This window comes from Lactuca saligna, chromosome 6, assembly GCF_052625555.1.
Source record: "Lactuca saligna cultivar CGN05327 chromosome 6, ASM5262555v1, whole genome shotgun sequence".
Lineage (NCBI taxonomy): Eukaryota > Viridiplantae > Streptophyta > Magnoliopsida > Asterales > Asteraceae > Lactuca > Lactuca saligna.
In genome coordinates, this window is record NC_136422.1 from 29,606,954 (window position 1) to 29,679,042 (window position 72,089).

At 35.7% G+C, this 72,089-nt stretch overlaps 4 protein-coding genes and 2 non-coding genes across 15 annotated transcripts; 2 read left to right on the plus strand and 4 right to left on the minus strand.

Annotated features, from left to right (window-relative positions):
* Positions 1 to 21,290: 21,290 nt before the first annotated feature.
* LOC145001807 (F-box protein PP2-A15-like) lies at positions 21,291 to 22,783 on the minus strand. Its single transcript, XM_078961152.1, has 3 exons — positions 22,311 to 22,783; positions 22,052 to 22,170; positions 21,291 to 21,952 (listed from the first exon to the last, which is right to left on the minus strand). The coding sequence occupies exons 1-3, from the start codon at positions 22,620 to 22,622 to the stop codon at positions 21,484 to 21,486; spliced, it is 900 nt and encodes a 299-aa protein (XP_078817278.1). The 5' UTR covers positions 22,623 to 22,783; the 3' UTR covers positions 21,291 to 21,483.
* A 1,512-nt stretch (positions 22,784 to 24,295) lies between these two features.
* LOC145002409 (uncharacterized) lies at positions 24,296 to 24,751 on the minus strand. The gene has a single exon (XM_078961692.1). The coding sequence runs from the start codon at positions 24,749 to 24,751 to the stop codon at positions 24,296 to 24,298; it is 456 nt and encodes a 151-aa protein (XP_078817818.1).
* Positions 24,752 to 35,877: 11,126 nt separating this feature from the next.
* Positions 35,878 to 35,950, minus strand: TRNAR-UCU (transfer RNA arginine (anticodon UCU)). Its single transcript has one exon. It is a non-coding gene; the product is annotated as a tRNA-Arg (tRNA).
* A 399-nt stretch (positions 35,951 to 36,349) lies between these two features.
* On the plus strand, positions 36,350 to 38,640 carry LOC145001901 (uncharacterized). Of its 2 annotated transcripts, none has more exons than XM_078961232.1 (7): positions 36,350 to 37,220; positions 37,287 to 37,434; positions 37,518 to 37,571; positions 37,646 to 37,749; positions 37,827 to 38,062; positions 38,142 to 38,306; positions 38,391 to 38,640. In XM_078961232.1, the coding sequence occupies exons 1-7, from the start codon at positions 36,454 to 36,456 to the stop codon at positions 38,486 to 38,488; spliced, it is 1,572 nt and encodes a 523-aa protein (XP_078817358.1). In that variant the 5' UTR covers positions 36,350 to 36,453; the 3' UTR covers positions 38,489 to 38,640. The 2 variants fall into 2 exon arrangements, with proteins under 2 accessions (XP_078817358.1, XP_078817359.1); XM_078961233.1 differs by having other exon boundaries at positions 36,356 to 37,220; positions 37,658 to 37,749.
* A 14,771-nt stretch (positions 38,641 to 53,411) lies between these two features.
* Positions 53,412 to 57,541, plus strand: LOC145000051 (uncharacterized). Of its 9 annotated transcripts, none has more exons than XR_013661102.1 (6): positions 53,412 to 54,037; positions 54,180 to 54,344; positions 54,572 to 54,679; positions 55,346 to 55,396; positions 55,627 to 55,861; positions 56,827 to 57,541. XR_013661102.1 is itself a non-coding variant. In XM_078959197.1 (5 exons), the coding sequence occupies exons 1-4, from the start codon at positions 53,962 to 53,964 to the stop codon at positions 55,378 to 55,380; spliced, it is 384 nt and encodes a 127-aa protein (XP_078815323.1). In that variant the 5' UTR covers positions 53,412 to 53,961; the 3' UTR covers positions 55,381 to 55,396; positions 55,627 to 57,541. The 9 variants fall into 9 exon arrangements, 2 of the variants coding, with proteins under 2 accessions (XP_078815323.1, XP_078815324.1); XR_013661101.1 differs by having other exon boundaries at positions 56,830 to 57,541; XR_013661096.1 differs by having other exon boundaries at positions 56,835 to 57,541.
* Positions 53,589 to 53,660, minus strand: TRNAE-UUC (transfer RNA glutamic acid (anticodon UUC)). The gene has a single exon. It is a non-coding gene; the product is annotated as a tRNA-Glu (tRNA).
* Positions 57,542 to 72,089: the final 14,548 nt, after the last annotated feature.

Here is a 72,089-nt window from a genome sequence, read left to right on the forward strand (position 1 = left end):
GATTGGGATGATCAAATTCAAGCCCTAAACATCATCAGGCTAGATCTGCAATTTGGAGCTTTAGGGTAGAATAAAAATGTCTAAACACAAAAAGAACTGAAGGAACTCATCGAGTCCCTTAGCCAACTCGACGAGTCAAGTAGGGTTTACCCGTTTTCGAGATTTCAAGTGATTTCAGTGAAGGATTGGATTTTCGGTCTTCTGGACATGGAAGAACTCGACGAGTTACACATATAACTCGACAAGTTGATGAGTTGCTCGAGTAACTCGAAAAGTTGTTGGATACACTCGACGAGTTGAGGTCGCATGCACTATTGACCTTGACTTTGACTAGGGTTGACTTTATGGGCATTTATGGTATTTTGGGATTTTGACAAGTTAATCACATGATAATTATAGGCAGTTGAGTTGGAGCAGTGTGTGGGACTGTCTGATCTTATCTTGTCAGTTCAGCATTTACGAGAAGTGAGTCTCCTTACCATACCAATGGACCGAAGGCACCAAGGCTGGCCATTATTGTTATGAGTTATGATTAGTTGGTTATGGGATATGTGATATTGTAGTTATTTGTGATACTCTCACAGAAGTCCTCGGGGGGGGGGGGGGGGGGGGGGTTCCGAGGCACTTATATGTAAGACCTTGGAGGGTTTCCATGGCATTCTAGTATATTTGCTTCTGTGGTTTGTATGTAATCTCTTGTTTGTAAAGATCTTGTGGGGGTTCCCACGGCAGGAAGACCATATGGATGTTCCCATGGCAGGAAGACCATGTATGGTTCCCATGGAAGTTAGTTAAGACCACGTGGGGGTTCCAGCGGCACTAGGTGTAAGACCGTAGAGCCATGGCTTCCTTATATGTTTGTATGCATGGCTTATGTGGTTTATGTAGCTTTTGTAGCTAATATGATTATGTGATTATGTGGATTTTGTGGGGTATGCTCTGGGGAAACTCACTAAGAATTTTCTTACAGTTTGTTGATTGTTTCAGGTACTTCTGAGCCTATGGGGAAGGTCAAGGTCTAATAGTGCGACAAGCACTCTCACATGCGTTTTTCTTTTGGGACACTCTGATATTTTAAATAAAATTTGTTGATGTATGAATTTGAAAACATTTATTTTGAGAATTTATGGATAATTTGAAATGTTTTGATATTTTAAAAATGAAAATTTTCTTTTGAAAATTGGGTCATTACAAGTTGGTATCAGAGCCTTGGTTTAAGGGATTCGAGCACACTATCGGGTGTGTCAGGACTCAAACTAAGGAAATTGTAAAATTGTTTTCAAAAAAAAGTTAAAAACTTTTTAGAGTAAGAAAAAGGAGATTGCAATGTGCGCGATCGGCCGAGCCAAGTAAGTAGTTCCCCCAATATGTTAGCCATGTTATACTGATATGTGAATTATGATAATCATATGAATCTTGATATGTGTATGCTTTCAAAATTGTATACGATTAGGGTCGTATAGCCTCAGGATGATTGATTTGGACTTATTTCTTGTTCCTTTTCTGGTTGTGGTCTTAGGGTAGAGTCTATTATTCAAAATTCTATTTGATCCTGTTCTGTGTATAAATTGCATGCATAAGGAAACCTAATATGACTGAGTTTTTTTTTGATATGGATGGAGGAAATCTTAAGTTAGCCTAGGATTTAAGATATGTGGTAGTCTGTGAAATATGATTTGTTTTGAAACGAATTAGAGTTATCAGGTAGAGATTTGGGGAAGGTATAGGTAGGTGTGGAAAGTAGTATTGGGCCCGTACTAATGAAAGCATAGGACCTGTACCCAAACCAATGTTAGACCTGGATGCTCTAAGAAGGACCGGTGTGGGAGGATCCCCTCCATGGACATCCTGATCATTATGTTTTATGGTATTGCATAGCAGTATGGTGGCGACACGATTTGCAGTAGGGGGGTCAGGATCGGGATCTGGATCCGGGGCTGGGTCAGGTGACACTACCGAGCCCATTGATGAAAGGTTGTGTGCGCTTATTCCAGCAGAGGTTATGAGGGGCATCCTAGACACTAGCTCAGTTATCTTTGGGACGGTCAAGGAGGGTATGATGGAGATCATGGAGGAGAGGCTCAGGGCATTCAGATCCGAGATTGTTGCGGGTCAAGTCGGGGCCCGAACTCCCTCGTTCCAAGAGTTCATGGTGTGTGGGGTGCTAGAGTTTTTCGAGGTCAGGGACCCCATTGTTACCCAATGTTAGGTAGTAGACATAGAGAATGCCCAACGTACAAGTTCTTGCCCTGATGTGGAAAAGGTGGGGTTTGTTTCATGTATGATTAGGGATCGGGTCCGAGATTGGTGGGGAGAGGTGACTAGCCAGGTGGGAGCAGTCGATGTGGATGACATGTCATGGTATGAGTTTGTTAGGCGACTTGACTTGGATTTTGCACCACCTATCGACGTGCAACGGCTGGTGAAGGAGTTCCATGAGCTTTAGAAGACCACCGAGACTGTGGCGGAGACCACCTTCAAGTTTCAGGAATGGGCATTGTTGATTCCACAATATACTACCGATAAGGACATGAGGATGATAAGGTATCATTCCATGCTAAGGGATGAAATCCGTGAGTTTGTGAGTCTTATAGGGTGCAAAACCCTGAATGAGATGGTAGAGAAGACCCGTGAGCGGGAGATGGAGTTGGACTTCAGCACTAACCGGAAGCCTGAGCAGGAACAAACAACAGTAGGTCAGGCTAAAAATCCTAAGACTTTGGATTCATCTAGTATGGACCATCTGGGGTGCCCGGTGTGCCAAGTGTGTGAGATCTTATGGTGGAGCTTGTCGGGGGACAAGATCGGTATGTTATACGTGTGGTCAGCTGGGCAACGTGAGCAAGGACTGCCCCAACAAGGGCCTAATTTGTTTCCACTACAACCAGAATTACCATAAAAAGGCCGATTATATGAGGTTGTAGGGAGGGGGAGGAACAGTGGTGGTGCCTGCACCCGCTACATTGAGGATTACTGATGGCCACCCTGCTAAGGCGGATGCTCCTATGGTGAAGAGCCACACATTTTAGTTTACCACCGAGAGTCTCGGGCAGCGCCAAACGTTGTGGCTGGTACGTATTTTATCTTCCTGCACTACATTTATTGCGTTGCTAATGTGTAAATTGTTCTTATATATAGGGACCTTTTTGGTCAATGGTATGTCTGCTTACGTTTTGTTAGATTCGGGAGCTACCCAATCTTTTCTATCTCTTGCACTTAGTAAGAAGTTTCAGGATGCGTCGGGGACCTTGGACTCCCCGCTTGAGGTGGAGATTGCGGACGACCGCACTCTGAGTGTTGCAAGGATGTATCAGGACTGTGTCCTGAATGTGCTTGGGGAGAGGCTCTGTGTTGATCTTGTCCCGGTACTGTTGAAAGGGCTGAAGGTGATTGTCGGGATGGACTGGTTAGGGGCCAATGGGTTCATGATAGATGGTGAGTGCCAGTTGGTGAGGGTTCGAATCCCAAGTGGGTGAGAACTGGTTATTCATGGAGATAGGGCTTCACAGGGGTCAACCATCTGTTCAGCTGCGAAGGCTAGGAGATTTCTGCAGCAGGGTTGTACATGATTTGTGGTATATATCTCGGATACGAGAGTTGAGACCCTGAGCGATTTGGATAGTGTACTGGTTGTACAGGAGTTTTGGGATATCTTTCACGAGGAGTTACCTGGAGTGCCTCTGGACATGCAAGTTGAGTTTCGTATTGATTTGGTGTTGGGTGCCACTTAGATAGCCAAGGCACCGTACCGGCTAGCTCCGCCCGGGATGCAGGAGCTATCTATGTAGCTTCAGGAGCTGTTGGACTGAGGGTTTATCCATCCGAGCAGTTCCTCGTGGGGAGCTCCGATCCTGTTCGTGAAAAAGAAGGAAGGGTCACACAGGATGTGTATTGATTATCGAGAGCTCAACAAACTAACGGTGAAAAACCACTATCCGCTACCGAGGATCGATGATTTGTTAGATCAGCTGCAGGTGCGTCTTGGTTTTCCAAGATTGAACTTCGGTCAGGATACCATTAGATGAGGGTTCAGGATGATGATATACTGAAGACAGCTTTTAGGACCCGATACGGGCACTATGAGTTTGTGGTGATGCCATTTGGGCTCACCAATGCACCAGAAACATTCATGGATCTCATGAACAGAGTGTGTAGACCAATGCTGGATTGATCGGTGATCGTTTTCGTTGATGATATAATGGTCTATTCTAAGAACAAGGTGCAGCATGAGCAGCATCTGAAGGAGGTATTGGAGACATTGAGAGCGGAAAGGTTGTATGCCAAGTTCTCAAAGTGTGATTTCTGGTTGCGTAAAGTGCAGTTTTTGGGGCACATCATCAACCAGGAGGGCATTGCGGTTGATCCGGCCAAGGTTGAGGCTGTGATGCAGTGGAAAGTAATGAAGAATGCATCTGAGATTCGTAGCTTCTTAGGTCTAGTGAGGTACTATCGGAGATTCATCCAGGATTTCTCTAAGATCACCATGCCCTTAACCCGCTTGACCAAGAAGAATGTGACATTTCAATGGGGAACAGATCAACAGTTGGCTTTTGAGACCCTAAGACAGAGGTTATGTGAGGCTCCGATTCTAGTACTACCTGAGGTGTTGGATGATTTGGTAATGTACCGTGATGCATCGATCTCAGGGTTAGGTATGATACTGATGCAGAGGGGGCATGTGATCGCCTACACCTTAAGGCAGTTGAAGCCTCATGAGGTGAATTACCCCACTCACAACCTGGAATTGGGGGCAGTGGTGTTTGCCCTCAAGATTTGGATGCACTACTTGTATGGAGTACGGTGCACTATTTATACTGATCGTAAGGGTTTGAAGTACTTGATGGACCAATAGAACCTCAACATGTTACATAGAAGGTGGTTAGACGTGTTGAAAGATTATGATTGTGAGATCTTATACCATCCAGGGAAGGCCAACGTGGTGGTCGATACATTGAGCCGCAAGACGGCAGGTTTCCCAATTAGGAACATATGTTTGAGGATGACGGTGATCTCTCCATTGTTAGATATGATCAAGGGGGCTCAAGTGGAGGGTTTTAAGAAAGAAAATTGCAAGTTAGAGCGGATACGAGGGTAAATTCCTTTGTTCATCCGAAACAGTCAGGGTCTCTTGACCTAGTGTGGCCGAGTGTGGTTCCCAGCATCTGGGGGACTGAGGCAAAAGTTATTGGAGGAGACACACAATTCTAAGTTCTTTATACATCCAGGGGCTAAAATAATGCATAGAGACTTGAGACTGAGTTACTAGTGGCCCAACATGAAGTGGGAGATCACCTGGTTTGTAGAGCAATGCTTGACCTGCCGGAAGGTCAAGGCCAAGCATTATCAGCCTCATGGCAAGGTTCAGCTGCTACCCATTCCCATGTAGAAGTGGGAAGAGATCACTATGGAGTTCATCACGAAGTTACCGACGACAAAGAGGGGTGTGGATTCCATATGGGTGATTGTGGACAAGTTGATGAAGAGTGCCCACTTTATTTTGATCTCCGAGAGCATCTCCACGGAGAAATTGGCAGATATTTATGTGCGGGAGGTGGTGGTTAGGCACCGGGTGCCAGTGTCAGTAGTCTTTGACTGAGATGTTTGTTTCACATTTAGATACTAGGAGAAGTTCAACGAGGAACTAGGCACTCAGCTTCATTTCAGCACGGTATACCACCCCTAGACATATGGGAAAAGCGAGAGCACGATCCAGACACTCGAGGATATGCTTCGGGCATGCATGTTGGATTTTGGAGGTAGTTCAGATACATACCTCCCATTGGAAGAGTTTTTATACAACAATAGTTACCATGCCAGTATCGACTAACCTCCGTTTGAGATGTTGTATGGTCGGAGTTGTAGGACCTCGGTTTGTTAGGTTGAGGTGGGACACCGAGTATTGGGGAGCACCAAAGTAGTGCTCAAGACTACTGGGTTGATTCAGGAAGTACGCGACAGACTACAAGTCACACAGAGCCATCAAAAAATCTATGCTAACTAGCGGCGATCGTATCTTGAGTTCCAGGTGAGGGACTTTGTGTTTCTAAAGGTGTTCCCAAGGAAGGGAGTCATGAGGTTCCGGAAGAGGGGAAAACTAGGGCCCTGATATATTGGTTCGTTCATGATTTTGGCCCGAGTGAGCAAGGTGGCTTACCACTTGGATTTGTCGGACGAGCTTAGCCAGATACACAACACCTTCCATGTGTCTTAGCTCCCGAAGTGTGTCAAAGTCAAGGTCGTAATTATTTCTCTGAATGACATTTAGGTAGACGAGAGCCTGAACTACATTGAGAGGCCTGATGCAATTTTGGATAGGAAGACCAAGGTTCTTCGGAACAAGGAAGTGAAACTAGTAAAGGTGCAATAGCAGTACCGAAAGGGCTCCGAATGGACATGGGAGCCAGAGGAAGAGATGCAAGATCCCTATCTGGACTTATTCGCATCAGAAGACTTTGACAGCGAAGTCTAGTTCAAGTGGGGGAGATTTGTAACACCTATTCCAGTTATCATTTAATTTTTCAAGTTTTTAGGGTTTTATGCTAGGACTCGACGAGTTGGGGAGCTCCAACTTCTAACATCCTAATTTACAAGAATGAGATTTATGGATTACATGCACTTAAGGAAGTCTACTCGACGATTTGGAGGCCCCAACTCGTCGTGTAGAGTTTAGATAGACCACGTAATCAATATGTTCTACTCGACGAGTCGGAGGACCCCGACTCGATGAGTAGAAGCTGGAAGATGAAGCCCTAGTTTACAGGGTCCTGCACCCTATTTTAAGGGTCATTAGCCTTGACCAGCCTTCCATACCATCCCCCTTGAACTCAGAAAACCCTAATCATGATTTTGCTCCATTTTTGTGTGTTAAGAAGCATGGAAGGTGAATTTGTGGAGAGGACCTGAAGTCTAAGGATCTTGGAACAAGGAGAAGCTTGTGGATTCGGCTTCTACTTCATCTTGGCATCATCTGGAAGGTAACAAGTCGTTACCTTGGCTTTTCTCTAAGCTAGATCTCTTCATGCTAGGTTTATGGCTATTTCTAGGTTGTTATGGAGCTATTTCGGGTATTGGTCATGATCTAAAGTTGTAACTTCAGATCTGGACTCCTCTAGGTCCCAAATTCATAAAATTATCAACTTTACCTTATATTGACCTCTCACCATGCTCTAAACCTCATTCTAGACTTGGTTTTTGGTGTTCTAAGCCTTTAAGACCTTGCATGCACATAAAGTTTGCAACTTTACGTGGAATTTGTGCCTTAGGAAGCTAGATCTACAAATCGGAGCTTTGGGGAAGCTTAAAAATGACTGGATGAGAAAGGGGCTGAAGGGACTTGACGAGTTGCATGGTCAAATCGACGAGTCCGATGAAGATTGGCCATTAAAGGTTTTTGCATGGACTCGGCGAGTCATTGAGACGACTCGACAAGTTAGTTAAATGACTCAACGAGTCAGTTAGGGTTTTCCCAACTTTTGGACGCGCATGGACTCGACAAGTTGTCTGGAAACTTGGCAAGTCAACTAGGGGTTTCACAATTTCTTGGGTTCTGGAAGGACTCGACGAGTCAATGAACTACACTCGATGAGTTAGGTCAACATGGATTGTTGACCTTGACCGTTGACTTTGACTTTGACCAAGGGTTGATCGGTTTGATTGATGGGGGTATTTTAGTAAAGTGGGAATTTATGGAAGTGGTTATGTGATCAATATAGGTGGTGGAGTTCATGGTTGTAATTCAAGAGCTTGATCTTATCACTACAGTTCGACATTAGGGAGGTGAGTTCTCCTCACTATACTAACAGGGTCTCAGGCACCAACGCCGGCCCTTTTCAGATTTGTATCTAGGTTTATTGCATGATATGCTTATTGATTTATATACTTGTACTTATGATGGTGGTATGATTAGTGACATGGTTAGGTCGGTATCCTGGTATATAGGATAATGTTATGTTAGAGATTGGTTAGGTCGGTATCCTGGTTTGTAGGATAATGTTATGTTAATGACCGGTTAGGTCGGTATCCTGGTTATAGGGTGTTGCTATGATTATTGATCTGTTAGATCGGTTTGAGTATTATATACATGCTAGCATATGATATTTATGTACGCATGATTTTTTGATTGAGGTTGGGTTGAGGCGGAACTGCTTTGTGCTGAAGGCCAACATACCCTGGGCAGTTAGATAGACAGCAGACCCGGGAGGGCATATTAGTCAGGCCAAAGGCCCGACGAGCGGTCTAGATAGGCTGAAGGCCCAAAGAAGTAGTCTAGACGTACCAAAGGCTCGGAGAGTGGTCCAGATACTGTAGGCCCGGTGCGGTCGGTCCAGTCGGGTTGATGGCTCATTATGCATGTTGTTTGTTTGTTATGATATGGTTATATCTGTATGGCGTTGGTATTTTAGGGGTAACTCAATTAGCCTTTGAGCTTACATTTACCATGTATTGTTTTAGGTACTTCTGATGATCGCGGGAAGGCGAATGTGTGACCGTGCACCCCCTTATGTTTTTAAAATTTGATTCTAGGATACTCTGACATTAAACCATAATAAAAACATGTTTTTAATAATTACCGGTTTTGAATAATTTAAAAAGTTTTAAATTGGCTTGATTTTTATGGATGTTACACAACTCATCGAGTAGAGATCATTTATGAGGATTCTGGAATTGATCCTACTTGACGAGTCGGAAGGCCTCGACTCGGCAAGTACGAGCAGTAAAAGAAAACCCTAATTTTTAGGGTTTGCACCCGAAATAAAGGACTTAATCCGCCTCTTGTGCCCTCCCTTGCCACTTCATTACCCAGAGGAGAAACCCTAGTCGTTACTTGTTGCTTCCTTATGCTTGTGAGACTAAAAGAGTGCTTTTGGTGCATTTTGTTGAAAAAGCTTGAAGGTTGAGAAGCTTGGAATGGGAAGGAGCTTGTAGATCTAACATCCACAACGTTTGGGCATCCATTTGAAGTTAACAAGTTGTTACCTTGATCATTCTAGCATCATATCCCCTTTTTCTTGTGTTTAAGGCCATTTTTAGTATATTTGTGAAGCATTTCGGGTGTTGGGTAAGATCTGGAGTTGTAACTTTAGATCTGGACTCCTCTAAGTCCCTAGAGTTATAAAGTCACTGAATTTATCAAGCATTGGCCCTTCTCTTTGGCTAAAACCCCTCTGTTAGCTTGGTGTTGGCATTTAAGAGCTTGCATGCATGTAAATTTTGCAACTTTATGTGGAAACCATGCCTTAGGAGGCTAGATCTACAATTTAGAGCTTTGGGGTAGCTTAAAAAATGTCTGAACACAAAAAGAACCGAAGGAACTTGTCGAGTCCGTTAGCCAACGCGACGAGTCGGGTAGGGTTTACCCGTTTTTGAGATTTCAAGTGATTTTAGTGAAGGATTGGAGTTTTCGGTCTTCTGGACATTGAGGAAATAGACGAGTTACAAAAGTAACTCGTTGAGTTGACGGATTACTTATGTAACTCGTTGAGTTGCTGGATCCACTCAAGGAGTTGAGGTCACCATGGATTGTTGACCTTGACTGGTGACCTTGACTTTGACCAGAGTTGACTTTAAGGGAATTTGTGGTATTTCGGGATTGTGACAAGTTAGTCACATGATAATAATAGGAATTTGAGTTGGATCAGTGCATGGGACTATATAATCTTATCTTGTCAGTTCAACATTTACGAGTGGTGAGTATCCTCACCATACCAATGGGTCGAAGCCACCAAGGCTGACCTATTATTGTTATGAGTTATGATTAGTTGGTTATGGGATATGTGATATGCTAGTTATTTTTGATAATCGCTCGAAGACCTCGGGGGGTTCTCGAGGCACTTGTATGTAAGACCTTGGAGGGTTTCCATGGCATTCTATTATATTTGATTGTGTGGTTTGTATGTCATCTCTTGTTTGTCAAGATCGTACGGAGGTTCCCACGGCAGGAAGACCATGTCGGGGTTCCCATTGCAGGAAGACTATATGGGGGCTCCCATGGCAGTTAGTTAAGACCACGTGGGGGTTCCATTAGCACTAGGTGTAAGACCCTGGAGGGTTTCCATGGCTTCCTTATATGTTTGTATGCATGGCTTATGTGCTTAATGTGGCTTTTATAGCTAATATGATTATCTGATTATATGGATTGTGTGGGGTATGCTCTAGGCAACTCACTAAGCATTAGCTAATAGTTTGTTGATTGTTTCAGGTACTTCTGAGCCTAAGGGCAAGGGAAAGATTTGATGGCGCGGCATGCACTTTCACAAGCATTTTTCTTTTGGGATACTCTGATATTAGAAATAAAATTTGTTGATGTATGAATTGAAAACAATTGCTTAGAGATCTTATGGATAATTGGAAATGTTTTGATATTTTAAAAATAAAAAATTTCTTTTGAAAATTAGGTCGTTACACGAGGTCCAGTTTCTGGGGCACCTTGTCAACCAGAACGATATTTTGGTCGAACCGGCCGAAGTAGAGGTCATGATGAGATGGGAGGTTCTGAAGTCTCCATCTAAGATTCGGAGTTTCCTCGGGGTAGCAGGCTTTTAACGGAGATTCATACATGATTTCTCTAAGATAGTAGTACCCATGACCCGACTGATGAAGAAGGTTGTTGTATATTGTTGGGGGCCTGAGCAGCAGGCAACGTTCAGGACATTGAGACAGAGGTTCTGTGACGCGCTGATTTTAGCCCTGACAAAGGCCATTGAGGATTTTGTAGTATACTGCAATGCGTCCATCTCGGGGTTGGGCGCAGTTTTGATGCAGAGGGGGCACGTCATTGCCTACGCCTCGAGGCAGTTGAATCCTCATGAGGTGAACGACCCGACGCACGACTTGGAGTTGGGTGTGGTTGTTTTCTCCCTAAAGATTTGGCGACACCACCTCTATGGGGTCCGATGTACCATTTACACAAACCACAAGAGCTTGAGGTACCTCATGGATCAACCGAATCTGAACATGAGGCAACGTCGGTGGTTAAATGTGGTGAAGGATTACAATTATTAGATCCTCTACCACCCGGGGAATGTCAATGTAGTGGCTGATGCACTTAGCCACAAGGCATTCGTAGCCCCAATCAGAGACATCTATCTGAGGATGACAGTATTGACTCTGCTTCTGAAGAAGATCTAGGAGGCCTAGCAGGAGGCTATGAAAGACGAGCATCAGAAGAATGAGCGTATCATGGGCCAGATTTCCTCCGTAGACTATGATAGCCGCAAGTTATTGACACTTCACCGTAGAATGTGGGTTCCATACTCAGGCGGTGTGTGCCAGATCCTGATGGGGGAGGCGTACAAGTCCAAATTTTCCATCAATCCCAGGGTGACAAAGATGTACATAGATCTTCGCCCTGATTACTGGTGGCCCTGCATGAAGTCGGATTTAGCCTGGTACATTGAGAGGTGCTTGACCTATAGGAAGGTCAAGGCCGAGCACCAGAGACTCATAGCAAGATGCAGCTGTTAGATATCCCTGTGTGGAAATGGGAGGATATTACTATAGATTTCATCATGAAGCTTCCCAGGTCTGCATGGGGAGTGGATTCAATTTGGTTCATCATGGATCGGTTGACCAAGAGTGTCCATTTCATTCCGATCCAGGAGAGCGTTTCAGCCAAGAAGCTGGCCGACATCTACATCAAGGAGGTAGTAGCTCCACACGGAGTGCTAGTTTCTATGATTTTTGACCAAGATGTATGGTTCACTTCCAGATTATGGAAGAAATTTAATGACGAGTTTGGTACTCATCTGCACTTTAGCACGACTTTTCACCCCCATATGGATGGTTAGAGTGAGCGGACCATCCAGACCTTGGAGGACATGCTTCGGGCGTGCGTATTAGACTTCGTTGGTAGCTGGGATACCTACCTTCCTAGGCATAGTTTTCCTATAATAATAGCTACCACGCGAGCATCGACTGTCCTCCCTTCGAGATGTTATATGGGAGGAAGTGCGAAACCCCGATATGTTGGGGTGAGTTGGACAGAGGGTCATTGAGAGTACCGAAGTAGTACTGAATACGATAGAGAGGATCCAGCAGGTCCAGATCAGGCTTCAGACTACTCAGTATTGGCAGAAAAGTTATGCATACAAGCGTCGTTGAGACCTGGACTTTCAGGTAGAATATATGGTTCTTCTGAAGGTGTCATCTTAGAAAGGTGTCATTCGGTTAAGTAAACGAGGAAAGTTGGGCCTCAGGTACATTGGTTTGTTCAGGGTTTTGGCCTGGGTGGGCCGAGTTTCATATCAGCTGGATCTTCCAGTCGAGCTTAGTCAGATCCACAGCACCTTTCATGTCTCCTAACTGCGGAAGTGCTTGGTAGATAATTCTGAAGTGGTTCCTCTAGAGGATATCCAGGTGGATGATAGCTTGAACTACAACGAGCGACCAGTAGCCATCCTCTAAGGAACAAGAGGTTTGAGTTAGAGAAGGTGCAATGGCAACACCGCAAGGGCTCGGAATGGACTTGGGAGCTGGAGGACGAGATGAGGGAGCACTACACAGAGCTATTCCTAAACAATAAATGTTGTAAAGACCCGAAAATCAAGGGTAAAAATTTCATTTTTAATATAACCCAAAATAGATATCATTTATTCCAAACATATCAAATCATCATTAAGTAAAACATTTATCAGAGTTCATCCTAAAATCATTCATTGTGAAAATCATAGGTGTGTGCACTGCGATCAATCCGAGCCCTTCCCTTCCAAAACGATGATACCTAAAACAATAAACAAAACCTGTAAGCATGAAGCTTAGTGAGTTTTCCAGAGCATACCATACACATAATCCACATAACACATATCCTGTTAGCTATAAAATCTACCTGTATCACTTAAGCCATGCATACATAAAACCTAGGAAAGCCATGGGCTACCCCACATGGTCTTACTTCCAATGCCATGGGGTACCCCACATGGTCTTCACCTAGGACTGCCATGAGCTACCCCACATGGTCTTACATCCAATGTCATGGGCTACCCCACATGGACTTTACCTAGGACTACCATGGGCTACCCCACATGGTCTTACATCCAATACCACGGGCTCCCCCCGGGTCTTCCATGCAAGTATCACAAAGACAACTAGCATAACACATATCATATAATCACTAGCATACCACTTAGCATAACGCTAACTACCATACCACATATCTCTACTACAGCTAGTGTACCACATAACATAAAATGGGTCGGCCTTGGCGCCTTAGACCCATTGATATGATGAGAATACTCACCTCGAATGTAGAAGCTTCCTGAGGAAATCCTTAGTTGTTGCCCCCACCAGTTACCCGAGCTGCCACTACCAGTCAACATAACCAATTAGCAATTGGGTCCCTTACCATAATCCTTGGTCCATGCATGGGGTAAAATGACCATTTTACCCCTGCCTAATATGATTCAAAACTAAGGGTCCAAACCTAAAACAAAAGCCCAAAACTGCTAAACTTCCGAAAGCCATAACTTCTTTGTTATAACTCGTATTTCGGCATAAGTTCTTCGTTATAAATCCGTTTTCAACGATCCTTATATCCACGGAAAGGTGACGAGATTCTCTAAAATTCTAACAACTCAAACTTTCCTTAAGACCTTTCAAACAAAAATCCATTATCCATAAAAGCCCGAACTGACACTTTACCAAATTAACCCTAGGCTCCAAAACACAACCCGAACACCCGAAACACTTCTAATACATCACCCGCACCCAAATGGGCCTAGATCTTGTCTTCTCTAGAGCCATACTCCTTATGAAGACCAACCTTCGGCCCACAGCCTTAGACTAGAAGTCAATTCGGAACAGAGAGTTACAAATGTCCTAAAGGCAACCATGATGAGGATAGAATACACCGATGAACACGTCGTTCACAACACCTACAGGTTATAAACCTATCAACGTTCCACGGTACTGTCTAGAAAGAGTCTCTGGTCGTCATCTATACTCCGCTAGATGACTAGGTCAACAAAAACATCGAGGCATCTCATCATTTTATTTAATCACACATCAACTATCTACCCATGTTTCACCCAACATATTTGTAGATAGAAAAAACATATACAGCTTAAAACGTGTATAAAACATTCATTCGACACTTATCTCAAATAAATAAATAATATATAAAAACATAGCACATATTTTATAGAGAATACTTCGTATCTATGTGTTAGAAGAAAGGGAATATATACTCACTTTATAAGATGATTATCGGATGGCACTACGGCTCTTAAAGTAGTATTCTTTGATGGAATGGAACCGGGATATCTTTAAACACCGGGCTTCTTGCGGGTAGAGCTTCGGCTTGAAACTCTTTTCTTCTCGGGATTTTCGGAGCTTCGGGACTTGCTTCAGGTTTCGGGATGATACCAGGACTTCGGGGGTATTTCAAGATAGCTCGAAAGGGTATAAAGAGTGAGAGCATTGAGGAATTAGCAACCATGGTCGGCTGCCCTTCGGTTTCTATTTATAGGGCTGAAATCCTAAATTCATGTTGTGAACCACTAATGTTCACGTCATGAACTCGATCCTACATAGGTCATTGCGTTCGTCATCAGGCCACTTGCTTTGGAAGGCGTCCATCACATGTTCACGTCGTGAACACCCTGTTAACGTCGTGAACTCTGACAGTGGTGGGAGTTTGTGCCCCGAACTTCATAAATTCATATCTCTCGCATACGACATCCGCTTTCAATGTTCTTTATATCCATGCATAAGTGAGATTATGCTCTACAACTTTCATTTAGACTCCGTCGGCTAATTTTGACTTAATTTTTATTATTTTATTTTTAGTAGGCCGGGATAGGAAAACACCATTAGAAATTCATAACTCCTTCATCCGACGTCCGTTTTCGTCTGTCTTTTAACCGTTGGACTAGTATCGACGATATCTTCGATTCACGTTAAGATTGTTTCAGCTAGAAATCACTCGATCTCATATTCGAACTTTGGGTTGCATATTGCTAAGTCGAAACTTAGAAAAATCATAACTTCTTCATACGAAGTCAGATTTAGACGTTCTTTTTATCTACGCTCTCGGTTTAACGTACTCTACGACTTTTGTTTAGATCACTAAGGCTAAATACCACTCTATCGTAAATTCACTATTTACGTCACAGTGTCGTTCTGTCGTGAAACTTCGACATGTCATAACTTCTTCGTTATAACTCGTATTTCGGCATTCTTTATATTTTCGGAATCCTCGTCACAACCACTACAACTTCCTTCATGGATATCGGGTTTATCTAATGTTTTACTTTAACACTTAATTTTATCCTTAATTCATTTAAGTGACACAATTAAGCATAAAACACATAATACTCAAATAATACATTCTTATTATTTCAAAACGAGTTACAAAGGTTAACATAGACTATTAGATGATCATTACTTCCTAGCCTAGAAACACGGGCGTTACAATATATATATATATATATATATATATATATATATATATATATATTCGAGACTTCATCATCCAACTCTAACATATTTAGGAGCATGTATGCCTACTTTTGTGTTAGTTCCTCGTGTAGGCACGATAGAAGTATGTCTCATGTTCAAACTAGCAATTGTGTCCAAAAGTTTGTTGCTTTCTTGCCTATAAAAGAGATAAGATTTTTGCTCGATATCATAGTACATGTCATCGGTTTGTAAAACTATCGTGACACACTAACCTAGAACACGACACAAAATAAACGAGTCTACGTAAAAGATTTCAACACGTTTAGTTAAATGATTTAAAACGACACAACAAAGAAATTGAATATATAATGTTAGGGCCAAAAGTGTCAACACGAAAAGGACTTAGTTATTCATATATAAATTTATTTTTATTTAGGTATATTGCATAGGTGCAAAACCAAACCACAAAGAAGTCTAGGTTAATATTTCTTTCTCCTTTTTTCCTTTCCTTTCCACACTCATCGAGTAACCCTCCTTCTTGAGACCTTACCCTCCGCCTCCCAACTTATAATCCTACGACTTACATTTATCGTGAATTCACCCCTTCCCTTCCCAAACTTCTAATCCTTCCACTTTTTCACTTTTTACTTTTCATATCCTCAACTTTTATATTTTCAACTTGTTTAGTGTATCAACTCGATACAACACAAGATATTTACAATCTCTAAACTCTTAACCTGCTAACTAGACACTAAATAAACACGTTGACATGTCATAACACAAAAATTAAATGTGTATGGTTAGGATCAAGCTCTTTTAAACTGTTTAATGCTACAACCCGGCACGACACATCAAGTTTGTCAGGTCAAATTGTTTGATAGATAAAGCACCATTTGGTTGGTTTTGGATCTGAAAAATGAAAACTGGTGTTTCATCTCTATTATCAACCGAAAATGCAGGTCTAATTGTAACCGGCACGGCACCACAAGTTTGTTGATATTTCTGAAGTTGAGATCTAAGATCCTTCGATGCCATAACCAGCTCAAATCTGATGTAGCTTTCGAAAGAAGACATATAGCTCGTTTACCCACAATTGGATTGATGTCCAAAGTAAACATGTCACCCTTTCGTTTGGATTTCAGCAAAACTTCTTTTGTATAAACATTCAAAATAATGCTTCCTTCTTTGTTAAAAAGTACTTGATTTCCAGTGCCTACCATGAGTTGTGATACACTTATCAAGTTGTGTTGTAAGCCTTCAACATACACAACTCGATTCACTGTGAATTGTCCATTCATGATTTTCCCAAATCCTTTGACTTTACACTTTTGATTGTTTCCAAACTTAACCACTCTAGCATTTTTCAAGCTTCGAAAGTCTCTAAGATTCTCCTTCTTCCCAATCATGTTACGAGAGCAACCACTATCGATGTACCATTTATTATCATATTGCTCTTTACAAAGTACCTGCAATCATTGAAAGACTTTAGGTACCCAAGGCTTTTTGGGTCCTTGGAAATTAGATTTCAAAAAAGATTTGAAAGAATAACTGTTGACTAAACCACAAACTTTAGTTTTGAGACTATTAATAATGTCTACATCTTCATTTATAAGGATTGAAACATAAGGTTTTCTTTGTTTCATATGATTACTTATGTTACCCTTCGCATTCTGAGTTTGTGATTGTTCAATCTTCGTGTTTGTGATTGGTTTCCATGCTTTTACCACGATATTTGAATCCTTTGATGACAAATTTCCATTTGAAGAAGTGTTTACATACTTCTCATATGCTTCGTTGATTTGATCTTTCGAATATTAACTTGATTGATAAATTCTTCCTCTTCCTTCGAGCCAGTGATCAATATTCTTTCGTGAACTTATCCCCTTTTCATGCAAAGCTTTCAATGTTTGTTTTTTCGTATGATTAGGAAAATTTGGCTTTTGAGAAATAAAATCAACTTTTGATTTTGAAACATATGATCAGCATAGGAATTATCCACTGTTGATTTAAAATGTTGACGTTGTGTGAAAAATTTTGTTGGATTAGAATTCAATGAATTATCAGAAATCTTGCTTGAAATGTTAGATTTTGACACTTTCGAAAACTTTGGGGTTGTTTTCTCTTCAAACTTAGTATGTGTTTTTGGACGATAAACTTGTTTTACTTTTGAAAAAGATGAATTTTTCACTTTGAAAATATATTTGGATGACTTTGATTCAGACACATTTTTGCTTGAATGATCAGGACTTTTTTTTTGTCTGAATAATTGACTGAATTCACAGACTTAACTGGTTTTGACAACTCAGTTGTCATTTTCCGAGACTCTATTGTTTGCCAAAATATTTTCTTTCGTGCTTGTCTTTTTGAAACATTATTTTCTTTTGAAAAATTTTCAATTTGTTCATTAAATTCTTTTGAATTAATTTGACCTCACTTTTTGTATCTTCAAAATTTGGTTTGGTGACTTCTTTCTCAAGTTTTGATTTTTCAACACATTTTCTTTGAGATTTTTGTCTTTGAAAAACATATGAATTCTTCGTTAGGTTGTTTTCAACTATGCTATGATTTGCAAAGAACCCTTCATCAGATGTTTGCAAATTGTCTTGTTCCACTAATTTCTTGAATTCGGGTTTGACATTGTCAACATTTCTAGTTGTTACGAACACTTGATTTGGAAACCCAACATCATCTGAACACTTGAAAATGGGATACACCACAGTATTTGTTTCAAGGTAATGAGCACCTTGTTCTTTCAACACTTTGTCATACTTTTGTGTATCACCATACACCTGGTCAACTACAATTTGAGGAATTTCTTCATTCTTTGAAAATACATTTTCCTTCGAATATTTCTCATCTTTTTCATCATCACTATCATCAGTTTTACTGTCTCTGATTTCCACAAAGTCCGAATCACAATCTTTCGATGTTGAGGATTGATAAGTATCATTCTTAACCAAAAAATCATTAACTTTTTCTTTCCCTTTAGATGAAGATGCAACATTAATAATAGACAACTGAGAACAATCAACATCCTCAAGATCACTAATTTCACTGATATTATCAGAATTATCTTCAATATCAGCAAAATTAGACTGAGTATCAGATGTTGAAGTTTCAGTCTTTTTCAAAATGTGAATTTGTTCAGATTGAGTCAAAGTATCATTTACAATTTCAACTAACTCAATAGCATCAAGATATTCGTCTACTTTTACTATTCCATATCTATATCTATCATCAGGAACTTTGTCAAATTCAACTATTTCTTTCTCACAATCATACGAAATATTATCTACCTTAGCTCTTTCGTAAGCTAAAAAAGGCAATAACTTCCTATGTTGTTCTTTACTTATCTCACAAGAATGATGTAATTCTGTTAATTTCCCATACAATCTTTTGGTTGAATTACAATAAATGTTTCTTTGTGCTAACAGTAGTTTTATTTCACTTGCCAAATTATCCCTATCAACCATAATGTTTTTAATTTGAAGTTCTAAACAATCTACTTTCGTGTTTTTCAATTCTAACTTCTTCTCTGTCTCTAACAACTGCATAGAAAGCTTCTTAGCCTCATTGCTCCATGTGTCGGATTTCACATCTCCTCATCATCTGATCCAGATGACCAAAATTGATAAGTTCCATCATCATCTTATTCTCCCATGGCAACCAATGATAAGTTCTTTGCCTTCGCACGAACCTCTTCCAGTCTTTCAGCATAGTATGCTTCATCTTTTACCTTGTTTTTCTTCTCATCTTTCTTCCTCAACATGAAATCATTGGTTAAATGATTGGCATCGTTACAGTACTGACACTCTACTCCAGCATCTCCTTTTAATTTCTTCTCAATCTGTCCCTCAACATTCTTCGCATCCTTCTTTTCTTCCTTCTTCTTCTTATCACTCGAAGTTTTATTCACAAAACTTCCTTTAATCTCAAAAGACTTGATCTTCGAATTGAATGGCTTTTTGAAGAACTTTTTGACACGATTGTTTGAATAAAATGCAATTGCTTCATCATCAGAATTCATGATGAATCCCTCTTCTCCATCAGAATCACTTTTCTCATGAATTTCTTTCTCAGTCATTTTCGAAACCAAAGCCAAAGGACCTCCCAAGCTAGCCTTTGTTTCTTCAACAATTTCATTTACTTCATTTTCGTGTGATTTTAACTGATTGTACACATCATTCAAAGTTGATGTATCAAAGCTTTGTTTATTTTTGACCATCATGCTGACATTTCACCACTCCTTTCTCAGTCCCATAACAAATATGAGATTGAACTCCATGACTGATCTGGTGATTCTATATCGGTTGCATCGATAGATCAATTCATTAAGACGATTATAGTATGCCTCAATAGTTTCACCGTCTTTCTGTTTGAAGTCTTTCAATTCAACCAAACACTGTTTCACAGAATTCATTCTTGTCTTTTCACTTCCTTGAAACTTTTCCTTTAGATTGTTCCATATTTCCTTTGCAATTGTACAACTCCTCACATAGTTGTAAACAACTGGAGGCAAAGCTCCTCTGAACTCTCTCATGCATTTCTTCTCCAGTTTTTTCGTACGTTCAGTTTGATTTTCTACTCCAGAACTTGCAGAAGACGCTCCAATTGGTTAAACATTTGATGGAGGATTGATATTACCAGAAATACAAGTCCACAGCTCTTCATCTAAACCATTGAGATAATCATCCATACGATCAGCCCTTTGATCGTAATACTCAGGAATTAGCATTGGAATCTTTGTTAAAGATCCCAACAAATGAGAGAATGAAGTCATGAAATTAAGATCGAATGACGTTGTTGTTGTACGGAAGAAAACTTTGAGAATTTGAAGAAAACTTGAGATTTTTAACAGCAAATTAGTTGATTCAAATTGAAACAACTAGGAGATCACTCGATTCAACAATTCAAGTGCAGAATCGAACCACAAACTTAGATCTAATAAACTTTTCACTTTTCAAAAAGTGCGGAAACTTTTAAACCAAAAAATTGATTCAAAAACTTTTGAAATGATGAGAATCAGATCAAATATATGATTCTTGCTCTGATACCAATTGTAGAATCTATGAATCGAGTTTGAATATTAATCAGAGTAAGTAATCAAGATTTGAATGAAAGATCGAACACCAATGTAAATAAGATTTCGTTTCAGCTCAATATTACGCTTTGGTTTTTACAGAGTGCAAAATTAGACAAGACTGTAAAGAGCCTTATTTAACTCTAGTAAAGACTCCTATTTATAGGAGAGTAAAAACGTACAAAAAATATACTAAGGACTAGATATTAAAGCTTCGTATAAAATGCCTTAGTAAAATAGATATCAAAACATACGAAGAGTACAAATAAGACTTCGACTCTTTGCAACCTAACAACCCTTACAGACTTGTCTTGGGTTAGCTCAGTTATGGGTCCACATAAGGGCAACCCAATAAAATCCCTTAGCACATCTCTTCTTTCCATATGAGGTCAGATATACGATGTCATATTGTCATACATAACATGCATACAAATCTTCATGCATCATATGTAAAACACATGCTAATTTCATAAAATGCCATAAAACATATGTTTACTACATAAACATATCATATTAGGCAAGGAAAACATACCAATATATCATATAAGTACTCCATGCATAATTCATTTATATTGCTTAACATATTCATCATACTTGCTTACTGATTAGCTTTACTTCAACATCGGCTTCATACTTCTAAATTGATATCCTTTTTTAGAGTGTTCTCTTGCTTTATGCAAACAATGATTCCATCTCAATTGCTATTTATAGGTGATTACAATGAGTTAACTACTTGTTCTTGTTACTCACATAATTGAGATTTGATGTGTCGTGTTTTGCCTGGTAATAAAGTTAATAAAAAAAACATGCAAAAACATTACAAAAAACAAGTTTCTACTTAATAATTTTGTAATCATACAACACAAAGAAACCAAATGCAACATCCCACTAAATCACATTAGCATCAAAAGAAGGCCAATCAAAATTGGATCATAAACATAGTGGTAACAATTATACATGGACACTTAACTATCTCCACAAAAGCAATCAAGATTTCCCCCCATTTTACTTCAACATCTCCTTCTTCTTCTTCTACCCAATTTAAGATCACTGGGGATTATAGACACATTATCTACATAAATCCCACCTTTAGAATGTGTGCAATCTATCTGCTTCATTGAAAACCTTACTTCAGTAGCAGGATCAGATGAAGTTACAATGAACTCCCCTACTTTATACTCAATCCAGCAACCACGTTTATGATTTCCATTTGTCTCATCATCTTTATCACAATCATCTAAAAAAGATTCAGTAGATGATGATTCTTGAGCATCTGAAGTTGATAATTCAAATCTTACAGGCTTTATGTCCCACCCATGAGTTTGATCAAAGCTGCATACACGTCTCCCCAATCGTTTTGAAAATCTTCCTAAATGTATCCTAAATGATAACGTGTATACATCAGCTGGAAATGGGAATTTCAACACCCCATCTACTTCAAACCACCATATTTGATGCAAATATGCTGCAATGTTAAACCTGTGATATAGCAACAGAATCAGAATCAGACAACCAGTACACATAACACAATCCATCTTTTTTGTTGATACGAAATCTTGAAATGATGAAGTTATAAACCTTGATTCTTCGGTGTGAACCCAATTCCAGTATCTTCGATCTTCTATCCCTGTAATTGCCATTGCCTTTGCGGAGATTGACACGCATACTCTTCCAGTAACCTTGTCCAACCATACTTCCTACAAGATTCGATCAAAATCAAGTTCAGATTTTGAAGTAAAACATATGATCCGACTCCAATTGAAAACAAAAACATGTAAATCAACAAAAGAATAGAGATCAATACGAGACGAAAGGGAAAAGGGATTCAGAAGCTTGCCTTGTTGCCATCGTCGAAGGGAACAGGGCGAGAGAGGAGGGAAAAGATGTCCTTTTTACAGAGATTTTGGTACCTCTCAGGTGGAATTAGGTCGAGCAGATCTTGGTAGTTAGGTGGAAGCTTTGATTCCCAAACGGTGTCCGATGAAGCAGCGCCACGGAACGAACGGTTGAGTCGTGCTAGGTTACATATCTCCGGCGGGGTAAGGTAGGTAAAAACACCGGCGATGCAGCTCTCCGGTATATCGCCGAGTCCGGTTCCGTTGCCGGCTGTCGACCCTCCTTCTGTCAAATTAGACAACGACGCTCCCATGTAATCAACCTTTAGCCCCAATTTTTGGGGATTTTGTGAAGTGAGGATGTGACAGTAGGTGGTGGTGGTGGTGGTGGTCGCCTGTGGAGGAGTGTGGTGGAAGGGAGATTTTTATTTGAGGGAAAGCTGTTTATGTGTCGATGACAGCCTTCCCCCTCAGCTGTTGTGGAGTTTTGTGTTTATTTTAATACGTCGCACCAAGACAAAGATTTGTTTTCGAATAGAATTGTCGGACTTTTTCCAGAAATAAAATCATCAACCACTAATCATTGTGTAATAACCTTTTCCTTCAAAGATCACTTATGATTAATTTTCTCTAAAATAAGTTAAGACTTGACCTAATCTACCTTATCTTCGAAAAATCTATAGTATAATTGTTTAAAACAGATCATATAATTCGGATTTTGAAAAAAACGTTTTTTCGATCAAAAAACTTGTTTTGTGTTTATTGTAGTGGAAGATAATTTGCCAATTTATTGTGGCGGACGTTTTAATACTTTCGAATGCAGAAGACATGGATTTAATGGTGAACGCCACCGACCATGATATTATTGTCAATATACTTTTTTAAAGTGGACACCTCAATTTCGTTTTTTTGTATAAAAGATACTAGGATAGATAAACGTGAATATCACGGGATATTTATCTTTATAAGTGATGAATCTTTTGATGTTTACATGTGGTTATGATTAATAAGATGTAATCAAAGACTTTGAAACAAGAAAATCCCTAACAGGAGACCAGGTGGCCGAGACGGTCATGCCAAAAATCGGTGGTTGAAGAAGCTATGTGTAAGCGACACTGGTAAAGGGGTTGAGGTTGTTGGTGCTATTGTGAAGCGGTAGAGATTGTCGGTGCTAATGTGTCGACTTAGGAGCTTCATATTCGGAAAATCCTTCACATTAAAGTCAAATGGATGAAATTCAACAGAAATGTTGTTATCAATTGTGAATTGTCTAATTGATATTAAGTTTTTGATAATATGTGGTGTATAAAGAATATTTTTGAGGTGAATGTTTTTGGAAGATTGTATGAGAGTGGTGTTGCTCGATCCAAGAATTGGCATACGATTTCCATTACCAACAATTATAGAGGTAAGTTGAGTGGTTTTACCTTAATTAGCCGTGAAATGGGAAAATGCACTTGTATCCATGTATCATTGGTTATCACCAGGTTCCATGGTCATGGCTTGAAAGGCTTCACCAAGTTCAGTGGGTTCCAAGGCATCATAATCAGTCATATGAGCTTGGTGATGTTCACCTGCAGTGTTAGCGTTAGATTGTTGTTGTTATGGATGACTAGTTGTGGCCTGATGCGATGTTGGTTGATGTCGAATGTTGTTCCATGGGGTTGGCGGTCCATCCAAGTTGTGTTGGGTATGGGTATGGTGGAGGCATCATCCACCAAGGAGCCCACTATGGTGGATTAGAACTGTTCACTAACCATGGATGGTATCTTTGATTGCTTGTTTGACCATGATGGTTCCAATTATGTGGGTTACAAGATCGACGTTGATTATAGTTACGAGGAGGACCACGGTTAGGGTTGTCATGTCTATTCTGAGGTGGAGGCGGATCATGGGAGGCAGCATCAACAATTAGTGGAGAGGTAAGCCATTCCTGCACAGATTGACGATGATGTTCCATTTGGAGCATGCTACAAGTCGTATCCCATTAGGGAAGGCTTTGATTAATGAAGGAGGTAACAGTATCATACTCAGTAGGCAGACCACAAACTAATTGTAACACAATGTGGTTTTCACTCACCGGACTTTCAGCATCTATCAACTGATCTGCAAGTTTTTTGATCCGCTGATAGTAGGCTTCGAGAGAAGGCATGGCTTTAAGAGTTAAGTTCATGAATTCTTGCTTTAAGGCGGCTGCCTGGGAGCCTTTGTTGTTAAGGAAGATGTTTTTGATACGATTCCATGCTTCAAGAGTTGTGGATTCAGTTTCAAGAACTTTGACCAGGAGATCATCTGATAGGGTTCTATATATCCATTGAAGGATAATGTCATCGATCTCTGCCCAAGATTCATACTGAGTGTTGGTCTTGATTGGGGATTTTGTGCCATCGATGTGTAAGAGAACTTTGCATCCACGGGCGTGAAGTTGGAATAATTTTACCATGATGAGTAACTCACATTCGTACCATTAAGCACTTTGATTTTGTTTTGTATATTAGTCACCGTGTAGACAGGATGGAGAGAATTGGTTTTTCCTGTTGCGTTTCTGTCTTCGTGGCTCATAGTGATGAGATGAGAAAAGGAAATCAAAAGGAAGAAATAGGGCAAGAGTTAGATGCGCTTTGATACCATGTAAAATGTTACAGAATTTGGTGCCCCTTTTCATTGAACGAATGGGTAACAAAAAGATAGCTATTTGGGGAAAAGATCAAGTTAAACTAATAGAGAGATACTACACATATTTAGAACAAATATATTCCGTTAATATAAAGTTCGAACACAAATTTACCAAGTGGATGTTTATTTTATAAGGTAACATTCATTGCAATGGAGTGGATATGACAGGAAAATCCTCTTAAGCTTTTAATTTGAGTGAAATAGGTTATGAGTTAGAAAAAAACCAAGTCCAATGAGTTTCGCTCTTTAAATACTTGTCACACGTAAATGGGTGGAACGCATTCTGGAATTTCGAAGATGTCCAAACCCATCTCTCCCCCAAATGCCTAGATGACATCAACACTTGAGCAAGCAAATGATGTTCAAGCAATGCTTGAATTTCCCAATGGAAAGATCCTTGGTAAACGTATTTGCTCCGTTATCGTTTGTATGAACCTCTTAAGTGAAATTATCATTTCTTAAAATATAGTGATGCAGCCAAGTCCTAAATGGATAGGACTAATATTGGATGTACAAAGAGATTGGAGTCTTCTTGTTTGACTTGTATGTTCAAAGACCTATTGATCACTAAGAATAGACTAGGCTCAACTTGTAGATATAGGTATTCGAAGCTTCTCGGGTATTCATTTGCGGATTTGAAGACCAGTATTACTTCAAGGGGGGAGTTGGTCTCGATCGTGCAAGCTCATTTGGAAACTGAAGTTGGGACATCCAATACTAACTTTGAGGAGGGGAATGTTAGGATGCAAAGTTCTCGTTGAATGTGGCTTAATCTCTTGTATGTGTAAATGGGTTGAGTCTTTCTTATAAATAGGAAGTGTATGACTCCCATTTAGTTAATAACTTGTAAGACCCATTTGTAAGTGTTAGTTTAGTGAGAGAATATCTAAAACCCACTTGTACTTTTATTATTCTAATGGAGCTTAAATGATTTTATTTACTCTTTGTGTTCTTGATGTTTGTATGTTCACTAGATCTTTACAATTTTGCATATGTCATCATAATCAGGGTCGCTACATCTGGTATCAGAGCGGGTGTTCTTGAAGCTCTCAAGAATTTATCCATGATGACTACATGATTTGGGTGAATCTTTATTAAGAGTTTGAAATATCTACTTTCCATGATCATCTTTCAATCCTTCATAAGAAATCAAAGTTTCCCATGTAATCAACCCGCCTTTCAACAATAACCTGTAAAATTGTTTCTCATTGACTTTGTATTTGACATCATCACAACCCAATAATCATAATCCAAATACACCATGATTACTAAAACTTGGATTTTTCTAGAGATAGAAAGTGAATATAAACCAAGTTCTAGAGAGAGAAAACGAAACAAACAAGTATTCTAGAGAGAGAAATATGAACTTTTGAATCAAATTAGGAAATAAATTTGATTTCTAGAAAACAAACTTTCTCAAAGATGAAGAACCTTATGGGTATTATGTAAAGCATATAAATCCTATGTGTGCATGCAACCCTAAATATTGATCTGTGTTTTCTCTAATTGAACATACATCTTGAACAATAAAATAGAAACCCTAGAACACTAGCATATTTTAATTTAAACTAATTAGGGTTAAGAGAAACATACCTTGATTGCTATTTAGCAATAACAATGAAATTATTTGTGTTGCTGAAGCCTTGAGAGCAAGCGCCACAAATGTCGCGTCACTAATGATTCACACCAAACACTAGCAATGGAAGATGACTGAGAAGGAGGAGAGAGGCTAGGAAATTTGGCCATGTATTCCAAAGAATGAGTGGCCAAAAATTCTAGGGTTGAAGCTCAATTTATAGTGCAGTCAGTAAACCCTAGATAAGCCCTAATCCAAGACTATCTTAAACCGAGTAATTATCCACTTTCTTGTTTATCCACCATGGATTATTCTAGAACCCCTTAGGCTACAAGAAACAGTCCAAGCCTAATGGAGGGTTCTAGATTGCCTCTTGCTCAACTATTGAACAATTGTACTTTAGTCCCCGCACTTTTAATTAATTCGTTTAATCCCAAAATTAATTACAATTAATTTCTGATTAAATATTAATTAAATATTACTATTTCTAATTAATATATTATTCTCATAATATATTAACAAATTATTTATTTCAATTTATTAATCAAACAATAAATCAACCCCTCTTTCTAAAATCATCATGTCTAGTTGCTAGTCTTGAGGGCAACCCAAAAGACTGTGCTACTATCAATTTAAGTATAGACCGATTATAGTTATGAGCTTAGAGACCTAATCCAACAGAACCCACAACAATAAATATTCACTCAAATCATGTAGTCATCATGGATAAATTCTTGAAAGCTTTAAGAACACCCGCTCTGATACCAATTGTAGTGACCCTAATTACGATGACATGTGCGGAATTGAAAAGATCTAGCGAATCATGCAAGCATCAAGAACACAAGGAGTAAATACCTCTCACTAAACTAACACTCACAAATGGGTCTTACAAGTTCTTAACTAAATGGGAGTCACTCACTTCTTATTTATAGGAAAGACTAAACCCATCTACACATATAAGAGGGTAAGTCACATCCACGAAGAACTTTGCACCCTAACACAATTGTAATTTGGGGAAATTTTGGGATTACACTTCGACACCTAAGTTAGGGATGTGTACTTAAGAGTGTATAAGAACGATATTGAGAGTTGGGAGTGAATTGTTACTTGTTGATACCTCCTATGGATTAGGTATTTATAATGTTTGTAAGGAGATATTGTTGGTGATTTCACTTTTATCAACATATTTTAGTGTAATTATTATTAATAATGAGATATTTCGAGCTCCATTTACTAACCGAGTTTTTTAAGATGCAAGGTGCACAATCGGTGTGATAAATGTGAACTCAGGAATACGGGGGGGGGGGGGGGGGGGGGGTCCTGGGGCAACGTCCCTGGGTGCAGGGATCCAAGGGGCAAAGCCCCTGGTGGTGGTTCCGCAGATCGGTCAGCAAGCGGGGTTCCAAGGGGAAACACCCCGAAACCTAAACGGATTTTTGTATCAAGCGAGACTCCAGTCGTGCATTTTCTCGCCAAAACCCCACTAATGACATAATGATGATGTAGGTATCGGTTGTGTCCAATAACTACCATGTTTTGGCGCCATTTTTTATTCAATTATATTAATCGTTGTCTGACATTGTCATGAGTCATAGAATCCTTGTTGAAAAAGGAGTTTGTTTGGTTAACTTGCGACAATGTATTTGATACATTAAATATATTACGTACTTTTTTTTATAGAGATATTCACAAAAGTGATCACACGACTTTGAGCGATATAGAGAAATGACTCAACTTTTGAGCATTTAGAAAATGACCACCATTTATGAAAGTGGTTATTGTAGATTTTTTTTCTTTCCTTCGCATAACACATTCTAAAAGCAATCTCTACCATCATTTTCGAAAAATAGTCATCTCAAGATATCTAATATTATTGATTTGTTTCAACAAAGGTCGCATCTAAATTGTTAGTGTTTGTAAATGATTTGGTTTTCCGCTTACCATTGTTTTTTTAACACCTCTCTTGTTGTCGAGGTTTCTGTAACACCCGTAGATTCGGGCTAGTCAATTTAGAGACGTTAAGCGTCAAAAATGACTTTTTGATAAAAGATTATTTAAAATGAATAATCTTAACAAAGTTGTAGTATATTTTACAAGGATTTCGTACATATAAAGAACGTTGAAATCCGAGTTATAACGAAGAAGTTATGACATGTCGAAGTTTCGCAACAGAACCGGCACGACACAACGCGACATAAATAATGAATTTACGATAAAGTGCTTTTTAGCCTTAGTGATTTAAACGAAAGTTGTAGAGTTCATTAAACCGAGAGTGTGCTTAAAAAGAACGCCCAAATCTGACTTCGTATGAGGAAGTTATGATTTTCTAAGTTTCAGCTTAACAATATGCAACTCGAAACTCAAATTTGAGATCGAATGATTTTTGTTCAAAACAATCTAAACGAGAATCGAAGATAACGTTATTAGTAGTCTAATGGTGAAAAGACAGTCGAAAATAGACGTCAGATGAAGGGGTTATGAATTTCTAACGGAGTTTTCCTGTCTCGCCATACTAAAAATAATATATTAAAAATAAAGTCAAAATTAGCCAACAAAGTCTAAATAAAAGTTGTAGATCTTGTTTTTACCTACGCGTGAATATAAAGAACGACGAAAACGAAACTCATATACGAAAGTTATGAATTTCTGAAGTTCGGGGCGCGAACCCCAAAGCTGTGTCAGAGTTCACGACATGAAAACAGTGTTCACGACGTGAACTGACTTCAGACGCCTTCTGAAGCCTGACAGACGCAAGTTGCGATGACGCACCTGATGATGACTGAATTCATGACGTGAATATTTGAGATTCATGACGTGAATCCAGAAAATCAACCCTATAAATAGAAATCGAATGATAGCCGATTTAGGTTGCTACTTTAGCACTATCTCACTCCCGATACCCTCTCTAAGCCATCTTTTAATCCCCCGAAGCCATGATATCATCCCGAGACCCGAAGCAAGTCCTGAAGTTCCGAAGATCCCGAGAAGAAAAGAGTTTCCGAGTCGAAGCTCTACCCGCGAGAGGCTCGGTGTGTGAAGAGATCACAGTTTCACCGAAGAATACTATTTCTACAAGCCGTAGTGCTGCCCGATCATCTTCTGATCAAGTGAGTGTATAGTCACTTTCTTCTAACACATAAATATTAAGTATTTGCTATGAAATACATGCTATGTGTGTATATATTATCGTTTATTTGAGATGATTGTGGAATGGACAAATTATATAGGTTTTAATGAGTTAAACCGTATATGTATTTGGTATCTACAAATATGTTGGGTAGAACATGGGTAGATAAGATTGTTAGTATGTGATAAAAGATGAGTTGGATCATGAGATAAAAGGGTAAAGAGATAAACTTGTTATAGATGCGGGAGTATGGGTCAGATCAAGAGGCTAGTTTTAGATCCGAGATTATGGATTAGGTAATGAGGCAAATTTAAGATCCGGGAGTACGGATTATGTATTTTTGAACTATGTGTTCATTCGATAAGGTAGCATGTGTATAGTCCCTTTTAGGAGCGTGATTTTAATACGAGTATTGATTAAAGTATGATATATATATATATGTGTGTGTGTGTGTGTGAATTATTTGATATTGCTCAAAACGTATGTTATATATATAATTGATGATATACAACGTACGAACCAGTTATGGTCAAATATGTGTTAAGATGTGTATATATGATATTATTACTTAAAAACTTTATGTTAAGTATACTCATAGTTAGTGTTTTCAAATGGAGATAGTATCGAAAATTGATTATAGGCATTGTAGGCTTTCTTAGTGATGGGTTAAGACTTAAATAAGGATGTTTAGTTCCATTAAGTTTGGACATTAGGTGGCCTCTTATTAACAGTATGTGTGTTGTGAGATTGATGATCGGTGGAGTACAGCCTACGTACAGAAGTACATTTTATGTACGAAGTCCTTTTCAAAGCTCTGTGTCTTGGATGTTGCTTGTACCAGGGTACTATTATGTTCTTGGGTACGAGTCTTTCGCATACCAAAGTACTATAATGGGCTAGAAGTACTATCATGTACAAAGTCTTTTTGACAATTTTGTGTGTCGATTACGGGAGCGTACGAGAGTACTCTAGTAGTATTTCCCCATACTTTTATTTTGAGAGAGCTTTGGAGTCAGCGTTTCTTTTATGAAGTGATCGACCGAGCTTCATATGTCATCGTTTTCTTTCACGCAGTAACTAAGGGAACTTCGTAGACTTCCTAATAAAGTGTGTCGGTAATAGACCACTTCTAGGTATGTATGGTGTTATATTGCTGGATAGGGTGCGTTTGGGGTGAAATACCTCATGATATTCACGCCACTGCTAGGCAAAGTTCGATGCTGGGATAAGTAGAGTCTGGGGGTATAATACCTCATAATAGTCGGACCACGCTTAGGCATTATTATCTAGATAACTACCCCTGACTTAAAATGTCTTGTGGTTCTTTCTTTTACGAACAAAGGTTCGTGGTGAAACTTATTCCATTCCCCTCATTTGATGTCTTTATTTGTGACAACCCCAAATATATTGCCGTTACAAACCCTATTTTCACTAACGGAATGCGTCACTATATGTTATTCACGGTAATGTTTGGAGTCGTCAATAAACAAATATCTAGTTATCTATATGTTCCAATATTATCATAAGTAATTATAACTTGTAAATGTTAACCCCGTTTAACTAAATAGAGTTATATTACTTTTCAACCACTTCACCCGGGTAAAAAGTTTTAACTCTGTTAAACTTTAGTATCGGGTAGCCGTGTATCGGGTGCAATACCCGAGACATATATAAACAAATGAACACTACAATTGAACTCTTTTACCACACCTTCACCTCTCTCTCACTACTTTCTCTCTCTAGACCCGAAATCGACCCCAAATCCGCGAATTTCTGGCTTCCAAACGTAAGGACTCATTCCCTATCTTAATCTAAACATACTTCACTGTATTTAGAGGCCAAAATCATGGAAAACAAGGACCAAAAAGGAGTTTATGGCCTAAGAAGCCCCTTAGGCCGTAAACCCCTAAAAACATGACAAAAACCTCATTTTTCCTTCCTTTAAGCTTATGGACTAATTAAGACATATACCTAGGAGAGTTTGGACATTAAAACACAAGGATTGAAGCTTAAAAAGGAGTTTACGGCCCAAGCCTGTGCTTAGGCCGTAAACACCCTAAACACTCCAAAAACCCTTGTTAAAAGCCCCAAAAACTCATCTAGGGTGTTTGGTAATTTAGTCTTGACACTAGAGAATGTTTAAATGCATTAAACAACATCATTTGAGGACAAAAAGAGGAGTTTACAGCCAAGGCTAAGCTTGGGCCGTAAACACCCAAGTTTTTGTGTCAAACAAGTCCCAAAACTTATCTAATGCATGTAGGGAATTTAGCTAAGGCCCTTGGATGTGTGTTGTACCATTAAAATTCCCATTTTGAGGCCAAAAGAAGAGTTTATGGCCAAGGATATTCTTGGGCCGTAAACTCCCCAATTTTCATGCCAAATTGTCCCAAAACTTATTTTAAGGCCTTCTAGAATTTACCTAAGGTGAATGAAAGCATGTTGTACCATTTAAACATCCATCTTGAAGGATTAAATGGAGTTTACGGCCCAAGAACAAGTCTTGGCCGTAAACTCCCCAAAAAGTCACAAAATAAGAGTTTAATCCCTCCATATTGGTCCAAGACACATACCATTAAAGTAAGGAAGTGAAATAAGGCATTAAACATGCAATTTGGAAGACCACATGAGCTTACGGCCAAGCCTAGGGGGCTTACGGCCGTAAAGTCCCAAGGAGTGGCCTTTGGGCCGTAAACTCCAAAGGAGTGAGCTCATGGACCCTCCCGTAAATCCTCCTTAGCCTTAAACCACTCCCGGGAACCCCTTCTAGGCCCTAAAACCCCGAATTGATGCTAGAATGCCTCAATACTTAAACGGAAAGCATAAAATGATTAATTTCTTGTAAAACACATATTTTCATATGAAATTAGGGTCCTAAAAGGTGTACAAGTCATTATTTGGAACAAAACGCTCAACCGACACTTTTACCCGATTTACCCGATTCACCCGATTTACGCGAATCCAGGTGAGTTCATACCCCTTTAATGAACCTTTCAAATGTTTTATATGTTTTAGGGGGGAGATACAAGTTGAATATACATGTTTATGAAAAGTATACAAGACAAATTTTCATATTACAGAATTAATCACATGTGATTCACTACCTGTAGTTCAAATCACACATGATTTATCACTATGCTTTATAAATAAATCATTTGTTTTCAAAACTATTTTTGGATAAACAAACAAGTTTTAAATGTTTCTTTTGTAAAACACTTTTATTTCATAAATCTCCTTATAAAAATGTAACCACACTGATATATTTATATAAGTAAGACTTGAAGGACTTAGGACCGATAGCTCGCCTTATTTTCTGTTCTTGTTTGATTGTGGGCTTAGGGTAGTGGTTATCCGTCCGACTGTCGTTGATTTCTTAGTTATATATATTGTATATTAGTACGGATTACGAGCATTTCTTATTTCATTAAATGCCTAAATCACTAACTTGACTAGAACCACACACACAAAGTTAACTATAATAGGTATAGTTAAGATCTCTATCACTCGTTTTAACTACTACTCTACACTATTATAATTCTCTCTATTATGAAACTAAACACTAATAAGAGAATACAATACGATTTATACAAAAGACTACTACACTATAATACAAGAGAAAGTACTAATCATGAGATAATTCATTAACCCACTACGAGATAGTCTATTCGCTACACAATACGCCCGAAGTTTTCCGATAGGAAGACGACAATATATGTATAGATCTATACGGGGCAGACGCTATTACATCCCGACTGATAATTTCAGTCCGAGCCTCACAGGTCCAGGGATGCCTTTACTCCACTACACTATACATGACCGGGAAGGTCATGGGGGTCCGCTATTTTTCACTCTATTGGCAACATACAAGAGATACACTATAATCGTACTAAAACACTAATCAAAAGATAAAGTTAAAATCCCGAAGTAAATAAGTATCTAATACTAAAGGAAGCTGCACCATTATTATTTACTTCAAGTATAACTTACCATACTGCTTTACTTATTGGTGAATCACTATTATACTTCTACGATAAATGGTTTTCAAAGATGGAAATGTCATAATTCTTAAAGGTTTTCACTTACTATACATTTCTGGAAAATATAGGATTTTCTAGGTTTTATCACTACTTATGACTATAAACTTTAGCTTTCATACTAATGATTCTAATGCTTTTTATATAAGAACTCACACTAAACTCTTATGAACTCACCAGCTTTATGCTGATATTCTTTTCAAAATAACTTGTATCTTCAGGTCAAAGATAGACAGGTACAACTGCAGCATTTTTGGAGAAGATGGAGCGTGCAAGACCCATCTCTTATTTTGTTTACGTTTGGTGTTTGTCGAACCTTACAAAACACACTTGTAAATACACTTACTATGTAAATGAAATGGTTGTATGTTTCTTGCTTTTACTATTATACAATTGTGATGATACCGTACACTACGTCATCCACCCCGAAACGTATTCCGCCGTTATCGGTTTTGGGGTGTGACATTATTGATCCTCGTTTACTGCCAGGGAATTTCCGAAGCAGATTCGTCAATTTGTGGTTCATATCGATTCCTTAGGCTAGGTCTCGTAAGATCATTGTATAGGGTCAGTATGTGGGGATCGACGGGATGAGATATATTGTTTTAGAAATATGATTTATATATGTTTATAATATTAGTGGTTTTGCAGGATCGAGATATACTTTATTATCACATTGTTTGAACTAAGAACTTTCGTACTCTGTGTTCCTTAGGTGATTGGGTTCACCAGGGATATTCGAACTAAGTGTTCATTAGATATTTGAACTTAGTGTTCATTAGGGATATTTGAACTAAGTGTTCATTAAGTGTTTGTGAATTAGGTGCTCATTCGGTAATATTGGAACTAAGTGTTCATTAGGTGTTCTTGAACTAGGTGTTCATTAATTATTGTGAACTGCGTGTTCACCAGAGGTAATCTAAGAACCTTGACAGCACTAGACTTTGTGTCAGTTCCTTAGGGCAATCCTTATGAATGAATGGGAGAAGGGTAATTGGTTCTTAGTATAAATCTTTAAGAAATAAATGGAGATAATGAGGGTGTGTAATTGGATTGATTATTTGATAATTGAATATAATAATTATATTATTATGGATTGAAAATCCTATATGCTCACCAGGCTCCCAAGCCCGACCCTCTCAGTTTTCTTTGTATTACAGGTTATGGTATGAGAATATAAGTTGGCTGACATAACGAGAGATTTTGGATTATAAGCCAGTAGTTATGAATAACTGTTGTAAGGTCTATTTTTGTTCTGTTTATGTTTTTGGTCTGTATTGAACATGACATCTCGAGATTTTGTTACATAACGAAAATACATTTCTTTAAAGAAATGCTTTGATAAATTCTTATCATATTTTGTTTTGGGAACAAATTCCGCAACTGTTTTCCTTAAAAAGATTACTTTGATTTTAAAAACAAAACATAAACAAATTGGTCTTTTTTGACCGTAAAATTGGGAATGTCATAGTTTCATTAATACCTCGATTACCTACATCTATAAAACTCCCACTACTCTTCTCCCCTTCGGTGTTCATTATCTCCATTTCCTCATATTCATTCGATTATGTATTAACCGATAGTATTGATCTAATGAAAGATGTTGTCGAAGCAATACTAACTTTTCAAAATTCAACTAATTTTTTTTTCTTTGAATTAAAATTATATAAAACATAAGAAAAATGTTTTACATAGACGTAGCAGGTAAACAAACAACAAGCTGTGATACAACTTTTTTTTTTTGGATTACAAAATAATTCTTTTAAAAACATCTATAGATCTTGAAGTCATAAGATTACTATACATGATCCGTTAAACTCTATTGTGTAGCTCCACAGCTTAAGGAAAACGAAAGTATCAAATGCAAAGGATATAAACATGTGTTGATTTTTCATACATATTTTATTATGTTTTACCATTTTACTTGATGCTTATCCCACAATAAAAATTTCATTCCTCAAACCCACAGGAAGAGAAACTCCTATTATATCCGCACATACATGCATGTTGTCCACGTAACAAAGTAATATACTATCATGGTCTTGGCAAGAAATGATGAAATTTTCTTTCGGAAAAAAGAAATGATGAAAGAGAGAGGTGGATAATGCTGTTGCCGACAAAAAAGGGTGAAGCCAAAACTACTTTTTAAAAAAGCTCACGCCCAGTGGGACTCGAACCCACAATCGCCTGATTAGAAGTCAGACGCCTTATCCATTAGGCCATGGGCGCTTTTGTTTTCTACTGCTAATATTATATTTAAAATATATAAATTTAGATTATTGTTCTCACTATAAATTCAATCTCTAATTTGGTTATCAATTTGCAACATCTTCTTCTTCAACATAGACACAGTATAAAACAACAATACGTACAAAACTCTCAGTTATAAAAAAGCTAATTTTACAAAACTTCTTCTCAAATGTAGTTATCATCCAAAACCTTTGACTACCCACCAAAGAAATATATAGAAAGAATGAATTATAAAATTTTATTTCACACAAACACATGTCATAATTTTTTTCTTTGTAAATTGCACTGAATGCTGAAATGAATCACTCAAAACTTTTGATTCGTTTAGAAAATGAAGCAAATGCATTCAATAGTGATGAATAAACTTTTTTATAAAATTTATTTATTTTTATCTACAAAGTCAATAACAAAATGTTAACGTCGTCTATAACGCTGTTCCGACTTTCACTGCCAATTCTAACCCTAACCCTAACGTTCTTTCGATGGCGTCGTGTGACGACGAATTCGCACTTATCGGTGACGACAGCACCACCAACAGCCACCAAACAAACCCGCGTTTCCACCACCACCTCTCGACCACCGCGCATTTATTAGCTTCCAAGGCTCCTCCGTTTAACATACTACCACCTCCAGGGGCAACACATGATGGTGTTCTACAAGCCAGTGGCGAGGGTTACAGTGATCACGCGTTCGGTTCACAGCCTATGGTGGTGGTTACCTACGAAAATGAATCCGATCCAAACAGATCTGGGATTAGCGCTGCAAGAAACGAGAAACGTAGCGACTGCGAAGACCTCAGCGACGGAGGAACACCGTATAGTTATAATAAGAAATCGAAGGTTGCCGGTTCTTCGTCAGGCAACGGCGGAGAGTATAGAAAGGATAGAGAGGAGTGGAGTGACACTGCAATCGCGTTCCTGTTAGACGCTTATCTGGAGAAGTTTATGCAATTGAACCGTGGAAATTTGAGAGTGCGGGATTGGGAAGAGGTAGCTGCGGTCGTGAGCGAGAGGTGCGAGAATCAATCGAAGAGCGTAGAACAGTGCAAGAACAAAGTAGATAATTTGAAAAAGAGGTATAAGCTGGAGAGACACCGAGTTATGAACAACAATGGCGGAAACACCACAAGCCATTGGCCTTGGTATCAGAAAATGGAACAGATTGTTGGAAATTCATTACCCTTGAAGCCTGCATTGGATGAAGACAAGTCTGTAGGAGGAATCAACAGCTCAGTTAGACAATCCAAGAGGTATACTCATTGCAGCTAACAGTTTGCAATTTTAGAGAAAAACATCAAAATTTTCTTTTTCTACAGATATACAACTGCAACATTTAGCCCAAATGGTCATCAAATCACTAACATGGAGCCAAAATCAGTCACAAATCCAAGATGGCGAAGAGTGGTATTCAAAATCAGTGGCTCTGCTTTCACTGGAACCGATTCTCAAAACATTGATCCAAAGGTACATTAAAGGCAAAACTCTACTCCAGTCTTTCCATATTATCAAAAAGTTCAGTGGCGTTTATAGTTTCTTGTACTCTATAGGTAGTAATGCTAATTGCTAGAGAAGTATCAGTAGCTTGCCATATTGGTATTGAGGTATTCTTCAATTCCAAACAATCTCTCACTCCAATTAACATTTCCACTTTCTGATCTTACCTTTAACATTGAAGCCTTCAATCCAGGTGGCGATTGTTGTTGGTGGACGAAATTTCTTTTGTGGTGACACATGGGTAACATCAAATGGTCTTGATAGAACTACTGCTTATCAAATTGGGTATGTTGCTACTTTCTTCAATCTGTTCTTATTCTACAAGGGTTAATTTGGTAATTTGTCTTTTCAATTATGAACAGTATGATGGCAACTGTGATGAACTCGATTCTACTCCAATCAACATTAGAAAAATTAGGCGTTGTGACACGTGTACAATCATCATTTTGTATGCCAGAAGTTTCTGAACCTTACAACAAACAAAGAGCAATTCGACATTTGGAAAAGGGTAGAGTTGTAATTTTCGGTGGGATTGGTGCTGGAACAGGGAATCCACTTTTCTCTACTGACACAGCTGCAGCTCTTCGAGCATCAGAAAGTACTTTGCTTAAAATCGCGTAAAATCCTTCATCCATTTAAATGATTGTTAATTAATTAATTATTTTACATTTTTGTAGTTCATGCTGATGTGGTAATTAAAGGTACTAGCTTACATGGTATTTACGATTGTGCCATTGGTGAGAGTGAGTATGAGCACATTTCTTTTAGGGAGTTTGCTTCTAGAGGTGTGGCTTTAATGGACATGATGGCTGTGACATTTTGTCAAGAGAATGGGATTCCTGGTTGGTTTTTTTGACTTTTTAACTTTTATGTTTATTAAATATTTATTTATTTATATTTAATGGGAGTTTTTATTTTTGTGGCAGTTGTGATGTTTAATCTTGATGAGGTTGGAAATATATCAAGAGCGTTATCTGGTGAACATATTGGTATGCTAATTGACTTAAATGGAAGAGTTGGTTAAATATTGGTTTCATTAGAGTTGGTGGTAGTTTTGTAAATTACTTAATGTAGAGGGGCCTAAAATGGCGTGTTGTTGTAGCATTGTGTCACCATTTTGGGGAATGCAATGAAAGAATGGAATCTAATTTAATTGTGAGATGACGAATTTGCCCACATTTGTGTTTTTTTTTTGTTTAGGTTTAGATATTATAAATTTACTAGACACATGATCAGTATATTCATCTTTCACATGAGAATGAACATAATATTCAACGAGAAATAATTAGATAATGTAAGTTTTCTATACATAGTGATCATACACGTAAGAACGTAAATATAAAAATTGTTAATATTTATCATTTACATGAGAACTTAATATATGTTATATGAAAGTTTTCTATAATACAAAAAATGTGAAAAATGGGAATTGAATAGTGGCCATTAGTTTTTTTTTTCTTTTGAACGGCCAGCAATAACATTAGCGCAAAACAAAAACTCAAGCAAGGAGCTTAAGCCAGATACAAAGAGTCAAACTGAGTATAAGAGAACATTCATAATAGGAGACATACACCAGATCGATCAATCAAGACAACCTAACTTGGATCTGTATTTAATCCTATTAAACGTGTTAATGCAAATGGCATCCGCGAGAAGCATCACATCTTTGAACATTTCGATAAACAATATCATTACGTGCTTTCCAAATAACCCATAAGGTTGAATAAGTAATCGCCAACTTTAACTTTTGAATTTTTTTGTCCCTTGCCTTAGAATTCAACATCCCCAGAAGATCCAAGCATGAACTAGGAGGATTTTGAGAACCGCAGCCCACTCTACAATCCATAACCAAATATTCTTCACAAACTCCTCACAAATCCAACAAAAGGGGCATAAAAAGGATTGAACATTAATATCACGCTTCAAAAGGTTATGAAAAATTGGTATCCTGTTTCTAAATAATTTCAAAACAAAACAGTTAATCTTTAAAGGAATCCAATTCAACCACTTGAAGGAATTCACCTCATTGAAACCATGTTTATCAATCAATCAATCCTCTAAGCGCTTTAATAGAGAAATCATTCACTCTGTCACCATTCTAATATCACATGTCCGGTCCACCAAGAAACCAAAAATTGTCAATCAAAGTCATTAAATCCAAAAATTGATTAGCCTCTTTGCCTCTCCGAACCTGGACCAACTCCAAATCCACCTTGAACCAGCTTTACTATCAAAAGAGCGTTTATCTAGAATAAGACAATCTTTACTTGTCTCCAAAACATACAAATTAGGAAATAAGTCTTTCAAGGGAATATCACTACGCCATGAATCTTTCCAGAAAAAGGTGCCACAACCATTTCCAACGACCGTCTTAAACAACTCTAAGAGGAAAATCCCTTTATCTTGCAAGTCAACATCAATTAGAGAAATACTTAGCCACACACCTTTAATGGAATTCTTAGCGATTGCTTTGTCATCAATAAGTTTTAATTTATGGATAGACTTAATACATGTAGACTAAAATGAATTATCTTCGATTTTAATCTCCATCACCATTTGGCAAGAAGAGTCAGCCGAGTCGAGAGAACCTACACCAAAACCACCCTCCTTTTTAGGTTTAGGTTATATTTGGCGTACTAGCTAAAAAGCTAACTGTTAGCTGAAAAACTAACTGTTAAATAAAAAACTAACTGATAAAAAATAACGTTTTGTAAAACTAGCTGAAATATATAAAATTACATAAAATGACATGTAGGAGAATATGTTTCTATAATTAATTAAGGAGTGTATTTGGAAAATTTTAAAAAAACTCCTAAAAAGCTAGTCTAAATAGCTTTTCAAAAAGCTAGCTTAAATACTACTTTTTGATTTACCAAACACAACAACATAAAAAAACTCGAAAAATAAACTAACTATGACACGCCAAACACAGCCTTAGTGACCAACTCCCAAACAACCGGTGCCCCAAAGAAGCATACTTCCATTCATTAGTTGAGAATCATGGGTGGTGGCCTGGTGGGACTTAATTAATCATCTATAGCTACACCAACTCTATATATGTGTAACGAATACTTCTTTTACACATCGAAAACTTATTCTACGTTGTCGCATTATTGATTTATTTAACAAATTACTCCTTCTACACATTTATGTATTTGCTAAGATGGTGTCTGGGTTCTGAATATATTTATGTGCCAATAAAATAAAGGGATGTCAAAAGATTCATTCAACTTTATCTAAAAAGTCAACCTTTGTAAAATAGTTAAGATATCAAAGTTGGACACGAGCATATAATATGAGTTACGAGGTTTTCGGCATACAAGATAAGTATGATAGTTTTAAAATATTAGTTGAAACAAATGAATGAAGAGTATCACCACCTAACACCGATCCAAGGAATTGTGGGTGGGAAGGGACGAGGAGGAACCTTAGCATATTTTATAATATTTTTAATGATTTGAAATTTGTGTAAAAAATATATAAATGAGGTAAGGCTATCCGGATTGGAGTATTAACGCATGCTTAAAAGCTGACATGGCAGCCTAAGGTGTGCGTGAACAACTGAACAACACCCCAACTTTCAGTGGTTTGACTGTGCTCTATAAAGACAGAGCTTACTACAACACCCCAACGTTCAGTGGTTTAACTGTAGAGTCTTTATAAAAACAGAGCTTACTATTGGTGGTTTTTTATTCATTTATTTTTATTACCCTTTTAGAGTCCTTGGAAGCAATAAAAAAAACAGTTTCACATTTAAAATTTGAAGATGCGAAATATACACGTCTTCAAGTGAGGAAGATAAAAGTTAGGCTTCTGATTAATCTCGAAGGAGACAACATATATTTTTAACAATCGTCAACTATGGTCCCTTAGTTTGGGCCAAAGCATAAGAAATATCGTCCCTAATTTCCTTCTTAAAACAGGTGTTTAAAATTTATAAATTCTACCCTACACTTTTATATTCCTATTAACCCGTGTATTACACGGGTTGATTTAAAAAAATAAAAATAAACATTAAAGTGTAAATTAAAAATAATTTTTAATATACAATTTTAAAATAAGGAAGAAACATATTTATTGCAATTTAATATCATATATATGATATTTAATACTTTACATATATGAGTATATAACTTTAATTTTAAAAATTGAACAAACCAAAAGTTGACGAGTGGATAATATTTATTTTAAAAATACCTCAAAATGACAAATGTCAAAACTTATGATAGATTGACATGTGGCAAAAAACCTTCATTTATTAAGGATTATTATTATTATTATTATTATTATTATTATTATTATTATTATTGGTAATTTAGGTTTAAATTTTTATGCAATTGTAGTAATTTAGGTTTTAAATTAGGTTTTATGCGGAAAACTCTCATTATTTTAGGAAAAATTTTGATAAAGTTCTAAAAGTTTTTTAGAGCAGGAAAGTCTCATTATTTTGGGAAAATCACATAATCTGTAATTTCCTATTAAAATATAAAAAATGAATTTTTCGTTAATTTAGGCAAAATGTTAAAAAATCGAGACCTTTCCGTTAAAAAAAAACTTCTAGGACTTTATAAAAAAAATTCTTAAAATAATGAGACTTTTCTGCATAAAGTTCTTTTAAATCTAATTAAGTTATGTAAGTTTTAACTAATGTAAAATATTTATTTATGTTTATTAATTATTTTTTAATTTAATCTAATGTCAAAAAATAAATAAATAAAAAGATAAATATTATGGAGTTATAACCATTTCCAAAGGCTAGTGGTTTGGTAGTGGATATGTATTGGAGCTGACGTGGCGTTGAGTTGACAACACTTTTTTAATGAGTTGGTGGTGACCACTCCCCTTAGGTCGGACAGCGTGCTGAGGGAAAGCTTCCCTTACCCTGGAACACAGTACCGTGGGTGAGGGGAAAAAATAAGGGGAGTTTATCCCCCATTCTCTCTCCTTATGTGATTCGTCAGTATTTACATGCATCAATTGAGTTTATATGACAACTCAACATATGAATGGTTGAAGTCAATACCACCACAACATCGGGCAAAAAGCCATTTCACAGGTAAGATGTTATGACTCTTTTAACCTTTTACCCTTTACAACATAATGGAGACACTTCTACCTTTTTATGACCACCACAACATTATGACACTTTTACCCTTTTCTATACAGGGAGAGCAACCACATACATGTTGTTAAACAATCTTTGTGAGGTGTTTAATGGAAAACTGGTTGATAGGAGAGACAAACCAATTATTAGTTGCTTGGAGTTTATTAGGGAATATCTGATGATTAGGATATACAATGTCCTCAAGGTGCAACAGAAGTGTGTAGGCCTACTCACCCTAATAGGAACAAAGATCATGGAGAAAAACGAAGCAACGACTACCTAGTACATTGCAGACTGGTGTGGTGATGAAAAATACCAAGTCAAAGGCCCATGGAATGATCAACATGTTGTTGATATGCGTGAAAGGGTATCCAGTTGCATGAAATGGGAATTAACAGGTATCCCTTGCATACATGTGATTTCTATGTTATATAACAAAGCAGATCATGGTAAGAGTGTACATGAGCTCCATACTTATGTCCACAAGGTGCACTGGCTACAAACTTGGAAAAATGCATATAGGTACAAGGTGGAACCAATTAATGGTCGGACATTGTGGCCTAGAAGTGAGTGTCCAATGCAGATCACACCTCCCCCACACTGTAATCAACTTGGGAGACCCAAGATGAAGAGAAGACAATCCATGGAGGAGAGAAGTCAAAGTAAGAGTCAGAATCAGAGTCAAAGGTCAGATGCTGGTCCCAGTAAGATTCATGGTCATAGCCCACATGGTAGTGGGAAACAAACAAGAAAGTTTGTTAGTGTGACTTGTAATAAGTGTGGAAACAAAGGTAACAACTCTAGGACATGCAAAGGTCAGGGTGGGACTTGATGGACTATGTTGGTTTTATCTTTTGGTTTGACTATGTTGGTGTGTTATTTTGAACAACTTTGCATTTGTTGGTTTGATTCCTAGATGTTGGATGTCTTTTGTTGCAATAACTTTGTTTTCAATTAACTTATGACATGTATTTTGAAGATGGTAATAGGTATTATGTCTTTAGTATGCTTTTGTGTTAACTACATATGGATGCATTCTATGTTATCTTTACAAGGTTATATATGAACAAATCCATAATTGGTCAATAGATACCAAATTTTCATTACCATTAATTTGCATTACAACAATGTTCTACATTTGCAAAAAACTACCCAAACCACATATATTTCCCAAACAACTTACATTACCTTGCATATACCCCTAACCTTTTACAAAAGATAACCATAACATTTGTGGACTTACAACAAGAACACCAACACAAAAACAAAAACATCCAACTATAGACTAGGTAATACTTCAACATAGTTGCTTGTTCTTTGATCCTCTCAACCGCTTTTTCATGCTTACTTGCTTGTTCTTTTATATCATCTACTATTTTTCGTAGCTTATTGATTGTCCTAAGCAGCCCTGATATTAAAACTTTGGAGAGCACACTAGGTTCATCATAATACCCAATAAACCCACATGACGAATTCTTGAAATAAAGAAGAAAGAAACATTAGATCATCAGGGACTAATGGTCAAAAACAAAGTGGAACATACTTACCGGGCCAGGACATCCCCAAAATCGGCGCCCTCGGTTGTTATCTGTCAATGATGTTCGAACTATGGCCCACTTTCTGCAGAAGCAAATCTTCATTGTCAATGGAGAATATGAAATCATAGAGGGGAGTGATCGATGGAGAAAATGAAACCATAGAGGGAATGATTATTAGGGCTTGTCGCTGGAGACGAGAATAGAGATGTTGTAGTCTCTTTATGGACTAAATAATAATAAAATAATATAGGGGAATACATGAATGGACTAAAATAACCTCAAGTGAGAGGGGCATGGGTAAATTAACGGGAGCTTGGTAGCGAATCTTAAGCCATTGGACCAAACTCGCAACAAAACGAAACTATTGGACCATCCTTGCGAGCCAAACTCATTTTGGACCAAACCTGCTAGTTTTGACATACCATTGAAACCAAATTTGCAAATTTGTCTTTATTATAACTCTTTGGTATTTGTTTTCTATCAACCATGCGCATATATTATATTAGAAAACCTTTTTTTCTAAATCGTTTATATATATATATATATATATATATATATATATATATATATATATATATTAGTCAATATATTTTTATGTTTTATAACTCTTTTCCCTATTAATTATATTTTATTTTATTAAATTATTAAATTTAATTTTGATTATATTATTTCCTACTATTTGGTAATATCTATTAAATATTTAATGACATTTTATTTAAGAAATATACATTTTAATAACATATCGTAGGTTGATTATTGGATATCCTTTTACGATGGACAAAGTCATGAGTTTGGCGTAACAGGTAGGAGCAATACCCTCGAAGTATTAAGTCTGAGAAATAGATATCTTAACCTGTTTGTTTATTCTCTTTCTCTTTCTAACCGATCAAAAATTCAATCTATTTTTTATAAATATAAATAACAACACACATCTCTACCATTAAAAATCGTATATTCTCCCATTCCATTTCATCATTCTTCAATTCCATTCATTTTTCTCTCCAATTTCATTCGTTTTGGGATTTTCAATTATCGTGTTTGAATTTTAATTTTTTCTACAATGCATTTTTACTCCATTCAATGTCATATCATCACTTTTTAACCCATTAAACTTTTCATGAAATCCAAATGACTTCACTTTATTATCGTTTTCTTAATATATGAATATAAAATGTACTAATTATTATATTAAAATTTATTTTAAAACTGCATTATTGTTTGATAAAATCTCATTATTTATTAATATAAATTTATTATATTGTATTTTTTTATAAACATTTGTTATTTATAATCCTACCCCTCCAATTATTACTTTTTAGTTAGATAATAAAAACCTAGACATAGTATTCTACAATTAATTATTATTTTTTTGGGTTAATGCCATAAAACCCTTAAGTTTTCAAGAAGTGTTCGGTTTTTGCCCGTTTATGATTATTGGGTTCATTAATACCAGAAATTCGGATAACCTGTGAGCTGAAAAGCTTCAAAAATCCAAGCACGCATAGGAAGATTCGAACTCTGAACCTCCGGGCAAAATTACACATTAGTTTTGAGCACTTTGCCATTGAGCTAAAACCCTTTTTTTTGTTAATTTAAATCAAATCGTTCTATATAACCTATAAAGATTAATAATAATAATAATAATAATAATAATTATTATTATTATTATTATTATTATTATTATTATTATTATTATTATTATAAAACATCAAACATTTTTTAAAACAAAATCTCAAACATTTTTTTTCTTAAAAATCCGCTCTTTAAAAAAATATATTATAGATTACACAAACAAAGATAAATAAGTATCATTTTCTTTACATTTTGTTTGGATCCGTTACCTAATAATGTTTCCTTTATATATATATATATATATATATATATATATATATATATATATATATATATATATATATATATATATATATATATATATATATATATATATATATATATATATGGAAAAGTGAATATACCCTTAAGGGTATATAAGCTTAGGTATCCAAACTCATTATACTACATCGTTTTGTATCATATATTACATTCTAATTGTCCAATCTTCTTATAATTTAACTTCTAACTTGATTTATTTCCAATATTTTTATAATTTACACATTTATCTTCCTCTTATATAATTTTCATTTTCAACTCCAATATATATAACCTACTAGGTGTTCGGCAAAAATATGGATGTAAGTGAATGATAATAGTGAAATTTCGAATATCTTGACAGGAAATCAAGTTATGGTTGAAGTTTAATAATATTATAATGAATATATCAAACAAAACGATGTATTATTGCGTGTTTAGGTACGTAAGCTTATATACCCTTAAGGGTATATTCACTTTTCCCATATATATATATATATATATATATATATATATATATATATATATATATATATATATATATATATATATATATATATTGTATTGGAGTTATACATATGCATAAACAAAAATAAGTTTACAAAATTCAAGATATATCTATCCGATTAAAAATGACTTTTTTTTTATCAAAAGTATTCATCCGATTTTTTAAAGATTTCAATAACTATGTATTTTATTAGAATAAATTCAAAGTAAAAAAAGTCAGATTATAAAAAAGATTAAAAATTGAATAAAAAAGCTAAAAATAATAACAATAAGTTATTTGAACAAAATGTCAATAAAATAAATGAATAAAAACATCAAAAAAAATATTAGAAATACTTTATAATATTTTATATAACATAATTTTAATAAATTGTTTTATTAAATAGAATTAAAACATTACATAATATTTTAGATTTTTTAGATTTTTTTATAACAACATCATAAATATAAACTAATAAAACATTACAAATATATTCAAACATCAAACATTTTTTTCGTTTAAATATATTGTTCAACAAAAGTTATTTATTTTTTTTAACTATAAAAAAAGAAAAAAAGTTTAAAGATTTTTTTGTTATACAAACAAACAAAATGTCATATATTTTCTTAAAACAATTTTTTTTTTTTAATTCGTCATTCGAAACAAGAATAAGTTTTAAAAATAAAATTTTGGAATAAATACAAACAAAAAAAACTTAAAAATATGTATTTCACCAAAACGTTAAAGATTAAAAAAAAATGAAACAATTGTGCCAAAAATATGAAACAACAACATACGTCGTCAGTTTGTGAAGTAGGTAAACATGATTATTCCTAAACATAAAGGGATTTAAAGTAGTATACTAATATTCAAACAAAATATCAAAAAAATATAAAAGAACAAAACGTAAAACATGTTTTTTTACGTTAAACAATATCTTCAAACAAAATGTAAAAAAATATTTTTAAATCATAAAAACAAAAATAAATAAATAAATTAAATAAAAAAAGAGTAATAAAATAAATAAACCAGTATATATTAAAAGAAAATAAAAAAACATAATAATTAAATAATCATTAGTTATTTAAAAAAAAGTAAAATATAATTATTAAGGATAGGATTAAGTGGAAAATGCAGGGATAATTGAGGCCATTTTTATTCGAGCAATAACCCTAAAAAAACTGGAAGTATCCGTTAACTTCTAACTCAACACTCATATAGTTTACTATAAACATCTGACTATGACCTGATGATCAATCATATTTCCTTTTTTCACTCCTTTTTTGAAAGTCAGGTCTAGACTCTAGAGCTAGGTTTCATCATATTCTTGCAGTCAAATTTCTTGTGCTCATTAGTTTTACATTCAGCCTTGAAAACGCAAAATCTCTTTACGATTCATCTTTCCATCTACAACCGAAAGAAGTTCTTGAAACCCTAAAATGGTGAAATACAAGATACGCTACCTTGGTCTAATAAATGATGCTAGAAACTATGTGGTGAACATTGGCGCCAAAACAATTGACGTGACCGTGACTCACGATGCGGTGGCGGCCGGAAGGTGCATACGAACTACTGAACAATTAAATCAAGTTTGGTTGAACCGAATCATGGTCGGAGTGGATTTTCAATCGTGGTCGGAGTGGGTTTTCAATGGTGTAACGCTCCGTTTATTTAAACAAATTAATAAATATAAGTCTCGGACTAATTTGTGAAGAATTTTAGAAGTCGGAGATTAAAAGTGTCAGTTCCGGATTAGTCTTATAAGTATTTATGAAGGTAAGGACCACGTGGTAAATTATCGAGACTTAAGATGGATAAATTATGAGAAGCAAGGGTTAAATGGTAATTTTGGGCTTCATTGTAAAGAGTTTTGAAAGTTAGGGTTTAAAAGGTAAACAAATAAGGGTGGGGGGGCTGAAGTTGAAAAATCACATCATATGTTTGAAATGAGATACGGGATATACCCGTATCCCTTCCCCATGCCATTTCATCTTCAACCCTAAACAATGAAGCGGCCGCCAACCTTATCTCTCCACTCCTCCAGCCGCAATCATCCCGTTTTCCCCTCTTACGTTCCGTTCAAATAGAGTTCCATCGACCGCCGGTTGCTGCCTCACCATCGAGATGCCGTCGCAGCTTTTGTTGCCGGCGAATACGGGAGTAAAGGGTGACGTCGGGGCCGTTGCGCATCTGCCTTCTCCGGTAATGGCGAACATTTTTCCCCTCTCTCATTCTTCTGCCATTGTCCTCATGTGCGTCGCCATCTCCGCCCGATGGCTATCGCATTCCAATGATACCCATTCCGGGTCGTCGCAAACCACCATATGAGTGGTTGTCTTGCGTGTGTTCCAGCCATAGGATGGCAGTGATGCGTGTGTTTCTGTTTTTCAGCCAAGGATGTGATGTTTGTGTCTTTTCCCGTCATCACCGTGGGAGTGTCTGGGTGAAAGGGTGGTTGGAAATGCTTGAAGACCATCAGGGTAGCCAACCATGGTGGCTGTCGCCGGGAGCTGCTGTCAAACGCCGCCAGGAGAGGGAGTGCTCCTGTTCCGAGCAAGACTAATGTATGGGTGTGTTTTCTGTGGTAGCATGTGTTGTGTGCGCCTTGCTTAGTCAGAATCCTTGGGAAAAGCCACTGCCACCACGAGCCACCGCCGACCACCATGGTGTGGTTGTGTATGTGTTAATGTGTGTGTGTGGTTATGTTTTGATCAAACATTGTAATTGTAATTAATTTGGATAATAATAAAAATAATTAAAGCCACCACCATAAGGTGGTGACCGCCGCCGTGAGCTGCCATCGACCAACACTACCTGAGGTGGTAGTGGGTGGTGTCCCGCTAGTAAACCCTAATGGGCTTAGAGATTGGTTTTGGGCCTATTGGGCCATGTTTGGGTGGAAAACCCTAATTATGAGTATTTGGGCCTTGGACTTATGGGACCCACTTTTGGGCCATTGGGATTGGATTGTGAACTAAGCCCAAATTATTCCACGCCATTTATCTAATAGAGTAAAGGACTTAATGAACTAAATCCTTAATGGGCTAATTGAGAAAAATCTAATATTTGAGAAATTATCAGGACGCATACGATAATTATTTAATAAGTGAAATATTAAATAATAATCATTGGCAGAAATTAATCTAAGCAGTAATGGACTTAATGGATTAAGTCCTTAATTGATTAAGTCCTTAGTGGGTTAAGTAAGAAACACTTAACCCTAGTTATCATTTGATGTGAAACCCTAATATCTCTTGGGCCTTGTGTTGGGCCATCCGAGAATAATCAAATGGACTAGAGTAATTAGTTGGGCTTTAGGGTAAGGCCCATATGAAGGATTGGGCCTAATTTGGAAAATTGGTCCATATGTTGGGCTTTGATCCCTAGTTGACTTTGGGCCTATGGATTGGGCCTTCGGCTTGGGTAAGCCAAGCTAGGGGTAATGTAGTAATTACCCAAAGTATGTATTTATAGTTATGTGTTAGAACCCAATTATTAATTGGGTGTTATCTTGGTGTTGACAGTTTGGGAATCTGTCATCCAACAGCTAGAGGTTGAGTCTGCGGGACTTCAGCAATGTGGGATTTTGTCTACGGGACTTCAGCAGTGTGAGGTGAGTTTCCTTCCAGTAGGAACGGGTCTAAGGCCACAATGCCGGCCCATTTAATTAGCAGTAGCTCCGGACTCCGGTCCGATGCAGTTAGTTTCGGACTTCGGTCCGATGCAGGGGATGGGGTCCCAGTCAGTTCCGGACTTTGGTCCGATGCAGTTAGTTTCCGGACTTCGGTCCGATGCAGGGGACGGGGTCCCAGTTAGTTCCGGATGTCGGTCTGATACAGTTTTCGGACTTCGGTCCGATGCAGTGGGCAAGGCCCAATATGTGTTTATATGTTATTGTATGGTATATGGTAGTTTGGGGGAGCTCACTAAGCTTCGTGCTTACAGTTTCAGTTTTGGTTTCAGGTACTCAATTTTCAAAAGAGGAGCTCGGGAAGATTGCAGTGCACACACCATTTGTTCAGCCTGGGATGTTTATACTCTTATATGTTTGACAGTTGTTATGATATTTTGATATACATTGTTTATGATTCTTATATGACGTTGATGAATATGGTTTTATTACTGATTTAAAACGAAATTTTCAGACTGTATTTTTGGGATGTTACAAATGGGCTCGAAACCCTATCAACAACAACAAGATTTGTGTAACAGCTTTACATGTCTGTGTCAGTAAACGATGTTTGTTGTATCAAATTTATAGGGCTACGTATCATCTGTTTTCTGAAACAATGAAAAGTTTCATCGAAAACCGTAACTACAAATTCATGGGGGTGGCTATCGAGAAAGGAACTAGTCATCTTCTTGAAGATCATGCGTTAGGCATGCAGAATGTGGTTGAACTCCGTAATTTGGCCTGCATAGAATTAAATAACCCACTACTAGATTTTTGCTATAAAATATTTCCAATGAAAGTGTTTTGTAGGAAATATCCTTCGAATCTTCTACAAACTTAAGGATGAAAGTAGATTCCAACATAATTCCTACAAATTTCTTACGAAATAAGATATCCTTAAGATTCCATCGGAAAAACGTTGGAAGTTTGCTACCATTACCAACGAAATCTTAATTAATATTTAAAATTAAAATCATGTTGGAATTCCGTAGGAAGTGTAATGAGTTTTTAACCAAAATGGGGTTATTGAAAAAACTATTTACCAATCTAGTATAGTTCTAAAAATATTTACTAAAATACGCTTTTTTTTCTTTATTTTACTTATATTATTCATTTTTCTTATTATTTTTTTACTTTAAATATCTTTTTATATACTATCTTTTTAATTTTATTTTTAATATAGCTTTTTTCTTGTTTTGAAAACCAATTTTTTTCTTTCTTTTTCTTTTTTTGTTAAATAAGTGTAGATAAGCATAAGGAATATACAAAAATGAATATATATATATATATATATATATATATATATATATATATATATATATATATATATGTCTTATTAAAAATAAATTTACTAAAATAGTATTGTTCTTGTATTTTTTAGTTTTTCTTATTGTCTTTTTACTTTAAATATTTTTTTCCAGTTTTTTATTATATTTTTTATTTTTTTTCAAATATTAGTTATTTTATTTTATTTTTAAATCTCTTTTTTAGTTTCTTATTTCAATTTTTTTTTTTTAATTTTATAAATTACGTTTAACATAAATGCTTTGACATTATTTTTACAAATTATACAAACCATTTTGAACAACAAATTTTAGCTGTCTTAAATTAAATTTACCATTAGAGATACAATGTTCTTTAATATGCAAAAACTTCAACATTATATAATGTTTTTTCTAATGTAAAAAAAAATCCAAAAAACATCTTAATTACTATAGAAACACTAAAAAAACCGAACAAATAGGCATCTAATGAACCAAAATTACAAGTGTGCATTAGATTAGTTATACGGAATTTTTACGATTATTTTCTATAATAAACCTAATGGTTTTTCAAATGCTTTTATGGTTAAGTATTTCCATTTTAAAGTTTTATATATACTTATGTAGTTCTCTTTTTGTTTTAAAAAAAAAATTTGATCAAAGCAATAGAAAAAAAAAAAGGTAATCAAAATATAAGATGATACAACAGTAAAAAAAACCTTTGTTACTAAAGTATATAATTGCGTTATAGAAATAATAGCACAAAAATATTAGTGGTGTTATATATTAGGTTGATTTCACATCTAATATATCCTTATGATATTAACTAAGATATATTTTTTATAAGTCATGTAGTCATATATATATATATATATATATATATATATATATATATATATATATATATATATATATATATATATATTCATTTTTGTATATTCCTCATACTTATCTAAAAAAAAAAAAAAACTTATTTTTTAATCAAGAGAAAGGGTGATATTAAAAATAAAATAAAAAAGATAGTAAAAAAATATATTTAAAGTAAAAAGATAATAAGAAAAACTGAATAATAAAAGTAAAATGAAAAAAAAAAAAACTATTTTCATAAATATTTTTAGAACTATACTAGATTGGTAAATAGTTTTTTCAATAACCCCATTTTAATTAAAAACTTGAAGTGTAATAGCTGCAATTTAGAAATTGTTTCCCACATTTTCTTTTTGTTTTTCTATCCTTTTGTTTTTGCCCTCCTTATTATTATTATTATTATTATTATTATTATTATTATTATATATATATATATATATATATATATATATATATATATATATATAATAAAATTATCCTACCTTAACTTAACTACAGTACCTAAATTCTTCATGAACTTGGGGTTGTTCATGAGGTTTTACCTGAATTAGTCAACCAACCATGATCACCGCTTCAAATATCTTTTTCTTCTCTTTCATTACAACGCCTCTAAATTCTTCGTCTCTAATAAACCCAAAAAGGGTCTCTCCACCACCGCTACAAGCGATCGCTCACCACCAACTTTGCCTATGTGGCTATTACCATGGTCATCGCTCTTTCTGTTTCTATCTAAATTAGGTAGATATATCCACCGTCTCAATACATCGAACAACCCAGGAGTCGATGAATGTATATGAGTGTATCGGGAAAGGTTGAAGGAATTCGATTCACCACCGCTAACGACGCCACACCAACGACGACGCCACCTACCTGCTCTGAAGCCTTAGTAGACACAATCGGGGTCGATTTTGAACTATACAAGTCTTTTGTGTTCTACTCCGATTTCCATCTCTCCACCAGTTAACGTCTCCTGCTTCTCTAAATCGATGCACGAGGCGGTAATTTCTAATTTCTCATCAAAAGAGTCTCGAATGATGGTCTGATTGCTACTGCTAAACCTTTACTTTTTGTGAAATTACAGGTGCAACGACTTTCAAACATGATTTCTTCAGACCCGAGGGGGGGGGGGGGGGGGGGGGGGTTTAAATATGTGTAAAATTCTTCCAATCAAGTTTTTATCTTACATGCATATGAAGTGTTCTATGAAATGCCTAAATGAACCACGCCTAATTAGACGTTCCATAATCAACTTCCTTTCGTCTACCAGGCGGACTTGACAAATACATTTCACTTTTGATAAAATCCTACTCCTATGGTCTTGGTATACCCCTAGAGGGACTTGAACCCTCGTTTTCTCCGTGAAAGAGAGAGGTCGTAACCACTGGACCATAGGGGCACCAATGGACCATAGGGGCCTATGGCCACCTTTAGGAAAGTGGAACGCATTAGCTGTCCGCTCTCAGGTTGGGCAGTAAGGGTCGGAGAAGGGCAATCACTCATTCTTAAAACCAGCGTTCTTAAGGCCAAAGAGTCGGCGGAAAAGGGGGGAAAGCTCTCCGTTCCTGGTTTCCTGTAGCTGGATCCTCCGGGAGGATTTTGTATGTTCTTTCACTAGGGTTGGCTCTGAAGGGGGTGTTGCTGTGTCTGACATAATTTCCAGATGTACCATTTTGAAAAAGCTTTATCTCCTTAACAGTATGTTTGGTGTGGAAGTCGTGCTTGGTTTGATCAACGCTATTTCTATCTTCACAAATCTCACCGACATTTATCTAGGTTCCATTCTTTTATTTGGATCTTTCTTGAAGTTAAAAATGTTTAATTGCTAAGTATGGAGCTCCTTGAAAGTTATTTTCACATGTTTTCAATATTGTTGTTTAATTGCCATATGTTTTTTTTTTTTTCTTTTTGCTGATAGAAGCTTATGATTTCCGCATTTCCATTAGATGGAAAAGTGTCAACTGTTCCTATTACATTCAAATATGTATAAACCATCAAGACTACAATCAAATACAAGTTGGGCTACCAAATGGGATTTGGTATTGGCCTCTCAGGACATGGTCGCTACAGAAATATAATGCAGGTAAGCCAATAACAATCATGTGATATGTATATTCTTATACTGATTCAATAATCTGTTTGGACTTTTATAGTTTGAGTCTAAAGCATTTGATTGTTTTGTCAAATTACACGAGTTGATTATTGTTTTCACAATTTCTGAAGCAGCTGATATTGATTTCTTTCTGTATCAAACATTTTAAACAACATTGTCAAATGTTAGTACCTTTTCTGATCAATTACTTTGTTCAGGTGACATCAATGGACAGTTGTTTCACCACGGAGGGCACCCATCTAAGTTAAATACATATTTATGGAAGGATACGTTGGTCGTCGTAAGCAGTTGCTTGAAACATATGGGTTTGTATTCTAAAATCCCTAAAATACCCTTTAATGATTTTGTTATGTTTTTGGTTTGTTGTATAGGGTTGGATCTTGACTTAGGTTCATGCCCAAATCAACTATCGACCATAATGTACATATCTTTCTGTAAACTACTTGGACATATTTCTTACTGTCTATGAATCACATGTGAGTTGTTATTAATCATGCTTACAAAACATCGTTTGATTATGACTTCCGTTAATTGTGGTTATTATTTTCCTTTTTATTATTTTTGGGTTTCCGTGTTAGTTTTCTTAAGATATTTTTTAATGGCAAATTGTAAACTAGGGAATACCTCCTAAAGTGTGAAGAACAAGGGGGTAGAATTTCAACACCTGACTTTTATGTGTTTTTATTCGAATTCCAGAAAGCATCAAGGCGGTTCTTCCTTTTTCTTTTATTTATTTATATTTAATTTTTGTATTTCCATCATGAAATGGAATGACAAGTTGTAGTATAACTTACAACTATTCTGATAAACCATTGGTTTCATAATTTTTTCAATATCTACTTTAAGATACCATTCCACTTTCATTTTTTTATTGAAAATATCCAATATACCATTGCATTCGAACATCCATATTGTTGGTGTTCTTTTGCCTTATGACCCCAATCTTAGGCTTCCTTTATGGCCATCTGCAGAGGGAAAAAGAATGAATGTTGAGCATTTCAGATAATGGTGGCATCGTCAAGGTAAAAACTTATAACTTATAACAAAAAACTAAATTTATTCTCTTTTTCTTGGACAATATTGTTAATAATCAGATAAGTGAAGAGGAGATTGTTTTTTTCACAGATGGAGAAGATCCATATGATGAAAAGAATTAAAAAAAATGCTCTTACCCTTTTCATTCTTTTTTATTTAATCATGTTATAAGTATTAAAGTGATTTAAGTATTTGTGAATTTGATTAAATTTTATAGGAGTTTAGTGGGAAAGTGAAGGATTTGGAGGTAGATGTGGGTGCAGTGGATGTTTTTGTGGCTGAAGTTTTATCAAAAGTTGCTGAAGATTTCTCATTGTTACGGGAAGAGAAGAGGCTAAGAGAGGCTTTGAGTTTGCAAATACTTGTGGTGCAATTACTATGACAGAGAGAGGCATAATTTCAGCATTACCCAGTAGAGAAACTGTCATGGATGCTTCACTCAAGGCTATCATGTAAGTTTTCTTGCATTATGTACCAACATACTTTATTGTGGCTACCAATTCAGGCAATGTACTAGGGATGAGCATATGGACCGGGGAACCGATCGGAACCGGAACCCAATGGAACCGGTCGGGCCGGGACCGGGACGTTATTTTTGTGGATTTTTGTAATCGGGAACCGGTAGGAACCGGAACCGATATAACCAGAACCGGTAGAACCGGCAAAAACCGGAACCGTATGATGCTATTTTTCGAGGACCGGTTTCAACATTTGAAGACATGACAAGAACCGGTAGGAACCGGGAACCGGAACCGGTAGAACTGTTGGGCCGGTTCGATTCTTGATTTTGGCCGAAGCCGGTTCTCGGGTCGGGTCCAGTTCGGGTCGGTTCGGTACTTTTGCTCATCCCTACAATGTACTATGAGCTCCCTCCATGTAGCAAATTAGACCCTAAAATTCAGAAACCAAAACAATGTGAGCGATGATCACATAAACCATAGTTAGATGGATCGACTCTCCTGGAGGTAACATATCTATTATTTGAAATTTTATGTTTTGAATATATAAATTTGATGTAATTTATTGTTTAAGGAATCAATTACAACAAGCTGTTTATATTAGATCCAGACGATCCGTTAATGTCATATCTAAAAGTTTTGGTAGATATATGGTGCTCTTTTACAATTTTTTTCATCCAATTTTTTTTTTTATAAATTTACGAGATTTGTTATGTTATCCTTAAAGTTTTTTTTTTAACAACGAAATTGTACTTTGGAGTGTAGTTGTATGTATGTAAAACTAATGCATTTCACACACATCAAGTTTTTTGCGTCGTTGTCGGGAACGGTTCAAATAGTTAATTTTATTTGCTAATTGTCATCGTTTTTATTTTATTGATTAATTTTTTATATAGTTTAATTTTAATTTATTATGTATTTTCCAAATCTCGATGCTTTTGATACTTTTCTTGATGAAGTAGTACAGAAAATTGAGCAAAAAGATGAGGAGTATGACTCAGATGAAGATTTGAAGAAATTTGGAAGATGGTTAGATAACATCTTGCCCAACACACAAGGGACATCTGAGTTACAAGAGCTAAAGTTACAAGATGAAGAATTTAATCCAGAAAGAGACTTGGAGAAGCTAGAAAGGTTGCTGGCAGAGGGGTCAGACAAAGAACAAGAACAACCTGAATTGCAGGAACCAACCTATGGTTTGACCATTACCACGACGTGCCCCTCTGTATTTCTGGTTTGTGTTTCGAAGCATGGGGTGACTATTCTAACTTTGGAGAAAGTTCTGAAGCACGATCCATTTATGAGTAGTACCCAACCGGTTCGAACCCTTGCAATATTCTTGGGTTTTATGAATTCAAGCACGTTTAGCCAACTTTTGAAGCAAAGAGCCAAATTTTACAAATTGGTCCAAAGAAAATATTTAATGCAATGAATGGATTGGCATTGAGTTTATTCGAAGTTTATTAAGTTGGGAGTCCAGCTCAAGACTCGCACAAAAAGAAGCGCTTGCGGGAGGCAACCCGTCATTAGAGTTTGATTTCCTTTTCCTTTTTCTTTTTATTTTGTGTGTTTAGTTTGGTTTGTTTCTAAACTTCTAGTTTATTAGGGTAATTTAGGAATGCTAATTAGATGTTTTTTTTTCCTGTTATTATATAGTTTTTGTCTTTGATATAAGAGCTTTTCTTAAAGCGTGAGGGAAATAAAGTGAGGGGTCGAGTCGTTTACGAGAAGATTAGAAGATTTGAGTGATTTGCTGAGTCCGGTGTTTATAATGGTTAAAAAGGAGTCTCGTCATGGAAGAGTATAAGGAGGTGTATTACCTTAATACCTTCTTTGACGATAAAATCAGAACTGAAGGAGAAAGAAGAAAATTCACGTTCAACACCTTAAACTCGTCGAGTGCACATCTAAACTCGACGAGTTCCAAAGGAAATTCACGTTTTCTGCCTGAGTCACGATCCAATTCGAAGAATCTTCACTTACAACTTGGCGAGTTGCTCAGTCAACTTTCTTTCAAGTTTTAAATTTGATTCCATTCAAGGTGGGCATTGGCTATTTTTATTGAAGTTCATTTTTGAAGTTTTCCAAGAAGCTTTTCCCCGAATATTTAGAGCTATCAACCACACGAGATTTTGACACCCAAGGCGTGGATGAGTTGTTCCCATGCCTAAAGTCAGCTGAAGATGGAGCTAAATTGAAGAAGATCAACCTCGTCACTACTATCCCAGGGGAGTTTGTTCCAATTCCCTCTTTATTTTTCTTTACCATGCATAACATGCAATGGGGACATTGCATAAATCAAGGAAAAAATTGCAAAAATGGTCCCTGTGGTATGTCAAAACTAGCATGTTTGGGCCAAAACGGTTTTGGGTAGCATCAATGGTCCAAAAGTTTCATTTTCTTGCAAGTTTGGTCCAATTTGGTTTGAATTTTTTTGGAAAGACGATTTTGCCCTTATTATTTAATTTTTGATTTTTGTTTTATTACCAACAATTAAAAATAAAACAAAATAAAATACACACACTCTCTCTAATACCATCTCTCTCTCTCTCTCTCTCTCTCTCTCTCTTTTCAAAGTTGTCGGACCACCACAGCAGTCGGACGACCACCGCCAGTCAGACCACTACCACTAATCGGACCACCACCTCTTATCGGAACCCTATCATTTTCCGACGACGACTTCGTTATACCATCCATTTCATTGCCAAAATTCAGATCAAGGGTCGTTGCCTCCAACCGTGGCTCAATTTCCCAATGATGACGAATGGAGACGGTGTTCCAGATCTTTGATGATGACCCCACTGGAGAAAGAATTTGCAAATCTGAGAGAGAGGGAAAGAGGCACCTCCGGCAAACCTACCCCTAAAGTCATTGTATTTGTATCTCGAAGCTTAAAGACGTCGTCGGAGAAAGCGAAGACGATGTAAAATCGAGCAACATACTTCACCCTTTTAACGTAGTTCTTGTGGAACCCTTCCAATTGAGGGTGAATAGACATCATCATCGTTTTGGCTTCACCATTTGAGCTTCGTTCTCGTTTCACCGATGGTGTTGGAAACACGAGATGGTGTTGGAAACACTACTACACCCTCACCTTCGTCACTGCTGCACCCCATCACCATGCTTGTCGCCTTCAGATATGTTCAGTCTGTAACTAGAGGATCTCGAGGTGGTGTGGAGATGTAACCCATATCAATAACCCCCTTGATCGATGACAACCACCTCGTCGGAGGCTTAACATCCGAGGAAAATCGATCCGAGGTGTCTTCCCCTCTATTTCCAATCGCGAAACTCTATCTGAAAAACCTAGCCACCAAGAAACCCGAATCGTCACGAAACCCAAACTTCAGATCTCGATCTCCTTTCTCTCGTTGGCATCTGTCTAGGTTCAAAGGGAGGGTAGCAACGATCAAATCGGGTGTTTGGGGTGGTGCTACCTGACCGGAGGGAGGCGGAGGGGAAACCTAGGCCGACGACAACCACTCGTTCTTCTTCTTTGGACAGTGGTAAGCAAGAAATGAGAGAGAGAGATAGAGAGAGAGAGAGAGGTATGAGAGAGAGGATATTTTATTTTATTTTGTTTTATTTTTAATTATTTTTAATTGTTAGTATTAAAACAAAAATAAAAAATTAAATAATAAGGGCAAAATCGTCTTTCCAAAAAAATTCAAACCAAATTGGGCCAAATTTGCAAGAAAATGAAACTTTTGGACCATTGATGCAAGCCAAAACTGTTTTGGCCCAAACATGCTAGTTTTGACATACCACAGGGACCATTTTTGCAATTTTGTCTAAATTAAGTGTGGGGTAGGGGTTGGTTAAATTAGTTAAATTTTAAATTTTTTGCATTGCTAGGGCTAAATTAGAAAATTTGCTAAGGTAATTAAGAATCATGCTAGTGTTATGTTTGATGATTGCATGGAGACTCAAATGTTTAGTTGAACCAATATACATTATAATGCATTTTTGGCCCCTTTATTCTAGTGAAATCATGGGACAAAAACACAACCTCGCTTAGTTTGAAGGATGCAATAAGTTTAGCATCGTGTACTTGATATGTATCTAGGAAGACTAATACTTTAACCAATAAAGGTTGAAGTTGAGTGCCCCTGCTTAAGCATGTAAGGTTTTTAGTGAAAAAAAGTGAGATACATGTGAAAAAAAAGAGAGAGAATTACAAGAAAAGTTTGAAGAATTTTGGAGCAATCAAGTGAAGATCAAAAGATCAAAGTTCAAAAGTTGAAGATACTAAAAATAAAAAAGGCGGTGAATTCAAAGTAATCAAAGATCAAATATCAAAGAAGTAAAGAATTCCAATAGCTCCACAGTGGTATCTAAAAGTTGTAAATTTCTAGATTATGTATGTTTGGGTTGCTTGACCAAAAATACCTTGAGGTTAAGAAAGTTTTATGGGGATGGATTCGGAGGGATGCATAAAATGAACGTTGTTCAAAAGAAGTGGGCGAGTGTTATGAGGATTGTAAGTATTTAGAATTAAAGGGGGTCATTAGGAAATTTTTTAGACACAAATGCATGCGTTGCGGTCTTGGCATAATGGCTAGGTTCGATTTGGATTTTCTTATGTTGTATTAGTATGTTAAAAGTCAGTTTTGCTTGGCAGCAAGCAAAAGTCAAGTGTCGGGTATTTACTATAATTAAATTTTTAGTATATAAATATATGTTTATTATTATTATTATTATTATTATTATTATTATTATTATTATTATTATTATTATTATTATTGTGTATGTATATATGTAGTTGTATGTATGTATATATATGTATTCAACATCTGAGTATATCACTTAATGTTCGATATGCATGTGTATGTGCCTTGATAAATGCGTGTAACATATATGTCCGTCAATTGTATGTACAGATATGTGTAAGCATATGAGTATAGGGATTAGGGTTTAACGTAATATAGGTTTAGGGTTTATGGTTTGACATATATATGTTTATGTGCATAAGTATGTTTGTGTGAGTTAATGGTTCATCATTTAAGGTTTAGAATTTAGGTGTCTATTATGTATGTTTATGTGCATGAGTATGTATGTATATTGTAACAAATGATCAAATTTGGTCTAAGTTCATCGGTCAAACCACCACAAACACAAAGGTAGTGGGACCTAATGTATTGTATTCTATGACTTTAAATGCAATTGATGTTATGTTACTCAAAATTGAATAAGGAGTGCTCCTTATATCTCCAATTCTAAAGAACAAAACTATATGTTTCAAAATAAGTATTAGTTAATGCAATAAAAAAAAATTGAGCATTACATATACTTGTTAACAATTGACGTTGGAATTGGACTGGGCATACTCTCACGACTTCATGGATACAAATAACATCGAAAATGGAGATCTTATGCAAAAGATCCATTCATTTTAAGAAACAATCTAAAATATAATTGATTTTTCTTAAATTAAAAACCGAAACGACTCGTTGAGGTACTTGCATACCTCATTAGTAAATTTGAGAACGGTGTAATACCTTAATTTCAAGGTATTTTACATTTTTAACCCTTTATATGGAATTTTATTGCAAAGTTTGTCCCATGGTTCATTAAAATGGAACATGTCACTTAGATGCATATGATGAGTGTGCGTTTGGTATGCTGGCCATACGTGGCAAAGTGCAAACCCTAATTTTTAGGGTTTTAGCACTATATACGCATCATTAACTTCCCAATACTCCTTCCAGAAAATCCAATATTTATGGCTCACGAAACTTCCCTCCACACCACTATCGAAAAGTATGCATGCATATGAATTGTTGAGGAGGAACTTAGCGGTAACCACAGTAGGGTCATTCACGGCCTCCTCATGCCCCATCGTTAAAACTCTTCCTACATCTCCGACATTCCTCGCTTTTGGGAAATCCCTCTTGAAATGCCCTGTTTCACCACATCCGTACTCAACCTGAGTTGACTTGGTTGACTTTTTTACCTTTAACCTTGACTAGGATTTTGACCAAGTTAAGGGTAATTTGGGTATTTTAAGTTGAGTTTTGAGAATTGTTCACTATTTGTTGCATATGTGACCTGTAGAGTTGGTATTTGGAGTAGCATGTTGTTCAACTATTTGGCAGACTGTGAGGTGAGTTTTCCTCATTGTGCTTGTAGGTCGAAGACACCAATGTGAGTCCACTAGGTTATGTATCATAGTATATAGGATGATGTTACACTATAGTGATTTGTTAGATCTATATCCTGATATATATGATGTTATTCTGCTGTAGATATCGTAGATCTGTATCCTGGTATATATGATGTTGCCGTTATGTGGTAGTGATCTGTATGTATGTTTGCCTATTGATTGGTTATATATTTATTTGTTGCATATGTCGACATAGTGGGATTTTGGGCTGAGACTATACTGTTATGTGTGTGAGTCAACATATCGAGGGTAATCTAGCCCGATAGCTGTAGACCCGAGGGTATACTAGGCTGATGACTAATTGGACCTATTGTATATTGGCATTCCATTCTGATAACTGAGTGGACCGAGACATTCCAGTCCGATGACTAATTGGGCTATGTTCTAAAACTAAAAGGGTACTTTGACAAAATTTATTGTCGTAGCTTCCCATTTACTAAAATGTTGGTTATTGATGTCATTCTTAACTCTGTGACTAGTGCATACAAGTAGTTCACTGTGAACTACTACATGAATGGTTTTGAGTAGAGTATTGTGGAGCTTCATGGGATGTTAGAGATAGCTAAAGAAAACATTGTTCCACTTACGAGCACAAGTTCAACCATTCTTGTTTTGGCTATTAGGGAATGTGGTGTCAAGAGAAAAAAGTCATTTGTATGTGTAAGCATGTGAGTATAAGGTTTAAGGTTTAGTATAGGTTTATGGTATGTATTTGTATGTACGTGTATATGTGTATAATATGTATGTATAAGGTTTAGGGTTTAGGTTCGTACATATATATATATATATATATATATATATATATATATATATATATATATATATATATATATTGAAACGAAAAACTATTCTACATCTAAATTACCACCTATGTCTTCAACGATACTTGAACCCATAACATCTCAATTGAGAGAGTCACTCATTACGACTAGGCTAAAGTCCCTTTGGCATATATACATATACTTACACATACGACATATATACATATACTAATAATAATATTAATAGTTTTAAATAATAATAATACTAATTTTAAATAATAATAAAACTAATAACAATTATTATAATTTTAAGTAATATATTATGATAATAAAATTAATATTAATAATTATAAATTTACATATTTATAAATCTAATAATAATAGTTATGAGAATCGAGACCAATATAAAAACAATAAATGGCATTTAACCATTTGCCGGAGGATCTCCCCAAATGCAATTCTTACTTTTTTTTTATATTCGACTGGAAATGTGTTGGAAAATTCCAATAAAATACCTAGGGATGTCAAAAACCCCCGTGGTACCCCGATATCGTACGAGACTATTTTTTTTTTTTAAAAAAAAAAAAGGGGAGTTGGAGAGGGGGCACAATTAAACCCCGCTTATTTTTGGGACCGGAGTTGGGAGTTGGTATTTCCGTCCTGTACACCCGTGGGGGCCTCGATTGTGTATTTATGTAAAAAATATATATTTAATATAAAATACATATACAAAATAGATTTTCTAATTTTAGGTTTAGGTTAGGTTTCACTTTTCCATTTCCAATTAATGGATATTGAAGATGTAGTGAATTGATCATATATTTTTGGACATGTAAGTATTTTATTTTTATAATGTTGGATTTGTCGTATTTTATATTTGTAAGATTGTTGGAATTGTCGTTTTATAAAGTTGGATTCGTAATGTTGGATTTTTAATTTTTTTAGTTTCTAAAAGATTAGGTTTCAAGCTTTTAAAGTTATTAAAAATAGTCTTTTTAGCCTAAACCAAAGTAGTTGTTTAGCAAAAAAATCGAATTTTAAACCTATAAACCGGGGGAACAGGGCCGGGGCCGGGGGCGATGGAGGTAACCAGGGGCAGGATCGGGTGCTTTGTAAACGGGGGTGTTGGGTTTTCTACGCATCAAATACACTTTAAAACTAGGTGGCGGAAAAATCGAAACAACGATATACCTAAGTGTACATGCATCCTATGGATCTATGGCTTCATGCTAAGTACATCAACCCTAGAAAACATAAAAACAAAGAAGAAAACATACCTTTCATGTAGCCATTGATCTCCATGCTTGAGATCTTGAACCTCCATGAAGTTGCTTGGATGAAAGGACCCAAACCAGAATTCCTCTAATGGCATCACACCCAACGACACCAAAGAGTGGAATAAAATAACTAGGAGAATGATCAATTTCACAAACCCAAAGGGGTTAGAAATCGTCCCTAAGAGGGGGAGGAAGAAGGGTTGGTGAAACTTCAATCCAAGGTGCAAAGAGGAATGAAATCCCTAAGGCCCTATTTATAGCATTGGATGTCTCCTTAGGTTTAGTACTCCTTCCCATGTGGGATGGAGGCATAACCACGAAATTTCACTCCTTTCCCATGTGGGATGGAGTGATTTTCATCCAACCCTAATCCCATAAAGGTTCTGGAACTTGTATCAATTAATGAACATTCAACCATTTTAATTAATTAACCTGTTAATTAATTCACATAATATATTTCCAAAATATATTACCAATTAGTTTCTAATTAATTATTAACCATAATAATTAATAAACCAATTTCTCCTTTATTTATTCTACTCAATTTAGGTCTTAAGGGAAACCCAAAAGGACCCTGCTTTATTAGAAATATGATCGACAGTTAATGAATTTGGACACTATTCCAACAGTCACCCACTTGGACAAGTCATCAACTATACAAGGACCAATATTTCTCCAATAATCAACAGAGAGTTAGCCATCCAATGCAACTACCGAACTCTTAATCTAATCAAGATTCAACCCTTAGATAAGTGATCAACTATCGCTTCATTCTAGATATCTATATGAATTTGAGACATGGAAAATGGTCAATCTCAGAATTCAAGATTATGTTTCCCGCTATAGATTTGTGACGACTACATCTGATTACTAACTTGAACACATCAATTCCAGTCAGGGCTAGGCCAAGCACTTTTGATGTCATCACCAAATTATCGAGGGGCCCATTGATATTGCTTCTCCTATTAAGGTAGAAGGAACGAATAAACTTCGACTACATAGTTTTTGTCTATTTCATCATGTCACACATGGATATACACTTTATAACTACCAGTTACGATTAGCGTTGGAGTAGTCCAATGCATACTAGAATCATAGAGCAAAACCCCATATGTATCTTGAATCACTACTTACTTCCAAGAGTATGACCGACTGTGTACGTTTGAGTAAATTAATACTCGGGAAGTGGGTTCCAAACATGCAAAAGTGAGAACACAGTGATAGCCTAATTGAAATGACCGAAATCCATCATATATTAAGACCGCCACTTAATAATCACCAAATAAAATTAAAACTTATACCTCTTAAATTTATCGAGTTTTAAAACAAACCAAACTAAGAGTTTTAAGCCAATTCACTTGCAAATCTTATGCCTCTTATTTTCTGACTGTCATACTTGGTCAATGACATCAGCTTAGGAATGGATCTACAAGATTATTCTTTCGATATGGCATATTGAATATGATGTCTTTACATTTGACTCACTATCAAATGTGTTGGTACTTACTGAGTATGTTTCATGTGAACTTGTGTGATTTGGGATCCATACTCAAGGTAAGTTCACCCAAAGTCACAAGAAACTTCATAAGGACCATTAATGATTGAATTTCAACAAAGATGTCACTAATGAATATCTTTTAGTCACATTTTCTTTGCAATTTAACCAAATGCAATATACTCTAAGTATGTTAAATCCACTATGGTGTATTACATGGTACTCTTTCAAGCTAATATATCACCATTCAGTAAAAGCACGAATTCTGACTACGAACATAATTGCCTTTATTAGTATGGAACTTAGCATCAATATAACTCTTACAATGATCTCTTCCATACTATCAAGATCATCTATTATGTCCTCTAAGGACACATAAGAATGTTCTTGATCTTGATTCATTGATTCTTGCCAAATTGATCTAATCTAACTTGTCATGCTCAAGGCATACAAGTCATTAGATCTGGTACATGTCATGGCATGTATGATTGATCCCATAGCAGAAGCATATGGGACACAAATAATTTGCTTTAGCTCAATAGTAGAACTAGGACATTAGCATTGCTCAATGTCATGCCAGCCTAAACTCCTTCAAGTAGAAGTGGGTCTAAGGCCACAATGTTGGCCCACTAGTAGGAGTTGATTGATTGGATGATTGTCTTTATGATAATTGTCTGGAATGTTATGTTATGTTTTATGTGTTAGCATGGTATGATTTTATGTGATAGTGGTAGTAGGGAATAGTCCCACATCTGGTCGATAGGGCTAAAGGGGTAGGCCAACACCCATTTATGCTAGGCAATATATGTATATGTTTATATACTAGTACTTATGTGGTAGTGGTAAGGGTGAAATAGTCCCCGTTATCCAGTTGAATAAGACCGAAGGGAAGGCCAACACCCAGATATGCTAGACAATTACCCAGTTGAGTTTTGAAACCATATTTTATTAGATTATTCTTGTGTTTCATTTCGCATGTTTCACTTCCCGAATAACTAGGTTATTCAAACTTCCACGGTCAATCATACTTTGGAAATAAGTAATGAGGTAAGACTGTCATGAATCCGACTGTAGATTGTCTAAGTTTTTAGACATAACACAAGTTTGCTGCAGTATTCATGAGTAATCCTGAAATATGATTTGATTATTGGATTAAACCCACACTCATCTAAATCACCTCATGGATTTTATCACGAGTGATTGTGGGACGATAATTTCATATATTCTTGAAACAGAGACATATGAGTTGTAGTTTACAAGTTGGTTGTGCATTGATGATACGTAAACGCACTAGTAACTTGGTCTTATAAAACGTATTGTTGTGTGTGATTTGTTGAGTAAATTGATCAAGCATATGAGTCAAAATTTATCCGTTCATTTTATGCAATGTGGGATAAAAGCGATATCTGTGGGTCCCTCGATGATTTAGTGATGACACACTAAGTGCTTGGCCAAGCCTGGACTAAGTTGATGTGTTCCATTTTATGAAGTAATGAGGTTTTTCATTGAAAAATCTAATTGCAGATTAATGGGTATTGCGATTGAGAAGGGAAAGAGCAGTCTACTTGAGGATCATGCTTTGGGTACGAAGAACGCAGTGGAAATCCGTGAATTGGCGTCTTGGAAAAAACTTTGAGAACGACATGCTGAAATAGGGTAGAACTAACTGAGATAAACCAAACTAATTAAAGAACAAGTCATATATGCGGTTAATGGCACCTATCTCTCTTTCGAGATAGATAGGAGTCTCGTGATATGGTATGATAATTATTAATATGATCATAGTAATTAAGGATATTGTTTAGGTTGGTGTGTTGATGTGATAGATATTGTAGTTTGTGTGTTGATCGATGTGATAGAAATTTTGTCAAAATCGATATATTGAGAGTAAATTGAGAGTTCAATGTGTTTTTGTGTTATTTGATATTTTATGTTCTTTAATCTCTTAATCCATCATCTATAATACTATAAAAAAGGTAATATCATGTCATGCATGCAAAAATAACTAGATTGCATAATTAATTAAGTTTGTATACAAAATATAAATGAATATTCCTAGATAAATAATCTATCCATTTGTAAAATTAACCAAGGTAAAATCTTAGCATTTCTAAGATAAGTCAACATCATTTGTTTTGTACTTTTATTTATTCTTTTAATTATTTTTTTATGTTCATAGTAAGGTTGTTAAGATCGATTGTATAAGATCGTTTTCAGTTTTATAAGATCATGATCGTAAGAACGCACAAAAAACACTTAAAAACATAAAAACTATATATCAATCTAGTTAACAATAAATACTTTAACATAAAAAATACATTTTAATACATTATGTAACGATAAAAAATTCAAAATGGGTAGTCTACGTAGTTAGTCCAAAATAAATATTGATTTTAAAAAAAAAATACTACCCGTCTACCCGCGCAAAGCGGCGGGCGGCGAATAATTTGATCTCTTTAGAGTTAAAACCATTTTGCGTTCACTTCGAGAAATAAATATTAAATGACATCTATTTTTCAAGATGATTACCATACCATATTAAGGGGGTGTTTGGCTAAGATTTTTTAAAACAACTTATTAGGTTCCACATCACTATAAGTTAAAAAAGTGTTTGGATTAAAATAACTTATTCCGGTGAGGAACCTCTAATACGTCACTTTTTCATAAGTTACCCTACACTTACTTATTAACTTATAAACTAATAAACTAATAAGCAATAAGCTTTTTTTGCCAAACACCCCCTAAATGGTTATTACTTCCATTTATACATACCCAAACCACTTGTACTGTTTATCGTCCTTTTTTTTTTTTTTTTTTTTTTTTTTTTTTTTTTTCCTTTTCCTTAATTCATTTATTAATTTAATGTCCTACTAAGTAAAATGCTAAAATATTTAAATAATAGTTTATAAAAATAAACTTTTAGATTATTAGGTGTTGTGATTCAAAAGTTGATAAATAGGCCTTTGAGAATGCCAAAATACTCAGGTGTCAACTTGTTCATTGTGATTTTAAACCAAGTTTGGTCACAAATTAAAATATTTTCAACGATGATATGTAATTCAAGGATTCATATTGATTTAGGTTCTCGAAACCTTAAAATATTGAACAAAATCTATATAGAACCTTATAATAGGACAATAATCACCGTAATCAGGAAGTCCATGTGATGAAACTTGATATTGTAAGGACCAATGATGAAAAAGGTTTCGTTTTTAGACTAAACAAGATGAAAAATATACAAACTACCTTAATCATGTCAAATCTTGTGTTTAACCGTTCTTTATTACAAAAGTAAGATGCCAAAATATACAAACTAATGATAATACAATGCTCTAACTGGCCCTCTTGGTTGAGTTCTTTGAACCTGCAAAGCCAACACATTCAAAAAACATAGTAAAAACCTTTTTAGGAACAAATCTGATATAATAAAGCCTTCACCCAATATATTTATAAGATAAAAATACAAAAAGTTAAAAATGATGAAATCACTTACAAGTAAGGATTAAAATAAAAACCTGTTAAGAAAGAGCCATCTGCAGGAGGGATATTTAAATCAACATGTATTTTCTGATGATTTCAAATTTTGAATTATCCAAAATTCAGGGAACGAGATAGAATTTGTTGAGAAATATAAGGATTCAAAACACAGGTCAAAATTTAATATTATTTTATTTATGACTACTTGTACTATTAGCTTAATGATTTGAATGTCTTAAAAAAATAATATTATTATATTCAATCTATTTTTAGAAATAGTGAGATTTCTTTTATAAGATAGTAAATATATATATATTAACGATCCTACGATCTTAAGATTCAATTTTATAATCCTACTGCATTCCTAACCAAAAACGATCCAAATAAGATCGGGATCAATTTACGTAAGTGAGATCGTAGGATTGTACTGATTCTACAATCCTGATTATATATATATATATATATATATATATATATATATATATATATATATATTGTTATTCAAAAAATATAATACAAGTAATATTCTGATATTCTAAAACAATACATATTACAGTGAAATATTCTAAAAGCATATAATGTTAGAATATTATAAATATTATTCTTTTACGAAGACTAGAATATTAGAATATTTCATTAGAAAAAATTGTTTCACGGTCTCATAAAATTATGTCCGTCTCAAATGCAGAAATCTGTTACATATGCCTTAAAAAGTTATATAATTTAGAAATAAATAAAGAAAAAGAAATAGAAAAAGAAAATAAAGGAGTAAAAATCGGGTAACAATCAGAAAAAATAGAGATAATAAAAATAATAGCCGAATTACATAAATTAAAAAAATAAAAACTTTAGAAAATAAAGTAATAATCTAAATGATTTGTTAGATAAAAAGAAAAAGATAAATATTGATGAAAACAAATTAAATAAAATAAACCAAATGTCTCAAATAATAAATGAACATACATTAATACAAAAAGATGGATCTCCTAACATGATAAATCTACAATGTCCATTATGGTTAGATAAAAATAAAATTTTAGATTATGGTCAGATAAAAATAAATTTTTAGATTTAACAGTTTTAGTAGATACAGGAGCAACTAAAAGTGTAATATCTTATCATCTAACACCAAAACAATATCACAAAGAGTTATCCATGCAAGCTTTAAAACATTCATAATTTCTGTAAACCGTTGTTTTTAATTTTTCATTTTTTTCATTCATTTGCAATATATATATATATATATATATATATATATATATATATATATATATATATATATATATATATATATATATATATATAGGGTTAAGTTCATATGAGACCATATTATTTTGTGAGATATGGGGACCTATTTATGTCCTTTGATAAAAAATAATCTAAGGCTGAGATCAAAAATACAATCTGATAAGAGGCGGTGACAATTTTGCAAATTTATTAAAGTTTAGGATTAATTCGATGACACGGAGGGGTAAAATAGGAATTGTGTACTCAAATGGATGATATTTGATCAATTAACGTTCAAAAGTTTTTTCATCGTTCTTGCCCAAATTTTCTCAAACCAAATTTCCTCTCAATCTTATTCCCAACATCTTCCAGGAAAAAAAAATTCATTTATCTACTTATCAAAAGGTGTAATTAGATGGAATAATCTTGAAAAATCAGTCGATAAAAACCTATCTTCTTGTTCGATTAGAAGGTATCAAAAACCCTAGAAATTGCCATAATCAAAAAGATTTCAGGCTTCGGTACACCAATTTGAAGGTCTTTTTTTTTTTCTAATCGAGCATCAATCGTGGCTTGTTTTGCTAAAATTGATTCTAATTCTAGCTCTGGTTTGTGTGATGATTCGTCAGAAGTAGTTGATTCTCATTCAAAGGCTTGATATCTAAGTTTCCATACAAAAAACTTCAACTGCTACTTCTTCTCATGATTCTTATTTGAGGAAGGATTCTTCTCATCAGGTAATAAAAGATTCCATTGAATCATCTTTGGCTGTTAAGAATTTCAATGTTAATAAATCTACAATCCAAGCTATGTTATTTATGCATAAATGAAGTTATTCACAAAGTCTGTAGAGATATTCTTGGAATTTGAATTATAATTTCTTAGTTTTTTTGGTTTATCTTATTACTTCTAGTGTCAGTTAGGTGTTTGGTAAATTTAGTGATCGCCCGCTAGGTGTTCGACGTAATGCACTCTGTAATGATTTCATATTTCCTGCAAGAAAATTATGAATGAAAATGATCGAATGTTGTAGATGCAAACCTAACTTACTTCCTAAATTGATTTTAGATGTTATTTTGTTTGAGTAATTGGATTATCTAGTAAATATTTAGTGAACTTATCTTTGATGATTTGATATTCTAAGTATTCTATTTTGATAAGTAATATGGTACTTCTTAATTTGAATCAGATGTTACTTTGTTTGATAAGTTAGATGATCCAGTAAAAATATTACTGAAATAGTCTTTGATAACTTAATATTCTAGGTATTATGGTTTGTAAAGTTAGGTGTTACTTCATAAATTTGATTTAAGATGTTATTTTGTTGATTAACCAGATGTTACTGCTTACTTTGATAAGTCAAAACTAAAATTTTGAGAATTTGTTATTCTATCCTGACATAACTGAATTCATCTCTTTATGTTTTAGTTCGATAATATTTGATTCAGATTTAGATTCTACATAATGTAGATTCTAAATCATCTCTGGTAATAGGCTTTAGGAAGTTGTTAAATAATTTATTCTAATTTAGGAATTATTTTTTTGAAATTTATATTGTAGCTATGGTTAATTTTTGATCCCGATTCACTATAACTTGGGCTAGAAATGAACTTCTTTATTGTTGTTTTGGTTAAATATTTTTGAAATTATTTACTGTAGCTAGGATTAGTGTTTGATACACATTGAAAGCGAATGAAATTTATTATGATGTGTTCTTAATGCGACAGATGGAAATTTATTCTGGAACAGTAAGTGGAAATGTAAAATATTGACTTGGGTAAAGAAGGTTATCTGCAAAATAAGAAACATACAAAATAGTTAT

Coding starts and splice junctions, on each gene's coding strand:
- LOC145001901 (XM_078961232.1), top strand. CDS start 36,454: ATGGCGTCGTGTGACGACGAATTCGCACTTATCGGTGACGACAGCACC. Junction 37,221..37,286: donor TCAGTTAGACAATCCAAGAG/GTATACTCATTG, acceptor CTTTTTCTACAG/ATATACAACTGCAACATTTA. Junction 38,307..38,390: donor TCAAGAGAATGGGATTCCTG/GTTGGTTTTTTT, acceptor TTTTTGTGGCAG/TTGTGATGTTTAATCTTGAT.
- LOC145002409 (XM_078961692.1), bottom strand. CDS start 24,751: ATGGTAAAATTATTCCAACTTCACGCCCGTGGATGCAAAGTTCTCTTA.
- LOC145000051 (XM_078959197.1), top strand. CDS start 53,962: ATGTTTGGTGTGGAAGTCGTGCTTGGTTTGATCAACGCTATTTCTATC. Junction 54,038..54,179: donor TCTCACCGACATTTATCTAG/GTTCCATTCTTT, acceptor TTTTGCTGATAG/AAGCTTATGATTTCCGCATT. Junction 54,680..55,345: donor CAGTTGCTTGAAACATATGG/GTTTGTATTCTA, acceptor GGCCATCTGCAG/AGGGAAAAAGAATGAATGTT.
- LOC145001807 (XM_078961152.1), bottom strand. CDS start 22,622: ATGGGAGCGTCGTTGTCTAATTTGACAGAAGGAGGGTCGACAGCCGGC. Junction 22,171..22,310: donor CCTTCGACGATGGCAACAAG/GCAAGCTTCTGA, acceptor CGAATCTTGTAG/GAAGTATGGTTGGACAAGGT. Junction 21,953..22,051: donor GTTCACACCGAAGAATCAAG/GTTTATAACTTC, acceptor GCTATATCACAG/GTTTAACATTGCAGCATATT.